At 37.4% G+C, this 56,381-nt stretch overlaps 1 protein-coding gene across 1 annotated transcript; it reads left to right on the top strand.

The window, feature by feature from the left end:
* The first annotated feature begins 7,260 nt into the window (after positions 1–7,260).
* On the top strand, positions 7,261–44,461 carry PDGFC (platelet derived growth factor C). Its single transcript, XM_009706416.1, has 5 exons — positions 7,261–7,265; positions 10,161–10,341; positions 37,148–37,355; positions 42,922–43,139; positions 43,827–44,461. The coding sequence occupies exons 1-5, from the start codon at positions 7,261–7,263 to the stop codon at positions 43,941–43,943; spliced, it is 729 nt and encodes a 242-aa protein (XP_009704718.1). The 3' UTR covers positions 43,944–44,461.
* The last annotated feature ends 11,920 nt before the right edge of the window (positions 44,462–56,381 follow it).

Raw genomic sequence — 56,381 nt, 5'->3', positions numbered from 1 at the left:
GATCCCAGAGGTCTCTTCCAACCTCATTGGTTCTGTGATTCTGTGATTAGGATAAAGTAGAAGTGAAATGTAATGCAAATTACATTAATCTGTTCTCTTCTGATCATCAGGACATCTGAGAAGATGCATGTGCATGAGAAACTGCAAAAAAGAAGGTTACTTATTATAAAAAAGGATAGATGGTCATGTGGGAGTGTCCTAGGGGTTTTATAAGGTAAAATGAATAGATCTTTTCTGACAGTAACGTGAGAAGAGGGAGACCAGTAAACTAGCAGCAATTATTAAGAAGTACAGCTTCAGACTAGCCTTTGATTCATATGCTGTGGCTGGATTAAAAATAGGTTTGCATAATTTTATGACCATTAACTTATAACTAGGTAAACTGAAGTGAGAGGAAACTTCTTACACTCTTTAGGTGAAAACTGATCTCTCACTAGGGTTGGGAACACATTTTTTCTGCCTCATGCAGTGTTACGTGACTGCTCGGTTACGTTATAGGGATTTTTCATTTTCTGTGCAAGCGGCATTTACTACCCTGTCCTGAAGCAGGATATTGGAGTTTTCATGACAAATGGTCTGTCCTGGGTTGGTAAATCTGGTATGCTAGGGTAGCACACAAGAGACTGTATGTTATTGTATCGCTGAACTAAAGAAATAAAGGTGTTTTCATTTAAGTAAACACAGATAGAGCCTCAACCTCCATTGAGGTAGGCAGGAGGGAGGGAAAAGGAAGAGGGGAAACTTGACCAGGCATGTAATGATGCTGTAGCTTCAGAGGGTGCTTGAGGGGAAGGGGTGTTACCTGCACTGCCCTGGGTGAATCTTCACATGCCGAAAATGCCCCATAGGAATTTGTTTGTTTGTTTGTTTTCCAAATCATGCTTTTGAATATTGTTAGGAAATTGCTTAGCCAGTAGTTTTCACATTGTTGACTGGAGCCATCACTATATTCCAGGATATAAGGTATGTGCATAAAGAAAAAAAATGCCATTTGGGATACTAGAATGAATATTTAAAATGCTGCTTGAAAAACAATGGTAAAAACATGATTATGGATTCACAGAAGCTGGAATAGACACAGTGACCACTGTGAACAATGTGAGTAGAGGCAGAAATTTTATAGTGGATTAGAAAGAATGCTTTACAACCTTGACTGTTGATGTGAACTCTGAGCTCCACTAATGTTTTTGGCTTTGTATAAAGTATCTATACTGTCCTATCTGTATGGTAGGAACAAGTGATTTGTTATGATCACTGTAATTCCCAAGATAAATATACCAGACTTTACAGAGCAACACTGGGAAAAAGTTGGTAAGGCATTTCATTCTCCAAAATATGGAGACTGTAGTACTGTATGGTGTAGGATACTTACTGAGTTGGTACGCTGTGTGGGAGCACTGGGTATTTCATCTTTATGAAAGGAAACGTGCTTTGGGAAGTATAGTGTCCAGCGCAGCAGGACTCTGAATTCTGATGGCCATTTCCATGTGCTGTTGTACTGTAAGTACGTAATAAAAATAATCAGAAGTTGTATGGGTGTTCCTTTGGAGGGGATGACGACGATGAAGAATTAGGAGTACTAGTGTGCAGCACAGTAAGAATACTCTGTCTTATTCCCATTTTTGTTACAATGTATATTGTTATTTCAATTCATAACTTGTGCAGGATACTAAAGAAATCTGTGGTCCATACACGCAGTCAGTAGCAGAAAGCAGACAGATTGAAGGTGAAACAGTAGAAGAAAATGTTTCATGTAGATGTTATCCATTTTCTAGTCCTTGAAAAATAACCTTTGCAAGTGACTTCTTAGTTTTGAGGAAGACCTTTTTTATTCACTGTATTTTATATGGCTGCAGGAGAATCTGTAGTCAAATAGGATAAAGGTAAGCATAGCATAGTAACCCTGAGTGATGGAAACTCATGGAGACTTACTCCCACTGGAACTTTTTCCTTTGCATTTTAAGATGAAGGGCAAGGTAATTAAATAGAGTGGGACATCAGTTGCAAGCTGATTCACGTGTGTTAGTATGTTTTTCCAAGCTCTCCAATTTTCCCCAATTCATCTGTGTCTTTGATACACAGTAATAGTAATGTTGATATGAAATTTCATGCACTTCTTGTTTTGTATCTCTGTTCTACTTGTAACATGCCATTTTTAGACCAAACTTAATCCTTATTTAAAAAGAACTAAACACATTTCTTATCCTGACTGGCATTGGGAATACCTGCCGTTGTTTGATACAAAGAAGGTAAGTATAGGTAGCTTCTAAGAAATTTGGCAATCGGCCTTTTAAAAGGAGTAGTTTGGGAAACCATCTTCTTTCCTTCCTACTTACCTCCACTTTTGATCTGCAGGATTACAGTATCTCTTTCTGTAAGAGTCTTATTCAAGTGCTTGAAATAATGTATCACTAGAAGTTATACCAGTATAAATTAGTTCATAGCACAGGCTGTCTAGGACTGAATTCTGTGGTTGCTGTATTCTTGAAAATAGATATTTACATGCTTTATCCATATCAGTAGTTTAACATATGCTTAAATAATTACAGCGTTGCTCTCTGAATATAGAATTGTTTTGTTTCAGAGCCTGAAGTACATTTACCAATGTATCTAGTTTACAATTTCTCATTCTTGTGGAGAAGTTAATGCCCCGTCCTCCCCACAAGGCAGAAGTTACTTTCAGAGACTACAGGATATACATGTGCTTAAGATGGAGATACTTAAGTGCTTACCGGTGCGTCTAGATACCAGTCACGATGATTTATTTCCTAGAGGTGTTTGTGTGCCAATTTACTAGTCATCAGGGAAAGGATATGTTTTCAGCAATACTCAGTTCATCAGTTGACACTGAAGTAAACTTTTGATACAAAGGAAAGTTTTGGGGAGGAGGGTCAAGAGATGCATTTCTTTGGGTTTCTTATTTTTGCATGCAGTGCTTGGATTCTAGTTCACCAAGTGACAAAAGCTGCTGTGCAAAATGTTTATGTCTGAGCTTCACATGATGTCTAAACTTTTCAGCAGATCCACAGAAAATGGAAACATGTTTTCTGGTAGACTGGGACCTGGTAATGCAATAGTTGATTTTTCAAAATCAAACCACCAGTGCATCCTTTTCTTTTCATGAAAAGTACTCAAATGTTTGAAGGGTAGAATTTGGGGGTTTGAGCTCTGTCTTGTTTTTCCTTTTCACTTGCAGTGTTGTAAATGTATATTTATGGCCAAAGCAGCTTACAGCGAATGAAGGGGGAGAAAATTGAAATTTAAGGATTAGACTTTTCTTTTATGTATCCTAAATAACAAGGTAGAAATACAGAGAGAGTTGTGCGGTTGTGTTAGAAGCCTCAGGCTGTTACTAATCAGTATGAGGAAAGATTAAATAGAGAGAACCATGGCAACCATCTAACATTTGTGAATGAATCTGTGTTTCCATAAGGCAGTTCCTAATGTAGAGTACTGCATATTCTGAAATAGATGTATTCAAAGTAGGTTGGCGCAGAAACTGAAATCCATATTTGGTGAATGGCAGTTAGAAATGTTCTCTGTTTATACCTTGAGTATCTTTATTTCATGGAAAATGTAGACATGGCAGGATACTTGGGGTTTTTATGCTCATTTGCTATATTGGCTGGAAGTGATGTCTATTGCTGGAAGTGATTTTTGTGTATAATTAAACATCATTTTCTGAGTACAAAAACCTGACCTCATCAGTTACTTATTTGGATTACATGTGAGTAGCCATTTCTTTCCCGTGACTGTTAAAACACAGTGTGTGTAGGGTCAGCAGATGCAGGTACTACTATGGAAATTTATTTCATGTCAAATCATTGCTGTTCCATCATCTTTTCTCTGTTTTTGCATTAAAACATCAAGCATGACAGAAATTGTAGAATGTAACTCTTTTCTCAATTGTTGGATAATCTGTAATGATATCCAAAGCAGTTTCCTCTTATAGTGGAAGGTACTGCCAAATCCTCCTAAGGAGAATGAATGCAAGGAGTGAACTGCCCATGCTGTGGGCCTCAGGAACGGGACTCAAATGATGCTGGGCAACTTTTTTTCAGAAATTCCTATTGGAAAGACAAAACCCAGAGGGAATATTATAAATATTTTAAATTTTACATTGAATCATTTTCAAAAAAACAGTTTTCTTCCAAAGTCCTGACTTTACTGTCACTCAAAGTAGCTCCAGTCAAATATCTTTTTATAACGTTGAGCAGAATCATTTTTAGTGAGCTTTTACCCTGCATGGAGTATTTGCTGGTGCTGCCACAGGGTCACCACTTCAGCCAAGGTGCCCTCTCCCTTCTGTTCCTCCAGAAATTTTGCTTTCTGTGTCATTTGAGGTTTTTTCTTTGCCACCTGGCTGGCAAGGTGGAGTTATTAATAGCTAAATTTTACTGATTTGCACTGCTAGTGGTTTGTGATTTCAGGAACCTTTTATCTATGGGGCTGAATGGAGGACTGGACTGAATGGGCCAGTCTTTCCCAGTCTGAGGTTCATATAGATATCGTTGTCTGGCAAGAAATACAAAACAGTGTGATGTAAATTAATGCATTTGAAAGGCAAAGGAATTAATTACATAGTTGTTCTGAAGCTTGCATGGTAGGTGGTTGTACTACCTGGCCTGGCCATATTGGAGGGAAAAAAAAAAATACCAAAAGTAAGATTTCCTCTTACATAAACTGAAAAACAGTGCACAAGTACCTGCAGTTTCATTATTACCAAATTATTTAATTTTTGTATTATTTTGATGTTCACCTCACATGATGTGCCTTTTGTCTCTGTGCCTTGGTCTTTGAGGAAAACTTTAGTCTCAGTGAGAGGGACAGTATTGGTAATAAAAATAAGAAAGTTCTCCACCTGTTAAATGAATGATGCAGTACATTCCTCTTTTTACAAATTTTTTACTATATCTGTAGGCTTGTAGTTTGCCTGAAATCCGCTTATTTCTCTAACCCAGTGTGCCACTCTCTCTTCTTCTGCCGTCTTCCTTCTTGGCATCTTCCCATTCTCCCTGTCCCCCTTGTCATAAGCTTTGCATTCCCTTTGTCCCATCGTGCATTTTTGCTGAAGACTGTACAGTGTGTTGACCTGTGGGGAGTAATAAGGCTGGTTAAACAGATTGGGTCTGCCATTAGCTACCATGGGTTTGAGTGCCTTTGTCATGCTGCAGTGTTCCCTTTTCCACTCAGGTAAATGTGAATCTGCTCATCAGACCATTACTGGAGAGCTGGGTTGATTGGAAGAGGCCTCAAGAATCTATGGCAAGTGAGGCTGACAAGCTTTGAAAAAAATATCTTCAAGCTAAACATTTGGCCTTACTTTCCTCTATATGTAAATATAGTGTTTATTTCGCAAAGAGCAATATGATTACTTACAGATGTGCTCTAAAAGTGATCTAAGAGGTAAAGACTATGTAAGGAATTGCCAATACCCTTACAGTTTTGTCTATACAAATACACAGTTAAGTCAAATGATGGAAACCAAAAATTTTGTTCCATAGGAAATTTAAATATTTCAGTAGCAAAAGTTATTTCAAATGGAGGTGGAAGAGTGAGAGGAAGTTTTCCTTTAGAAGGATGGTGTTAAATTTTTCTTCGAGAACAATCAAAATATTTTCATGATGACGGTTTTTAGTAATTTCCAAGGTTTCCAAAATTGAAGCTGTCCACATATAAACCATCTAAGTTCTACTCAATAACAGTTTGTCTGGTGAACTGCCAGAATGCTTTTGGTCTGCAGGTGAGCTAGGTATTTTGGTGTGCTGTGATGGCACCAGGAAAACCTTGGAATTCCACATGCTTTAAAACAAGTTGGAACAGAAATATTACAGCGTCCAGTAGGACGCTGCCAAAAAAAAATCACAGGAATTATCAACTTCCTATTTCTTCATTTAAAAAAAAAAAAAATTGAAACAAGTTCTTATCAAAGGGGGAAGGACAAATATATTTTGCCTTTCGCAAACTGTTTTAATGGGTGTGCTAGATTTTTGTCTAGCAGGCATCTATATACAGATGGAAAGGTCCAACGTCACTGATATGACAAACTGTTTTACCCCTTGGGTTTCTGCTTCTTACATTCATTGATATATTTGTGGAATTCCAAAGGCAGAGGGAAGCCACAAAAAGGTCACAAAACTGCAAGCCAAGGTAAACAGCCTGTCAGAGTATGTTTAGCAAATGGCAGTGTAAACCACAGAAAAAATATAGAAAGAAGAGGAAAACCTATTCCCTTGGAAAACACATTTCCTGGTTGGAAAGGCATTGAAGTTGAGAGTCACTTACGTTACTTCCTTGCTCTTTTCCAAGGTCTTTGTTCAAGTTGTTAATTCAATCCTCGGTCCCAGGCTGGCTAGGCCATAGGGAAGAGGAATACATGTTCTGCAACGGGTATAATGGAAGGCTTTGTGGGCATCGTGACTAAAGGCAAAAGCATCTTTCATCTCAGGAAAGGAGATTGGACTACCTCTTTGTCATAAATTTTACTTAGTAATATTTGAATAGTGTATTGAGCATAGATACTGCACCAGAGCATTTCTTTAGTCATTGTCAAAGAGGGTTGTGTTTTCTCCTTTGTACACTGCACAGAAAAGAAGGATTCTTTGTTTGGTTTAACATGCATTGTAACATTTTTTACTCCATTGCAGATGGAAAATAGCTTCTCAGTTCTTGGTTGTTTATCCTAGTTTTCTTGCATTGCAAGTACAAGCTTCTCTTGATGGAGAAGTAATTTTGGATGGCTTTGCTATTGTCCCAGCTGCTCTTTAGCCCTGTGACGTGAAGCTGCAGAATTATGTAGAACAATCTTGTAAATGCTAAAGCGTCTGAACCACTTTGTTTCGCTGCTTTTCACAGCAAGTTCAGACTTCAATCCAGATGTGCAATGCAAGGAATTTTAGTTGCACAGAAGAATCTTTCGGCAGGCTCTTGCAGCACATTCAGCCTAAATAACTGACAGGAATAAAGTTACTGGCTAAAAATGTCATTATGGCCTGGAACCATGTGAGGGACTTTATTCTGTTGATGTAGACAGAATTTCTAAAGATTTCCCTTGCTGATGGTGAAATATCTATATTATGCATGGAGCTCCATCTACATTTGTGTTCAGCACTAAGAAACCAATACTCACGTCTCATATATTTTCTTATGAAAACAGATTTTTGTCTACAGCACCAAACATGTTTGTTGAACGTAAAAGAACAGACATCTTCTACAGGTCCTGAGGGAGACATTGCAGAAAGGGAGTAATCATTATAAACCATGCCGTATGTACTATATCATGTTGCCGTGAGAAAGTTACATTTGATTGGTTTATAAAATAGGTTTTAGTAAATCCCTTAAATAGTGGGTTTGGTAATTGTGCATGCTGCAGTGCAGTATTAGTGAGTACTATATAATGATTAGAGTGTTTCCAGATTGATCTCTTGGAAACAAGTGGATTTCTGACGAGAAGAATGGTATTAGAGTGGGGAAGCGTGATTGAGAAACCTCTCAATCAAGGTAACACTGATAATGCACAGAAAAATTGGAAATTATTTTGATTTGATTACAAATGACAGCTTGTTTACAAATACCACATAAAAAAGTCAAGGAGAAAATAATTAAATATAGAAGAAACACCCTGACAAACAGAATTATCTGGATCTGTCATGTATATCAGAAAGCTGAATTTTATTTGGGTTTTTCAGAATACTTATTTTCCTCTGTTTTACCTCTCAACTAATGGAATTAATTAGCATTTATTTTAAGAGTGTAGGATTTAAACTGTGGAATTTGAGTTTCTCTTTTACTTCAGGGGTACCAGGAGACCAAAGGACACAATAGAAAGTACCCCACAAGTTATGTAGAAGCACTAACACCTATACTATGCCTGACCCCCCAGACCTCTTAAGCCTAAGTCAGTAAATGTAATGATTAACTTATTCATTCTTCAGAAATGAGAAAAGTAGATAATGATTTCATATTCTTAACTAAAAAAAAACTTTAAAGGTTTTCTTTAGAAACTTCATAAGCTGATCTTAAAAAACAATAAAAAATTCAGTGCTCAAAATCAATTTGATAAATGTGTTGAGCCCTGAAGTCTTAGTACAATTAATGTACACATTACCTTTGTAATAAGTGGTATACCTGATCATAAAATAGAAACACTGGTGGAACAGTTAAAGGAATTAGTGTTTGGGGGGAAAAAAGATGGTGATAAAGTAATTAGTATCATAAGTTCAACAAAGATTTAAAACTGTGGTACATGGCAGTAATGGATTTTGAACGCAGTTAATGAGCATATTCATTGCATTCATTTTTAATTAAGTGGAAAAAAATACTGGTCCTTTAAATGGAGATAATAAATGTGCAAGTCAGTCTTGCACAAACATACAACACAAGAATTTATTGCCTGCTGTCTAACTAGGGAACTGGGGATCATTATAAAGATTAGCTTTACTGAAAAAAAAAAATAAATCCAGAAAAAGCTTTAGTAGAAAATGTTTATGGGGTAGTAAAGTTCACATTAAATATTGCTTGGCATATTTGGTAGTGTGTGTGTGCATGTGGATTAATTATTGCTTAATTTAAAATTTAAAATTTTAAATATTTAAGTATTTGCTATCACCAGAGGTAGGACTTTGTACCCTTGAAAAGGATTCAACGCTATTTACCAATTTAGATATACATGGGATGTATTTAGTGTATGACTACACATGTAAGAAAACATAAAAATATCAGTAACCATGCAACTTTCTCAGATGCGTGTTATGCTTCTGCTTAGAATACAAGTTGTGGCTTAGAAGTAAAATGATGACTTGGAAAGCTGCAGCCAGGAACTTCCAAGTGCTTGCCGTGCTTTAACCGATGCATTCTTGCCTTCCCCAGCCACCGGATTGTGCTGCCGCTGGGGCTCGGAGGGTTTCAAGCTGCAGCAGGGGAAATCCAGCTGAAATTCTTAGTGTTTATTCTGTCAGTGGGCAGTTGAGAAACTGATATGAAACAGGTTAAAGCGCTGAAACCAGATGTACCTTCTTTCAATGTTTTTATGACTTGGGAGCTCCCTAAACATTTCCAGTGGAAGCAAGGACCTTTGTGTGGCGTATTGAAGGTTATTGATGACAATTGACTGGTATTTCTTAGTTAACTTTCATGAATCTATTTGAAGTTGTTCACACATCCCCACACAAACCACACATTAAAAACTAATGAAACTAAATCAAACTTAAATCTGTTTCATCCTCTGAAAGCTCCCAACCTGTATCTCCTTTGTCAATATTACCAAAATACCAGGTTCTTTCTGACACGTAGTACATGTAGGTCTTTGCTCAACAAATATCTCATTGGGATATGCATAAACTCAAAATGTGCTTTCAAGTTTCCCTAAGCCAACTTAACCTTCAGGAGCTTGTTCACCACTGATATTACAAGACAGCAAGTTTTCTATACCAAAAAGGGCATGTAGTGATAGGACAAGGGGCAATGGCTTTAAACTGGAAGAGGGAAGATTTAGATGAGATACTAGGAAGAAATTCTTCCTGGTGAGGCGGTGGCACAGGTTGCCCAGAGAAGTTGTGGATGCCCCATCCCTGGAAGTGTTCAAGGCCAGGTTGGATGGGGCTTTGAGCAACCTGGTCTGGTGGAAGGTGTCCCTGCCCATGGCAGGGTGCGTTGGAACTGGATGATCTTTAAGGTCCTTTCCAACCCAAACCATTCTATGATTCTATGAATCTATGAAAAAACCCCGTAACTTTCACTGGTGACATGCACTATACTGCTAGTGATATTGCAGTACGAATTACTGTGCCGCGCTTAAGCAATTTCAATCTTTTTTTTCTGACTTTATTCTGCCCTATCCCACATGTTGTAATTGCTTTCCATAAAAGGAGCAAACAAAACCGTACTCCTGGGTCTTTTTAAAATGCTAACTCTGCTTTTATTTTTTTAACCTCACTGCATGATTTTATTATGTATTTAAGCCAGTAGCAACTTGGAAGCTAAGTTTAAAGTAGCTGCCTTAGGTAGCATATTTTTAGCGTTAAAAAAAGAAAAAGGAATTGCAAACTGCAGAGTCAGTTCCCAGGAAGTTCCCAGCTGCAGCTTTCTGATTTATTGATTAAAGCAGGAAGTTTGTAGAAATTTCATCAGTCAATAAACATTTGATTTTCTTTTGTGTTCAGGTATGACTTTGTAGAAGTTGAAGAGCCTAGTGATGGCACTGTTTTAGGGCGCTGGTGTGGTTCCAGTAGTGTGCCGAGCAGACAAATCTCCAAAGGAAACCAGATCAGAATAAGATTTGTGTCTGATGAATATTTTCCTTCTGAACCTGGATTCTGCATCCATTATACACTTCTTATGCCAGTAAGTATCATGTTTCAGATTGGAACATTTCAGGAAAACAAAATCTTCGAAGTGCTAGCTCAACAGAATCTTTTAATAGCTTAGGATTAATTACTGTTTATTTCTTAATAATAATAATGAGCAATCTGTCTTCCAGAATTGTACATTTTGTTTCTGTTTCTTAACTAACTGAGTGTTCTTGTGGTTCTTCTTGAATGGCTTTGGACTGGGAAGTTGTGGGCTCGGTTGTTTGTGTGGAAACTTCAATAAAATGTTTGCATTCCTAATACAGTACTGTGAAAAAAAGTTTTTTCTAGCTTTGAGAAGAAGAAAAATCAGCGTAAGAATAGGCTGTGTGACATTGAAAGAGCATTGCGAAGTTACAAAAAAGATAAAAGAAATTGATGTTTTTATTAGTCAGCTGCTATTAGACATACACAGCCAAATGATTATACCTAGTTCAAAACCGGAAAAGTTCTTATGCTTCTGGATTGTTTTATTATAGCGACAAAGCAGACAGTGCATGATACTCATTTTCCACTGCATTTTGCCTGGAAACTGTACTTTAGACTTCTCTTGAATGTTGCTTAATGCTTGCAAATCGCAGGTATTAAACAATAGTCGTTGTCTAAAATATGACTATTTTCACTGTCAACAGTTTTCTGTTACCTTTTTTCACCAAATGAAAGATCTGTGATAGCAAATCAATGTTTACAGATTTTTAAGGATGAGATAATACTGTGAAACATTAGAGAGGAGCAGAACAGGGATTGACTTGTTTTAGAATAGGTATCCCATATTTAAAGAGAGTAAGGAGGGGTTTTTTGTTAAATTCCTCATAATTCACTTAGTGAATCTCCTAAGTAGTCTTGTGGTCTGTGGTATTTGGTTGGTGGAAGATATCTGCAAACTCAATAAAAAATTGATCAAAAGAATCCATGTTGTAACCCCACTGACACACGCTTCACTCAAAATGCATTTGGCTTGCTTATTGCTTTTCCCATTTTTGCTGCTTCTCCTCATTTGCAAGACTTTGGTTACTGAGAAGAAGAAAAGAACAATTCTGCGTATCTTTTCAACAATACCTATTCTTCTACGTAATATATTTAGCATACTGATGATGATGTCAGTGAAGTGTAGTTGTTGTGTGTGTACATATATACATGTATGTTATTTTCTGTTGTTTTCCCATAAGTATTTTTAAATATTTAGGCCTAAGAACTATTCCTAAAGTGTTTAAAGGTTTGATCTGCATATTTGACTCTTTTGTGAGTTAGACAATTTTGTTAGTAGAATAGTATGACCTGATAATGATGAATTTTGAAATTAAATAAAATGTCAATCAGTCTCCAAACCAACCTGAAATATGGCCAGGTTCAAACTTTTGTACACCTGAGGGCAGAATGTAATAAGTATGTTTACTTCTAGAAAAGGGTAAAAGAAAATCCCTAAATAGATGTATTTGTGGGCTGATGCCAAATTTCATTGTTGCAGCTCTCTAGTATTATGTCCTACCTGTTACATATTTATCTGACTTAAGTATGATCTAATTTCTGTGGAATGGATTAAACAAAGGCACCTAAAAATACCAGAGTGTATGTATAATTATCTTTATGCCATGCTGTACAAATGAACTGAGTTTATTCCTTGACATTTAATGGAGAAAACTGGTTACACCATTTAAATCATTAAAGTGCAAAACAATTCTTTAATCTTCAAAATATTTACATCACTGATTCAATAGACAAAACCAGAGCTGACATCATAGGATGCATTTTCAGTTCCCCGTTTCTCCATTAACAAAGCTTATGTAGGATAAGAAGTATACATCCAAACTGTTTTAGAAACCAAGCATGTTCTCTCTCACATATATAACAGGCAAGAGCAGACCCCTTCATGTAATAGGAATTCAGAACTAGCTCCAAAATGTGCAGTGTAAAAATTGCTTATCGGTTTGTGAGGGTTAATTTCTAAATCGCTCTTTAAAAGGGCTGTGATCTTTTTCATCAAAAATTATGTCTTAAGCCATGCAAAATACAATTTCACATTTCAGACTGCAGGTTGTAAATGAAATCTACTGAGTTTCAGGATTAGAGCTGCTTCTTGTACCTGAAGCATTTGAAAACTGATGCCAAAAAAAGGTGCTTTTCTTTAGAACTATAAAGATACCTCATCCAACATTTCAAGAGAAACTAAAATTTACAGCCCCCTCTCCCCTCCCACCTCCCTGCAAAAAAGATGTCAGCTATAGGAATGAGTGTAAATTTTAAATAATTCATGCAAAAACATAACTGATTCACTTAGTGATTCACTTCAATGAATTGGTCCTAAACAGTTAAATTTATTTTTTTTTCCCCCCTCATTTTTTGGCAAGAGTGGGAGGGGGAGAAGCCTGGTAGACTAGCAATGAGAGATTGTTTGGGGAGAAATGAAGCAAAACTGAAATAAAACAGTGCAAGCTTGTTTCTGTATTTGGAGGCCACACACAGAGAGGGGCACTGGACACATTTTGAGGTCTTTTAAAGAGCGAGAGAAATTACTTTGTTTAAATCTGCTGTAAGTTATCGTATATATATATTTTTACTTTGTATATTACATTTCAAACCAACTTTTCACATGATGAATAAGTAGGGGGAGAATGGCTATTGATCCGATTACTTTACTGCTAAGATTTAGTCACTCAAAAGAACCCGCAGCAGTTCCAATATCAATAAATGAAACATTTTCTCGAAGGGTTTACCATGAGATTGTAAGGCATGGCATAAAGCTAGTGCATGTACTGTATACAAGCAGAATGATTCCTGAGAAAAACATGAAGCTTTTCTTCAGACTCTTGCTAATTACAGTTTAATAATTTTAATTTTTTCTATTTCAAATTGTGTACCCTGAATACATCTAGAACTTTCTGTAATTCTGGTCTAACTCTACTTTCCTCTGATCTATAGTTGGGAGCTATTTTTGTCTGGAATACCATAAAGTGGAATGAAGTGTTGAAAAAGGTTACTCTTACTGAGAAAATGTAGTTTGTATTATTTCAAAATTATTATGCTACTTTCAGCACAGCTGTTGTTCTTAGTCACTCCTTTCATGCACTGCCCTGTCACTTAGTCTGTGCTTACTGGTGAGCTGCTTTATTCACCAAGGGCTGCTTAGCGGTTGTTCTGCATTTTGACTGTTCAGCTATGCATTTATTAAAAGTCATGTTTTTGGCAGCACTGTATCACCTAAACCCTCCTAGAACTTCATTGCAAAACCAATCCATATTTAATTTCTTTTCCTCTTCTTGCCCCCAGTTACAGCTCTAATCCATGTAGTAGCCACATGCAATGCAGGGAAACATTATAAAATCTTACATGTTTGGGCTTCAGTCTTCCTAGTGACTTGTTTAGTTTAAATTATGTCAGTTACAAGTTTGGCAGAGAAAACTTGATGTAATAAAGCCCATTGTTACTTGGGGAATGGGTGAATGGGATACTTGATGCCTGAGGTGCCATTAAGGAATGCGTGACTGATTGCCAAAGTAGTTATTAATTATTCAGGGCGCTCAGAACAAAGCAGCTCCAGTTAAAGTTGAAGCTGGGGGTGACTGTATTCCCCTTCTTTTTTGGCATATGGTAGCATGTCATTTGTCATCAAAGATCATGCTGAAGATCTTTGCAAAGAACAGACTTAACCCTCTTCTATGCAAGTGAAGATGAAGAGGAAAATCCAAGAAGCTGCTTAAAGACTGACCTAGTTTAAAAGTGACTTGGCAGGTGTTTTGTCATTTTGGTGCAGTACCTGTATGGCTACCTGGATTTCAATCCAAGAGAGATTTCTAGATGTTTTTTCTTTTGATGCAGAGATGTTGTTAGTAGTGCTCTTGCTATTAACCATAATGAAGACTAAATTTAATACTGTGCAGATAATCTATTTAGGGCTATCTAATAATTGTTCCTTTATTTCATCCAAATTGGCTAAACTTTGCTCTGTTAGGGATGAGCATGTTAATTTGTTTGCGGAACCTTTTTAATTGAGCTTGTTTAATGAAAAGGCAAATAAAATTTAAATACTAATAGAAAAAGTGTATACTAATAGAACAGAGAAAGGAAAGCTCTTACTTAGCATTCCCTTCCTTTCAAAAGTCCACAGATTTCACAGATATCAGGTATCTGTCTTGCATGTCAGCACCAAAGTCCGAGAGAGGCTTAACTTTGGCTGCAATAACTGAAAATCCATCCAGAAACATCATAAAGGACATTATTGATCTCCTAAAAAAAGGTTTTTGTACACTCTTCTAAGAAGTTGTCAAAAGGTTTTGGAAATAACACAATTTCAGAGTTGTTTCAGCCAAGGTGGTATGAAGCAGCAGGAGAGTGTACAAGTGTTATTTAGCACTTTGCAATACTACGCGAAGTGAAAAAGAACTGAAAATCCTTCATATGATGTGAAGGACTCTTAAACAAAACCTCTATGTTCAGAGTTTCCACTGATTAGGTATAGTGAAACCTAAGCCTGGATAAATGAACAAACTCCTAAAGATGCTCCAGCATGCAAACTCAATGGTTCATTTTTTTGTGTGTGGCAAAAATTCATTGTAAATCAAAGAGGTTTTTGGACTAATTCTTTCCTTGAAGATTTCATTTTGTGTTAAATTTGTGCTTGAGGTCTAAAAAGAAATTCCTTTTAAATTTCTTAAATGAGACATTAAAGATCATCCAAAATACATAGATAGGAGTGACAGGCTTCAGGTTAATCAAAAAAGTACAAAACCAAGGATGGCTATTATCCATGGGACTACAATGAGAGGGGAAAAAAAAACAACTTTTGAAGCAAAAAGAACCTCTGAAGGATACTTCCTAATAAAATCATAACATCTTGTTTTCCTGTGACCATATCTCATTCTGTCACATGGATATCATAAAAAATTTTAAAATCTGTGTATGTGAAGCAGACTCACAGAGAGACAGGGTTAGAAATGAATCTAGCAAAATTGTGGACCTGCACAGAAGTCCACGGAAGTGTGTCCTTGACCTGCACAACCTGAGATGTCAGTGTGGATTTCCTAGGGCTCTAAAAGGAAGAGAGATATTTTGAACCAAATTGGTTGCCATTTAGTTCTTAAAAGGAATGAATATGCTTATATGATAGTGCATTTTGTACTCTGAAGGACGAAGTTCCTTTCCCTCTGGCCAAAATTTGAATGTAGTTTCTCATGTAGTATATGTAGTATATACCATTTCTTTTGTATTTTTCTATGATGTTAGTTTTACAGTGGCTCAAGTTCAAAAGAATCAGAAATGGTTTCATTGACTATTTGTAGGACAAAGTAGTTTTGTTTTCTTGGAGAGACCTTTTTTGTTCGTTTCTTTTTTACAAAGTCGTCATATATTTGATTAAAATTTAAATTATTTTGGAAGTTTATTGGATATCCCACCAGATTTCACTGAGGCAAAAGATAATTAAAAAAATCAACTGATTTTCTTATTTCTAAATAAGTAACAATAATTTCAAAATTAAAAGCAATTATGTTACCACACCTCAAATGTCATACTTTTTTTTTTTCTTTCTATTCAACAACTTCAGTAAAATTTCTTCCTGAAAATTTCAGTAGTGTTCAACAGGTAACAGAACTGATTCTGATTATGGAGCATTCATGTAAGTCTTAAAATTGTATTTTTGAAAGACAGTATTGAGGGGAAATCAACCCAAGTGAGGCGGAGAAGTGCTTGTGAGAACTGCTCTCCTTTTAGCCATCACTAGCATTATGTACTAGTTGGATCATTCTGGCAACCTGTTTCAAGCAGCAATTATTGCCATAAACAAGAGACAGAGTACTACAACTGTCAAGAAAAAGCAGGCAGCCCTTTTTGCTTCTTTCCTCTAATTATGTCTTTGATCACATACTAACCCTCTCCTCCCACATGAAAGCAGATAGTGGGATGATTCAGTGCAAACAATGTTTAACCTCTTTAAATGCCCTAAAAAGTAAAAAAGTTTAGAAAACATACTGGAAAAGCATTTCAAATACATGAGACAATCCCTCTTCTTTAATTTTTGCAAGTTACTAAAGGCTTTTATTAGGTTTCCATTTAGTAATAAATATTTATATTGTCAGGGACTCTTTTTGTATTATTTAGAAACTTTATTAGTGCGTCTTGTAGCGTTTTCGTCAGAAGTAGATATATGCATATTTATGTGGTATATCATTTATTTTATTGTAGTGTTCTGCAACAAGTCTTGCATATATAAGTTTTAATGTTTTGCGCACTGTTGTTTTCAAAAAGTCTGCAAGAGAAGTTAAAGATAGAAAGAAGAGTGTTTTTTGTCTTGTCCTGAACAATTTCAAAAGTCTCCTGGAATATCATGACTCTGGGAGTGGTCTGGCTAGTGGCAAGGGGGTCTTAAGTAACATTATTTCTGTTTGGGAACAATCTGAAAGAACTGTATTTTGCCAACTGATGAGAAAAAAAAAAGATAAATGTGTACAAATCTAGGAGAGAGAGTAATGTGGAAAATCCAGTCTGCATTAATGGTGCAAGGAAGAGACTACATGGTACATGTGGAAGGTGGACTGGGGTGTAAGAATTACCAGCCTTGTGGATTACCATAGCAGTTACCTTTGGTGTTTTGTCATTCAACTTGTCTTAATAGACATTGAAGTTTACACTTACTATTAAGCAGGGAACGCATCATGAATGAAAATAACTTTCAACCATTACATTTTAATATTGTAGTCCTGAGTATCTTCTGGGAGTCCTCATTATAAGAGTGTATCCTTATAGTAAAACACAGTTAAATACTAAAACTCAAGATTTAGAAATAAGTATGTGTCTTTTATTGCATTTTGACATCAGAATTTGAACGACATTTCAGATTGTGAGTTTTTTACTTAATGAAATGTCTACTATTATACTAACCCATAAACTTTTTTTCAAGTAGTATTTGAGTTGTATTTTAGTTGGGTTTTTTCCATTAAGTTCACTCAAGAAGGACTGAATTCGGTCTAATCAGAGCAATTACACAGAAGAAATTAACGAAAGAATAATACTGTCGCTCCGTAGCAACTATAAATATTAGCCTAAAATATGTTATTCTCTACTTGTAGCAACTTCCCTTAACTGATCTTCAAAGAGATTCTCTCTTCCTTCCTAAAATCTCAATTCTGAAATGGTTCTTTACAAATAAATGAGGATCAGAGCAAGCTGGTTAGTCTTTGTCAGTCAGTATTAATACATTAAAGCATTTAATATGTGTTATGTATGTCAGCATGTGAATTTGAAATTTGTTATTCAACAGAGTTAGCAGCAATGTCAAGTTTCAAAGTCTTCCCGACTGCCTTCCCAGTTTCCCAAATGTCAGGCTGCCTTGAACCAAACCAAAAATTGTCTGTCCCAGGAGCCTGCAACCGGTGGTGGTCCCAAATGGATGTCAGGGAGCACTAGGAGGAGGTCAAGCAGCCATGATTCTTCCCCCCTCCTGTACTGCCCCACTTATCAGCTATTTTCTGCAGAAGAAGGAGATTCCCCGAGCCTGTGTGCTTTGTCTATTTAGTAACCTGTACAACAGACACTCCTTGCAAAGAATTGTCCATGTACCCTTTGAACCCCAGGTAAACTTCATGCATTGACAACGTCCTTTGCTAAAATCGAATTGTATAGGCACCTCATAGAACAGAAACTTCAAACTCCTTTACTTAAGAGGGATATGTATGCATATAAAAATGTGTCAGTTTTAAACTGTAAGCTCACTGATCCCATTTAATTGGAGCTGTTGGATGCTACCTCAACATAAATATTCCACAATGATGTCCAAATGTTCCTTTAGTCTTTTAAAATTATTTTGTAGTCATGGTTCAGATTTACTTGTTCAATCTTATTGATCGTATCTATTCTAAAGAGTGCAGTGTCTCATTTATGTGTGTTTTTTTTTTTTTAATTTAATCCTTACTCAATGTTATATAAGCTACTTTTCACTTAATATGTTTGGTTAAAAAAAACCCAAAACCATACCCCCAACCCCAAAAAAACCAACCAACCAAAACCCCAAAAACCCCAATATCTCCTTCCTGTTCTCCCAGGTCCCTTTATCTTTACTCGGGTTTGGGGTTTTTTTTTTTTGGCTGCCTTTATCTTTTTTTTTTTATGTTTTAAGTATTACATAATTGTCTAGTTGACTATCACTTTTCCAATTTCCAGGATCAACATGTTATTCACAGCTTTTTGAGAAAGCACGCTGATGGCTTCTGTACAAATTCCAAAGCAAAGTGACTCTGTCCCATTGTCAAAGTAATCCCCTGTGTAACTGGCACAGTCCTAGATTTTTTGTGCTTTCAAATACTGAGGCGTTGTGTCTGACATGCTTGCTAGTGGAAAAAAAGGTAAGCAAATGTATATTTGATACTAGGTTTAAGGCAGCACTGTAATTTTCAGTTATGCTATTTTAGCTGCATTCATGTCATGTCCCTATCCATTATTAGAGTCTTAGTCATGCCGCAATCCTATCCATTGCCTCACCCCAACAAAACAGGCAGTAACTAATTAAAGTGGTGTGTACTGTGCTAATTTTTCTTAGGAAACGATGAAAACAGGAATGAAAGGAAAGAATTTGGGACAGAACAGAGTTACTCAATGCAACTTCTTTTTTTTTTTTTTTTTTTTAATCTGTGGTCCATATCTGAAGGGCTCTTAGGAACAGCAGAATTGCATGGCAAAAATGGAAAGATGGCTGCAGCTCTAGATGTTTGAGATCAAATCAGCTGTGGAGCAGCTTCTGTGGATGACTGACTGCACAGTCTGACTCCACAGACTGGTGGAAGCACCTCTTTAAATTCAGGAGGAAAATTCTTGACAGAGTAATAACACTGTGTAGTAGCTTCAGGGTAAGAGTTTACTTGTGGAAAGATTAATGTGGGGTATTGGTAGTGGTGTTAAGAGAAATCCTTTTGTTTCTGAAAAGGGCTTGATAATAAGCACTATGGGAATAGCAAGATTTGCACCTGCCTTGTCTTTGCAGTACCTGGCCTCTGGTGTTACAGATGGGGATTATGAGCTGTCATTTGTTAGCTTCTGATAAGTACTCAAAACTTCTTTTAATGATGATGATGAAAGGTCTGGCTGAAGAAGCCAGGATTTTTGTTGAAAAGGTTTCAGTTTTGTTTACATAGGAAAGTCTAGATAGCCACAAAGCTGTTGCATCTGTTCGTTCAATTATCTCTGGCTAGGGTGGTGGAGAAGGAATTCAGGAGGGTTGCTGCCATGTTCGCTCCTGATAACTGGTGTATATTGTTGAAGAACTGTAATCATTTAAAAAACAAAATGAAATAAAAAAAGCTTGCATGTGAAAATGTAGGGCAATTTGTTTGACAAAAGATATGTCCAGAGGCAGAATGCTCAGGCTGCTTGATTATTCATTTCACTCTGCTTTTGAGCTAGGCAATAAATCGTAAGAAGAAAAATAATAAGAATCATTTATGAGGAGAAATAAAATGCTGGGCTTCAAATTGAAGGGAGTGATTTAGTGCACGAAAGACCAGGTTCAAAGGGACTTGAGAAGTGGAGGTGTGAAAGCAGATGGTGGAGCTTTTGGAAGAAATTTTCCATGTAATCCTACAGATATTGTGAAGTTGGTAGTTCCTAACAGCCCTTCCCTTTCAGCTGCCAAAGGATTCCTTGGGGGAACTCCATAATAACTCTACCCTGACACCACATACAACAGTTCTCAGGCCTCATCTGAGTAGGTCTGTTAGGTGGTTAGGGGAATTTCAGTGTAGTGGTGTAGATAATTAAATCAATCTGACACTTTATTGTCCAGTGTGTGTAGCTGTGGTGTCTTTTGGTAGCACTTTATTAACTTAAGAGTTTCTTGGTAGACATCTTGTGTTCTAAATGTTCTTCTAATAGTGTGACAAATACCCTTTAAACAGCAGGACCTCTTTAACTAGACAGATGTTGTGCTAAGGTAATTTTGTTAGAAATCAGTATCCTTGTGGTTTTCTGAATAGTTGACATAGTAAATACAATTTCTTAAATTTGAATTTGCAAATGTTTATTTTTCAGTATTTTTCTTTTACTTATTCTCCCTGCATATGAATGTAAAAAGGTCACTATTTTTGAAACTTCAAAACGTCTAAAATCTGAAATTGTTTTGTAGCCAAATTTTTGCTGTGTGCAACTGACCCTGAACTTCCCTACCGATTGACATGACCAAAATGATTAGGTAGCCAGGGATAGTAAAATAACTGAGTTGAGCCAAAGTCACTCGGTCATCATTTGTATTTCCTGGGGAAAAGGCCAAATGCCAAATCATTTTTAACTTGCGAACTGGCAGGACAGTTAGTCACATATATGTAGGCTTTTAATATGTAAACTGTTAATAGGGTTGCCCTTGCTTATCTTCTGAAAATCACTCTGATCTTCTGAACTCTTCTGACTTGTGTTTGCCTATTTGTCTTCGGGATTTTCAATGTGAGGTGTTCTGGGTAATCAAAAGTTAATAATAAAATACTTCCCGTTCCTGAGTCATCTGTGTAATGCTTTTTTTGGCTTTGAATTCTTGTCTTTTAGTCAAAGTAAATTCTGTCATTGATCTCTTCTTGTTTGTGCTCTGTCAATATATGTAACTTTAAATACTGTATTAACTTTTTTAAATTGCCTTTCTGCTTAAGAAAGTCATAGGCACCTTTCATGTAGAAAAAACCTTGCAATTAGGTGCCTAAAATAGCAGTACATCTTTTGATGCATAATAGGTGTAGAATTAAGAGTCATAAGTGTTTTGAAACTGTTTGCTGGTATAAAACACTTCAGAAAACGGCCCAGCTTTTCAACAAAAACCAGATAGATGGTCAAATCAACAGTACAAAGACAAATGAAATATTGTCAAAGGGTTTTTCCATTATGTTTCAAATCATCATTAAGAATAAAAAATTGAGTTACTTTCACAGCTAGGTATTTATGTGGATGAAAGACAATATAAAATTTGGAAGTAATTTACTACTTTGCTAACTGTCCTGGCTTTCCTAACAAAACATATCTCAAAATATTAGAACTTAAGGAACAAACCTGCACATCTTTGAGATGATTAGATTGAAAGCCTGATATTTTGCAAATGTGAGAGAGAGGTGAACCTAAACCTTGTGCAAAGCCCACTGTACGGAGGTGAACCACAAGTGTGGGTCTTTGGGCAACTATCAACCCCACAGCAGCCTGCTGCTCTGCCGTAGTAAACCAAACTGTTCTGGTTATGTACTGTAGAGAAGCGCTATATTCCTAGTTGATTTAAAGCCTAAGAACACCTTTGAGGTAATGTCATGACCGAAGAAAGGCAAAGTAAAATCAGCTGTTACTTTTGCGAGCTACTCACACTTACATCTATGTAGTTAAGGATTTGTTTATACATTTTCTTAGAATTAAGACCAGACAGGAGAAATTAACACCTAGTATTTGTATGTAACAGTGGTAGTAAATAGTGAGGGGGTTTTGCAGATTTTAATTTAGATAATAGGTACACTTACAGGGACTTTTTTGATTATTTTCTGAGACCATGGTTGCTGTCCATTATTTTAAGTAGGCACCCTTCCTATTTTGTTATTTATTGCCTCCTTTTCTATAAAGTATGTTTCTCTTACTAGTGTATCTAATATTTTTAAAAACTACATTGGGAACATGCTTCTTTAAATTGGAAAAGAGACTTGCCATGCTGTTAAAGAAGGAAAAAAAAAATTCATAAAATTTCCATGATAAGGTTTGATATTTCATTACCTGAAATCGCTTAAAAATTATAGGGGAATTTGGAAAATGAATAAATTAAAAGCTGCCCAAATGTGAACAGAACCAACTTTTTTTTACAGGCTGTTTAAAAAAAGCTGATGATTTTAAAAACAATTATGCTAAGCAAGCCATACAAAGCTATAATTTACCAAGCAAGTGCTATACAAAAATGCCAGTAGATAATTTATAGATAGGGGCTGGGCTAAATTTTGTGGTTAGTACTTGGAAGAGCAGTAAAATACTAAGGTGATGTCATCATAAAAATCTGAAACCAGAGGAAAATCATTTTAACAACACAGTTTCAAGAAAAAAACATTAGTTTCCATTCTTAATTTTTCTTTAAATCTAATTCCCTGATAAAGTATAAAAATATGCTTCCTTATGAAAGACTCCACACTGTCCTCTCTTGAATTAAATACTTATAAAAAATAATCTCCTAATAAAGCAATTAGAGAATTCCCCAAAGAGAACCGGGAAGAAACACATCTTGTACAGGACACAGCATGGGAACTTTTCAGTTTGGGTATTTTATACCCTGCTCTGATGCTGTCACGTACAATGTTCTGTCTCCAATAACCGTCTGTCATCGGCCATGGCTTCCTTGCAGTAACGCAGTCATGCCTTCCACTGGTATTTTCTGCTGCAGGAAAAGGATGGCAGCTCTTTTCTCTTTTCTGCTGTGTATTGTGGTTTAGAGGAGAAAGACAAAATAATACTCAGGTTACCTGAGGCGGGAGGAACTGGCAAGAGTTATAGTGCCAAATTGTCATGGTTGGATCATTCTGTTTACAAATGGTATTCCTATGGTTTTTGTCAGGAGAATAGTAGTATTTTAAAGTTGTTCTAACAATGCGTCAACTTGGATTTATTATTGCATGTAATTTTACTGTTCATTATTTCTATTCATATAGTGATAAGCACACTATTGAAATTGTAATAATAGATAATGTTATATTTTCCAATTTATGAGCTTTTGAAATCTTTGGCTGTTTTGATTCTAGTTCTTCTTTGTCATGCAAACAGTGTGAGTGGTGACAGATTTTTAAACAAGCAGTTCCCATTGCCTTCAAAAGGAAAATTAGATATTGGCTCTGAAAGGCAATGACCATGTCATCAAAATAATGGCCACATTATCCAAGTTTAAATAGGTTATTGTTTTTTAAAAAAAATCTTGATAAATTAATTGGCAAATAATTATTTCTCTATATGCATTTATTACAGTGAGAATAATGTTCTGCCCAGTGAGATCTTATTTCACAATTGCAACCTATTCCTTTAATCTCCTAATTGAATGAATTATACACTATGGACCAGCTTCAGCAGTGAAGTAAAGATTGCCTGGAAGAATTTAACTTTGATGGTAATGGGGTTAAAACCAGTATTGATGTTATCATTCTGAGATCACAATCAGTGTTTATCTCCAAAAATTGGTTTAATTTTCTGTGAGAGAAGTGGAATAGTGGAAGAAAAAAAGAAAAGGGGTGTCAGCATTTTAGTTGCTTACTAAAACATCCTCATTTCTCAGAACTCTCTTTTACAACATATAATAGTTGCTAAGGTAACCCGTATCTAATACTAGTATATTGTTTGAGGAGAGAATATAAGCTTAATTGTTAAATAGCAAAATGTCCTCTTCTAACTTTTTGACTGGAATGTAAACTTACAAAGGGAATTTTTACTCATCTAAATTCAGTCAAATTGTATTAAGATTATGGTGATGTACTTGAAATGACAATTTGTCTCCCCTCCCATTCCACAAGTGGTTTATGCTCACACATCCTAATTTGTTCATTCAAATCCTTATGTTTGTCCAGTGGGACTGCACAGTTAATCTGAAAGATGCAAACCAACTTCAAATTAAATAGTAAATAGTGGAAGAAGGCTAAGAAGATGATGATACTATCTTCTTGATAATTAGGTATCTTAAATGTGTAATCGTTTACAAAAACAGAAATATGTATCTCCAAATACTAGATTGACTCTTTCTTCAGCAAAACTTGGCACTCATCACAGTCGATTTACCCAATTTGTTTGATATTGCTTTGTTAAGTGTAATTTATGCAATACAGCTCAATTACGTTTCATTTTTGGTATTGAGAACCTTCAGAATGGGTTTCTATTCTTATTTAAACAAACAAACAGGTGGAAGCAATACCTCACACTTTGGCTCTTTATTTAAACTGATAATAAACCCCACATCTAACCACTTCCTAGGTTGCAATGAATAGCAACCTGTGAAACCACAATTAATTAAAGTTTAGAAAAACTACAGTTCTTGATGTCTGTGTCCTGTAATTAGTTCCATATATTCTATGTGAAATCATCAGAAACACCCAGTATTCCTGAATCAGTGAATGGGAAAATAAGAAACTGAGGGAGCAAATAGTTTAAGTATAAATACAAGCAGAAAGCTATGTTTCGGTATGTAAATGTTCATTTTCAAATGGGTGTTAAAGAGCCTTTTATAAAAAAGGTACATGTGAGAAATAGAATGAGCGATGCCTCTGTAGAAGGCTTTACAGCTCTCTTAAAATTATGCTTTTGAAATTAAAGAAAAAAAAAGACAATCTCGCCTTCTTTAAATGTAATAATAAGGTGGAACAGTCTTTTGTAAATGGATTAAGATTAGTGCAGCGTTAGTGCGTGGCATTCCTTCTTTGTGTAGATAAATGTTTTGAGTTTGTTGCTTTACAGCACGGTGAACGTGCAGGAGAGAAGTAATGCGAAAGGCGGCGCAGCTCTGTGCAGGCAGAGGGAGATCCCTTTAAGTCAGCGTGATCATGCTTGCAGTTCTGGTTGCAGAATTGGGGCCGTAATCAATGCCTAAATAGACTTGTTTAAAGCATTACAAGGAAGATTAATGGCCTAGTTGAGAACATAAGTCAGCATGATTTTTCCATCATTTCTGCCACTCTTACTCATATCATGTTAGCAAGCCCAAATTAATGTAATTAAATATATATATGTCAAAAGACTTGATCTAGTTGACCAGATTAGTTAAAGATAATTTGGCCACATCTGTGGATGGTGACAGTGCTATAACTGAAGCTCTTTCAGGCTTAATGGAAATTGATTGATTTACTTGCAGTCTTTGGGAGAATGAGATTTGCTCTACGACGTTCTAGATTTATTAATACTATGGGGTTATTACTTGGCAGATTTCATCTTTGCTTCTTTTCTTTTTCTTTTTACCTGTGTCAAGGAAAGGCTGAGAAGGACTTGTGTGTACAAAGGAAAAAAATATTTATTTGTTATAATAAAAGTAATCAGACTGTTACAAAGATTGTGGGTTTTTTAAAATAACACCAAGAATCAGGCTGAGGCAGTTACTTGTAGTGGCACCTTAAAATTATCCTATTCTATTTTAATAGACTTGTTCATGCTGTAAGCAGCCCAAAATTTCATAGGAGCCTACTAGAAATAGAATAAAGTAGTCTGCTTTCAAGCCATCTTTGAATGATCCATTTTGAATAGCGGCCTTAGAGATTGAAAAAGTAGAGCATGGCAGAAATGCGTCTACTTTTATTTTATAACTGATACTAAAACCATCTTCTTAAATGAGTTATATTACATACTATTTTGAGGCTTCAAAGAAATTGTAAATGATACTGCCAAAGGAACTTCTACTGCTCCCAAGGAACCAACTTTTATTAAAAACCCATGACTCCCTACTTTTTTTCAAGAGAAGGTACCTAAATTAAAGTCCAAAACTGTGGAGTAGTTTCATTAATTTTCATATTCTTATGTGAGTTAAGGGCTTTTGGGTTGATACACAACAAAAAAAAGGGGACATATTTTTCTACCAAATATTCTGTATTTAGGTATACAGGCATGCAGTTATTGATTTTTATTACAACATTAACAGAATAAATCTAAAGGGTTAAAATGTACAAATAGAGAAATAATCACTGAGGAAAAAGGTGTATAAGAGTTTGATTATGTATATGGAAGAGTTTGGGGCATAGCTAATCAATAGCACAGATTTTAAAATTATTTAGAATTAATTTCTTTCTAGAATTCAGCATTTCCCTCAGCAGAATTTTACATGTTTTCTAGAAACAGTGAGGTTACCGGATAGATGCTGTGTAACGCAATCACAGAAATGGAGGTTGGAAGGGAACTCTGGGGGGTGTTTTCTGAGCCATTGTCATACTCTAAGTAGGGAGTAGATAGACCATGCTCGTTCTTGGTAGGTATTTGTACTGTTTCTGAAGTTCAGGGATGGAGATTTCAGAGACTTCTCTGATCATCTGCTGTACTGCTTTATACAGTATGAGTTTTTTTTCTAATATGTAACATAAATCTTTACTGACATTGATGGACTAGGGAACAGCTGATCGTCTGATGCTCTTTTACATGTTTCTCACATCTCCTGTCAGCCTAGGCTTGTTGAGATCAAAGAAACTTGTATCATTCAATCTTTTATCATAGTTCATGTTTTCTTTTTCTTCTTGCTCTTTCTCCAAATACTCTCTTTCTCTTTACCTGTATCTTACAAGTGCTGGAGATAAATCTGAACACTATTTCAGCTGAGACCTCCCTGGCAGCTCGGTAGTCTGGCTTTATGGTGCTATTCTGAATATATCTGAAGGAGATTTGCCTCTTTCAAAACAGGTTCACATTGTGCACGTCCTCTGCAACACTGTTTATTCTACTTCAGGACTTCTGTACTTAGGATTTTGCATTTATGCTTTTAATGTTTTACTCCTAAATGCAAGGGATTTTTAAATGTTGGCCAGCGATGGGGATGGGGCCAGACTCTCTTCAGTGGTGGCCAGCGACAGATTAAGGGGCAGCGGGCACAAACTGAAACTCGGGAAGTTTCATCTTAATACGAGGAAGAACTTCTGTACTTTGAGGGTGGCCTAGCGCTGGAGGAGGCTGCCCAGAGAGTCTGTGGAGTCTCCTTCTCTGGAGATGTTCAAAACCTGTCTGGACGCGATCCTGTGCAACTTGCTGTAGGTGACGCTGCTTTGGCAGGGGAGTTGGACTAGGTGATCTCCAGAGGTCCCTGCCAACCCTGACCACCTGTGATTCTGAGTGATAGAGCTGAATGTTAGGAGTATGTCAGGACAACAGTATAATTAGCAGTATAGGGCTATAAAAGCTAGCTTACAAATTATAAATCTGGCGTGTTCAAACGGTGTGAGAATTTTTATGTGGGCCACAGTGTCTACCATGCTTTTTGGGTTGTGACATGTATGCTACATATAAAGCAAATTTAAATATGACAAGTAAACAATACAAACTATTTCTCGTCACAAATCTTAAAATCTGGTAAATCTCCAACATGTTTGATGACACTAAGAACGGATACATGAGGACAGAGCTGAGGTTCCTTCCCTGTAAAGTAATGTTTTGTTCAAGGACTTTCTACCTTCAAGGCAAGACAAGCTCTGATTTGCAATGTCTGCTGTACAGGAATGTTGGGTGTGTTCCTTTTATTGTGATATGAAATGAACAGAAACCTGTTATGGAATGCAATTTAACATGTATACTGAAGGATTAAATTAAAATTGCATGCACTGTCAAAGCGTCCTTTTCACTGTCCTTGCAAATACACTTTCCAGTTGTAATGAACAGTCATTCCTGGTGTTTAATGTTTGATGAAACTCCTATGAACCTACTGGGATAAGTAAACATTTTCTTAACAACAGCCACCCATTTCTAATATCTAGAGGCAACTTAAAGCGCAGTTCATTCCCTGACTCCAAACACTTGTTGTTCCATTTGGTTAAGCTTTTTATAAGTATTCAAGTATTTTGAGTAAAATGAGTAATTTAAAAAAAGGTCTGCAAACATGATGTCCTTTAATTATAGTTGACCACATCCCCTGTTACAGAAGAATGTAGAAAAATTTTTTTCTATTCAGAACAGCTGCACATATGTTGACTGTTTATTCCTTATAAGCTACTGTCAGTCAAGTAAGAACTAGAGCTTTGTGTACAGACCAAAACAAAAAAAAAATCCTTCTATAAATCATAAATGTAACTGACGCAAGTGTGTTTCCTATATGAATTTTGGGTGTATCTATAAATGCAGTGATTAATAATCACGGTAACCCTATTTGCAATAAGATCTGAGCGAACATTCATTGGACATTCATTCATCTACGTGCTCTTTGCAGTCTGATTGTAGGAATCTCTTTTTGAGTTGATTCGTTTGTGCACTGAGGCACTTACATTACTACTTGTTCAATTACAATTATATTCTTCCTTTTAGATGATAATTTCACATTTTAAGGATAATTCAGGTGGTTCTGTTGCAAATCCTTCTCCTAACTGAAGTAAAAGCTATTCCACATTTCAGCCTACAACAGGTGTGTATACAAGACTTGCATAATAACAGAGTTTCAAGGAAAGAAGTTACTCTGTGGTGGGATTCTTTTGTTTCTCCCTTTCTGCTAAAGTTCAGCTAAGTCTTGGAGCCAGGGGGTCTCTGTACACTAAATACGACTTTCGATCTGAACTGTAAAAAAAAATTAGTAGTATCTGGTTATAAATACTGAGAAGAGAGATTCTCTTTCTTGCTCTCAGTATTTGATATGTAGTTCTTTATAAACTTTCTCTTCTAGAAAGGAATTGCAGGTGTAACACAATATTCATCAAAATAGGACGTTCTAGAAAATATCATGTAATGGACAAAAAAAGATCAGTTGCAATGCTACTTTACTATATATAAAGAAGAAATAATCAGATTTGTCCAATAGGATTAAGTGTTGGGTAGGGTATATAATATTTATACATCTCTATTATTGACCCTGTACATTTTTGCATTTAAGTTTATATTCACAAAATGAAGGTAAAGGGTTTATTTATGCCAGCATTTATACCACTTCTTATTCAGCTGTCTACTAATACATGCATTCAAGTATCTTTGGACATCCATGAAGGAATATTTTAGTGCAAAGTGTTGATATTACTGTTAAAAACAGTCATGAAGTACCCTACTGCCTTAATCACAAGCACAATTCAAGCACAAAACAAAAAAAACAAACAAAGATTTTGAGATTGCAGTGAGAGAAACTGTACTTCAGTAAATTATTTTGGGACTTCATTTTGCCTTTACACAGTCTTTTTTCAGTCATTTTCAGCAGGTACTTTGTCTGTATAAACACACACTTCGTACTCTTTAAAATGTATATATAGATATTATTATTGCCCATGGTCTGAGTTAGACTAAATATTTTTATTAAGTGTTCAAATAATACAAAAAATAAAATTATCTACTGGGTTTTAACTTTTTTAAGTTGCAGTTATAGTCCTTCTGTGTGCACATGCATGAGGTAAATAAACATCTATTTAGTTTTAAATGTATTGCATATGTTTGGTTTGAGAATGTTATAATACAAGTTTCTCTGAAGTTCAGAAGTCAAAACATTTTGCAGTTATTGCTAGGATACAAAAGGTAGACTTACTTTTTCTTGTGGCAGATATATATACTTGTATGGAGTGGGGAGAGGTCACTGTAAATTTTGTTTAAAGTCTTATTTAGAAGAGAGAGATGTATAAACAAGAAGACAGTGCTCACTAAAAATTAAGGTTTTGGAAGCAGTTTATGGTTTAGATATTACTCTGCCACAAGTATACTTTATAGGAACCAAAACTCAGGCATTAGATACCTAAAATTAGTTTGCATATCTACAGTAATCTGAAAATAACAAAAAAGACAAATTATTTGAGGAAGAGACTCGAGATGAAAACTGACCTACTGCTTTCACTTTGAAACTTTTTGTCATGGAGATAGTCTATGCCATAACTTGTTCTATACTATTGGACATGATGCATAACAGACTAAGCGTTTGCTTTTGAATGCTCCCTGTTCAACTCGGTACATCAGGACATGCTTTCAGAACAAGGATGAGTGTTTGGCTACTGGGCCGAAATGTGTCGGAGTCATGAGAGGTCTTACATTTCTTTGAATGATAAGATTCTAGAGAGAAGACTCAGTACTACAGCCGCAAATTCCTAATGTAAACAAATATAGTAAAAACCTGTGGCAAAGGTAGAAAGGCATCAAAACTTGATGTCTCTTGAAACTAGCAGGCTGAATCTGCAAGCTTTATGGATTCAGGGGGTTGCAGGGATTGTATACTTCATGTTTTGAGAGCTCTGCTGTTGCCAGAGATGCTGCCAACACAGCTTTCAAGCAGAATTGTTTATACCTCTTCTCTCCTTAATTAACTGAAAGAATAAATAAATGAATAAATAAATGCAAGTTCTTACCCAAAAGAATTACAAGAGTCACTGGATCATTTTGTAGAATAACAAATACTTTCAGTAGAGGAGAGATGGGAGAGAGAAATTTGGTAATTTTGTATTGTTTATGAAATGCTGATGAGGTAGCATGTGCTGCTTCGGTAAGACTTAACAAATGCCCTGAAAAAAATCAGTAATTCCATGCAACTGCATCCAAGAAAGGTAATTCTTTGTGTGTATATATTTCCTAGGAGTAGAAAACGCTGCAACTATCATGATGAAGTGTATTGACAATAAGGTCTTCCATACAATACAGTGCTGTGAGCATTAGTTTTCTTTTTTTTGCCTTTAAAATGAATTAGTGTGGATTATTACTGATACATGTGATCACAGAAAAAAGTAAAATGTATTTTTATACGTATATAAACACACATATATATCTGTACACATATGTGGTTACAGATATTTATGATGAGAACTAACCGAATCACTAAAGTTTTTTGAAAATGGCTTCTAGAGATTATTGCTATTGGTGACATCCTCCGAGAGTTTATGAAGTTGCTCTAGGTATGTGTCATCTTCGTCTTCACAAGAGTGGCTCTCACGCCTATGCTGTGTATTTCAAAGGGTGTCAGAGTGCACAGGCTTCGGGCAGAAAACTGCAATTTGCCTGAAGCAAGCTGGTGATTAGTGATGTCCTGTGCTATTCCCATGCTACTAATTTCCTTGAGAGCATCTCCCGGTTGTGTCCAACGCAATTAGAATTCCAGGCCTTCTCTATGAACTGCACAGAAACTCTGTTTGGGGGAATATTCATCTCAAAACTTTAACCTGAGGAAATGTTAGGCAGCTCCCAACGCTACTTTTACACATCTTTATTCTTTTATTCAAACCTGTGACAGACAAAGACAGAAAGGCATGAACACATTCACTTTCCATTGTGACCTTTCTTCTCTTGACAGTTATGGAAAGGAGAGTAGAAGTAATGCACAATTTGGGAAGCAATCCTCAAAGTGCCTAACAAAAATACGGATGTAGAGTTTGGAAAGCCTTCTCTGTCTGGCTTTAAGACGTAAATTGGCACAAGCCCATGGATACTGAGCAAATAATGTCCTCAGTGAGATAAAAGGAAAGCCCTGCGTGCATATGAAAAGAGGCTGGAGAAGCTTTTGGTAAGCTGTCATAGCACAATATAAGGACAGAAAATTTAGGGATCCTATGAAAGGCAGAAAGCTGGAGGCCCAGTAAGAAAAGAGGGGCCTGTCATCCAGCATTCTGGATCTCATATGCAGTAGCTGATTAAATTGAGAAGGGTTGATACCCGTTTGACTGGCAGAAGTTATGTCCCTGAAGTGCGGATAGCTGAACGAGATGCATGTTTACTTCGATGCCGCTGGAGCTTAATTTACCAGACCTGGAGCTGCTGTGTCTCTCATGCAACCACCCTCGCTGATACGACACTAACTTCAGCTAAAGAAGTAAGAAGTGCTGCAATGGATGGCAACTGCGCCAGCCTTCTTGGCTTCCATCTCTGTCACATGCAAGTAAACATCCTTGCCTTACTCCCCAGCTTTGGCAGTCTAAATTGATTACCTGCCTTTGCGCATTCTTTATTTTCATTCCTTTGCTGGAGTCACAAGAAGAGGATCTTGGAACTTGATTTCTCTGCTGAGGCGGTTGTGCACAGGCCCAGCTACAGATCATCTCCGCTTCCTTCTATACTGCTACTGCTAACAGGACTAACATTTTACATAGCAGTGGTGCAGGTTAATGTTACACAGAGAAGGTGTCCTCGCAAGTGACAGACTTTCACAAATGGATTAGCTTTTTTGTAGTACATAGATGCAAGCAAGTAGAAGTTTGTGCTTTTTCAGGTAGGTCAGGATTTCTAGAGGCTTTTCACAGTTATTACTGCATGTACTCATGGGAGAAAAGAAAAAGCTGTTGTTATGCTAAGAAGCTTCTATGTCCTCAGGGCAAACTCAGAAAGAGTTGGATATCTGCTCTCACTCATAGCTTCTAATAATGATAATAGGAGGGCTACCTGTAATTATAAAGGAAGAAAACAGACTTTCTTTATTGTGAATGTTACAAGAATGTGCATGTACTGTTAGTTTCAAGAGCATATCTCTAAATCTAAGAAGGACGTGGAGTGTTCCTATATAATAATAATAATTTTAAAAAGCTGTGAGGCTATTTCATTAGAAGAAATATGTTATTTTTTTTTCAAAGTACTGATCCTAGTTGGTTTTTGGAGGAGAGGAGGTTCCTCTCAGGTTTTCTTTGTTATAGAGTCCCATATAGTCCGATTAAACCATACTGATATTTAATAGTTTCTCTAAACTATGACAACTGATAAATGGGTTTTCACTCAGAAACTGCTTGATAAAAGTTTTCCTCAAGACAAGAAATTAAAAAAAAAAAAAAAAAGAGGATTTCTTTTGTGAGGAGGGAATTATTTTAGACGTATTATTCACTACTTGTAAGTGTCCCATCATGCCAAGTATTTGACTCACTTGTTTTTGTTGTTCCAGTCTTAACTCAGTGGTTGCGTTATTAAACATGAAATTCCACACTCCTGGCTGCAGCAAACTAACAAAATTACTTCTTGCCTCTCCTTTAGCTGGAAGAGGGTAGTGTCAGTACCTTGACAGGCTTATCCTATGAGACAGGAGCAAAAGGAAGGCTTTGCTTAGATCGCGGTGGTGCTTAAGAGCTGATCTTGTGTAGATTGTAGGTGAGTGCTGTTTTGTTCTGAATTGTTTATCCTTGGAGTAAGTTCAGTGCAAGGAGAGCACAGATGGATAGTGGCAGAACAGGAAAGGTTGTAACATACAGTCTCATATTAAAGTTTTACCCTTTATCTATCTAATGCTTCTGGATTCTTCAGAAACACCAATAATGAGCATCTAATGATTGATTATTGTATTCATTTTCTCACAGAACTTGAGAGATCAAGGAATTGCTTTTATGCTCATTTTACAGATTTGATAAGGCTGTGTTACAAACCCGAATGCTATGAAATTCCTGATGCCAGAGTGAATCTAAAAACGTTTGTGTTAGCGGCCGCTGTGCTTTTTGTTGCAATGGCTTTGCTGTTGGAGGTCTGCTCTGTGAATAAGATTGCGGTTAAAGAAAAAAGGAGATGAGAAATATTCTTTTTCAGAAAGAGTACTTTTTGTTTATGATGCAGCCACATATACAGTCATGCTGGTGTAGCAAGGAGATGCTACTGCCAGATGCTTTACACCATGGGGCTATGGCCTAAATACTATACTCAGGATCAGACAGGAAATATGTGTCAGAGCAAGAAACTAATCACAAGTCTTCAAATTATGCTACACAGAAAACCATCCTTTAGGTTTGATCTTCAGCTAGGTAATTTCAAATTAATTTGTTTCAGTTTTTGTTCAGATTTACTGCTTCAGTGATGGTTGCCTTCTTATTCTACTTGTAAGAGTGTCCTACCCTTTCTGCTTTGAGAAAGAGGCTAGATGGAGTAGCTTTGATTCCTTTAATAGGGCACAACTAACATTGTGAGCACTCTAAAATGCATTTTATTCCCTAAGTTTCTTCTGGGGTGCTGTTGTTATATATAATCTTCAGGGCTGAATAGTTTTGCGAAGTTAGTCTTCGTGTTATTTCCTTCTTTTTCCAAGCCCATATCTTAAACTGTTGCCTAAATTTGATCTATTTGCCTGTCTTTTACACTTGTAAACACCTTAGGGGTTTTTATAAAGGTATTTGTTTTGACAGAGTGAAGTACACATACAGAAATACAATATAAACAGACCTAATGAAAATTCTGTTTGATCCAACACTAATTGTCGTTCTTGGCTGTTCTACAGGGCAGCAGAAGCCCTATGTTTTCTGCTCTGGTTTTCATCCTGAATCACTTTAACAATAAAGATGCAACTATTTGGCTGTATCTTGTTTTTAAACATGTTTATTCATATTAAAGTAAGTTGAAATTGAAAAACTATAGACTGTTTTGTTTACTAGAGGAATCACGTTAAAATACAGAACTCGTTGATGCATTTTTCAAATCTGTCTTGACAGAAATTGTTCCTGCTCAGGCAGGAAAAGAAAAAAGGTGATCTCAAGCCTAAAACATTGGTATTAATTGAGGATGTGCTGCTATGACAGTGTTTGGTGTCGATTAGTCTTTGTGGAAAAGCTTGGAGAACATCACTTCCCAATAAGTGGTCTCCATCAGGAAAGCTGTTTTGGCTAGCTGCTGTACCTAAGCAAGTGTCTGCTGTCTAGAGTTATGTCTCCCCCGACAGATAAAGAGATATCTGTTATATCAAAAGTTGATTATGTGTAGCTGACCTGTTAGGGGAGATATTATATAGTTCTGTGGAGTAGGTTAGGTGATGCCAACTGTAGAATAGATGTGTAGTTGACAGATAGCTACTTCACTGTAAGATCATCTTCATTGTCTCCATCAACACTGTGCAAGAAAACAGCTAGAGCGTATTGGTGGTCCTCCTGTGAGGCTTTCACACCACCGTTCTGCAACAAAACTGCATCTCTGAGACCTACTGAGTACTGATGTGGGTAACATTGCACAGAGAGTGGCTTGACAGCATCAGTTTGTGTCAGGCATGCAAGTGGAGGCGAAGATCAGAGTAGGAATGTCAGGAGAGATGTAGATTAAATTCTAGGCATGTGGATTTTTATCTGAGATTATTTAATTGGAAGGAATTATTATAGAAGTGATGGAATTGCTGTAAAGTGAGGGAAAGCTCCATTTAAGGAGCATTTCAGCATTTTGAAATTACAACAATGGTACTACATTTCAGAGTTATGCTGAGGTTTTGTATTTGCTTGTTCTAAAAGGTATGTCCCAGCAATGAAGTTGAGTTTTAATCTCTTGAATTAAGTCATTTCTCCTGTTATTTTCTCTAAGAGTAAAACCTTACTGCAGATGTGAACATTGCCTATATAACACAAAAATACCTTTCAGAAAACCAGGTGAAATTATGAATGTGTAAAATTCCAAGGTATCATTTTAGTCAAAGGAAGGAGTACCATTTATGCTGCCCTGGATGTTCTGTCCAAAAGGTTTAAATTATTAGCAAGTAATTACCTGTTAGCAAGTAAAAACAATGTAGAGTATAATTTGAATTACCATTTATATTAAACAATTTATTGAAATGAGATTTCATAAAGGTTGTTATGTCATAAATTATGGCATTTATAGCTTTATGATATCAGTTATCTTTAATCTTTGGTACATTTTAACTGTCATTTAAATTGACTAAATTAAGAGATTATTGGGAAAAACATTCCTAATATTGAGATTTTAACTACTTCATTCTAAAACGTTCATCTCTGAAGTTGTGCAATTTTGCTGTTTCAATTACTTTCTCTGTTATGTTTTGGTTTGCTGTGAGAATGATTAGAAAGTGATGACAACTTTAATTGTATTACCATGAAGCGCAATGATTCACCATACCCTCATAACGTTTTAACTGAGGCAAATGCCTACTGAATCCAGAATAACGTAAATCGGTGGATTAGTTCCTGTATTGCTAAGTGTGCATGTTCTAAGTTGTAAATGTGGAAATGGATTCTAGACCAATGAGTCTTCATCTGGAATCCATCTATTTCATTGGCAACAAAAAAACTCAGTAGAAGTAAGACACCAAAGTAAATTCTTCAGCTGGAAATAAAAGAGAAGATTTCTTTTTTTTTTTTTTTTCCTTCAGGTTCTAATTCTACCATTTGATCATTACTTTGTTTTTCACCTTAGCAAAACCTTACACCTTCAAACCAGGAAATACGACTGTTACAAATACATCATTGTAGAGAAAAACAGGAAGAAAAATTTTGGAATATTTATTTTTTTGACCGTCTGAATTATAGGGTCACAGCACTATTTTGAAACTTGCTGAGTAGCATGTTTTGCTAAGAGCAAATATTTAAATTACAGACCAGAATCTGTTGCTTTATTATCATAACCTAATAGATGGATCAACATGTTATTATTTTTAATGTGGGCAGTGGAGCAAAGAGGAAAAGAAATATTTTAACTTTTTGAAATCCACACTCATCCAGAATGGGAAGCAACTACTTCACTCACTCTATTGGAAATTATGCTAGATTAGCAGGATGAAAATATGGTGAAGTTAATAGTAGCAGCAGACTAGATCTATGTTTGAATCTATGTATGAATAGATCTATGTAGTATTTTTGCAAGACTCCCAGTTAAAAGCAGCACACATCATTCTAGTGAGTGCATTTCTTGAAAATAGAGAGAGAAAAACCCTTGAAGCAAAAAAAAAGGAAGGGCATGGTATTTACTTCCATTTGCTGTACTTTCAACCACAGATTTAGCTGAAACCAAAAATGCATATTTAATAGAATTGAGAGCACAGAAAGGAAAATATAATTATTGGTATGAAATACAGCTGTCACAGGCATATGTATTGTAGAAAACTGCTGTTTAGTATGTAGTGTAGCAAGGATTATTTTATTGAATAATTTTTTCCTGCATAACTGTTACATTTCTAGGGAGTTACAGTAATTGCCTGCAAGGGGGCCATATTTTCAAATCACTCTTTGTTCTGGTTCTAAAATCTTGTCCATCACTCAGTGAACTTCTTCAAAGAACAGGTATAGTAGCATGCTGTCTTCAAGGCTAGGAATGTAAGAAGTGGGAAAACTGTCTACTGGAAGTTTGTTTACAATTATCGCTGAAGAATAATTAGGTACTTTTTGACTCTTGTCATTTGTCTTATTAGGTAAACTGTACAGTGGAAACAAGCTAGCCACTTATAAACTTTCCCAGCTATGTAACTTCATAAAGTACAGCACTTCATCAAAGCAGATCCATTAACCCTCTGACTGGTATTCTTCTTTTGGCTTTGATTGCAGCACCACACAGAAGCACCTAGCCCATCATTGCTACCCGCATCGGCTTTACCATTAGATGTATTAAACAATGCCGTTGCTGGATTTAGTACTGTGGAAGAACTTATCCGGTACCTTGAACCAGATCGGTGGCAGCTGGATTTGGAAGATTTGTACAGGCCAACGTGGCAACTTCTTGGAAAGGCATATATCCATGGGAGGAAATCAAGAGGTAAGTTACTCTTCTGTCTGGCCTTGCAGCTTTCTACAGGTGTGTTTTCTTCACAAAGAAACAGTAATTAAGATCATTCTTCACCTTGAATTTTGGTTCCAAGGAAGGAATATGTTAGAAATACAGCAGAGTTCATTGTTGTTAGCTATTCTTACCATTATATTATCTGAAAAAGGACAATAACTAAACTGAAAACTGATAGGAGTTTAGCAGGATAAAGTAACAAAGAGGAAAAAAAATAGAAGCAGACAGGGTAGTTTGCTGTAGGGAACCTGGGAGGTCTTTATTTCCACAAAGTAGTGGAGCATCTTGGCTGGGTGACATGATCTGACTTCGTGGGTTTCTTTTTTTATGGAAGGCAAAATCTATATTTTTTGTGTGAGGTAGGTAATTTCTTACACTTACTGTATCATGTGAACGATTGGTTTGTTTCCTTAGAATTGTTCCAGTCTCTACACCATATGACTTGAGAATAATTAGCTCAATGTTAAATGTTTGTTTTCCATGATATCTCATGAAATCCCTGTGTCCATGTCCAGTTTGATCGTACAGTTGTCAGCTTAATCAGATGTAAAGTAGATTATGTATTTCAAGACTTGTGAAGGTCTTTCTTGTTTAGCAAGTCATTTTCTTCCACCTACATTTGACATTCATGAATTTTCTACCACATATCATCCAGATGCTGCCCACTATTTCATGTTTATGGATTCCGTGTGAATGGATAGCATGCAGGCAATACCTCCTTCCTTGCCCACCATACAGCATGAAAATGAAAACACATGAGCATAACTGAATAGACTCCTCTGTTGACAAACGTAAACTAGATTGTCATCTGATCAACAAGAAAAGGGAGGAAGTAAAACCTTTCATAACTCAAATTTAAGTTTTTGGCAGCTAATTTTTGAATCAGAGCCCAAAATTCAACACTTCTACCCTACCTTCTACCTTACAGCTATGCACACCGCAACTAAATCAAGAGTCAAAGAGGAGGAAATCTCTTTAAAAGCTTTCAGCAATGGACCATGACTTTCCGATAGTCATTTAACACTTTCCTAATTAAAGAGATTCAGTATTTGCCAAATGTATCCCATAAGCATACAGTAAGTGGGAGAAAAACAAAATGTAATTTGTGCAACCTTACATAAACTAAAATGCATGTGTTGGATAACATCTGTACAGACAAAAGCAACTCCCTGCAAGACATATCTTAGGAAGAAACTATCAGAGTAAATCTTTTAAAGACTTCTAATTAGATGCTTAAATAGATTCCCGCCTTCCCCCCCCTCCCCCCCCCGAATAAACATATCACGGTATTGCCACATTTATCTTTAAGAGACCACCCTCAGACTGCATTACTGAGTGTGTAATGTAATAGCCTGAGGTGGAAAATATGTCCACTTGAGATGACATAGTTTTAACTGTTAGGTCTATTCAATAGATAGGGAAAGCAAACCTTTATTTTTTCTTCTTCTTCTTTTAGTGTTATTTCTTCTAGTAGCGTGTTTGCTGTATTTAAAAACCTTTTAAAGAAATGTTTGGGAGAAGTGCATGCCCTAAAATGTTTGGTTTTTTTCAAACTCTTTGATTCTATGATTAATCGGTTTTATTTTTGCAATATTTCAGTGTAAAAGCTAAATTACTGTCCTGCATTCATAGACAAACATCGGTTCACATCTAGATTAAATAAAAATGTAATTAAAAGTGTATGTTACTTTATGTAGAGAAGAGTATTGTCCTCCACTCCTACTTAATAATTCATATGAAAAAGACTATATTTGGACAATCTAAATTCCACAGAACTTCTGTGTCTCGTGTCTTCTCTGGGTAAAATGCTTCCAAAAACTTCTAGCCAGGAAAGAAGAAACACCAAGTTCAGAGATTTTGTCTAAATATACTCTTAAATTCTTTTACAATATTAAACATCCTTAAAAATAAATATATTTTGCTGTGCAAAGAAATAATCCCATCGCTTCCCACAGAAATCTATGCATAATCATTAGACCATATTCTGAAGTCTGCTAAGAAGGAGAGTCACAATCCAACCATAGTCCTTAGTAGATGCTTTTCTTGTATAGTTACGTGACTTTTTTTTTGTTTTTTTTTAGTCCTTGCTTGGGGTTTTCTAACAGCCCTGTCGCATTATAGGAGCCAGGAAGAAACTTAGACTCCCAGGAACATCTCCAAGGTGCTTAGGAATTAAAACCATCCTGCTGCTATCTGTGCCAGCACACAAGTGCCCCAACCAGAATTTAATTTGTTTCATTGACTTTGAGAGCAGCATCCAGCTGGAAAAGTGTTTTGGGAAAGACAGTTCCCTGGGGTACTTGATACTTGTTCCAGAAGATGCCAGACGGTTGCATTGCCAGTTGGAGAACACAGTTACTTTGAGGGTGGTGTGAACATGGATTACTTTAGTTGTACGTGCCAGTGAAGGCACCCTTTTGAAACAGACTTTACTGTAGACCTACCTGCATCTACATTTTCTTCTCCCTTTTTTTTTCTTCTCCTCATATTTTTAATTTAGTGTTTCCCATTCATGTGCTACTGCAGAGCCTTCCATTCCTCCTGAGCTAGTGCTAGACAAAAGAACTTTGACTGTTGTGTCAAACATGATACATGAGTGGAAGCCAATTTGAAGGAGTGTTTAAATATTCACATTATAACAGGTACCGTAACTCAGTGCACTTGGGAAATCCACATAACCTTTTCTTGTGGTTAAGTAAACACTTTTAAGGGAATATATACATTCTCTCATCTAGCTTCGTGCCCACAGTGTGTTAAAATAAATTTTGAACAGACAGATACTCTTTGAAAAAATAACAGCTTCATTCACACACTTCAAAGAAGTGATTATATTAGCACTAGATAAATTTGCCACAGACCTTTTAATGAAATTGAATTACATAAGGTAGGGCAAGGGTTCATTGTGAGGTATAATAGCAGTATACCTTAGTACATTGTAAAGCATGGAAACCAAGCATGACATTTTTCAGCTCTCCTGAAGCCTATTGTAACAGTAAGGCACACTGAAAGATATCTGCTAAAAGCTGATGGCACATTCTTCCACAGAACCTTTTTAAAATTTGGGTCTGCAGATCTGAGGGGTTCAGTTCAAATTCGTTCAAATTTTGTGATAAAACATGTAATACACTGGCTGCTCATTTTAGTGCATTGCCCTTTTGTCTATGTTATAACTACAGCTAGTGCTAGTAAATGGGTGCATTCGTCTGCTGCTGCCAGTAGGCAGGAGGTAATGGAGAAGCACAATGCCACGCAGGCATCTCTTTCCCACTGGTTGGTGGGCTTGCTGGAAGAGGCATCAGTGCCCAGCTCCCAATTTCATTTTCTCATGGTGAAGAGCTGAGCAGCAGCGGTGTTAGGATGTATAGGTTTATCTTCTTGAAATTCACTGTACCAAGCATGTCAGACTCTGCAGAAATCCACCAGTAGAAAGTATTAGCAGAGCTAGCATTTTCTTATTGTGCTTTAGGCATTTTATCCTCATTTAGACAGTTCACTTATTATATGTTTGAAAACATAACAGGAGAAAGAAGTACTCCATTTCTATCCACGGTCCTTGATTAATGGAGGTAGACATGTCCACCCTCTAAATGACTCAGCCTAGAGCTATTAAGCTGATCAGAAGAGCTTAAATCATTTCTAATTTCTCACAGTGAATCTCTTCCCTGGAAGTTTTTTCTCTCTTTTCCTCTGCTCCCTGCTCAGCTTTCTCTAAGGAATGCTCTTGCAGTGTGGGAGGCGGGCTGGCGTCCTATCAGTAACTTTATTGGAGTTATTACACACTCCTTGCTTTTAAAAATCAGATTGTTTATTTAGGAGCCTATGTTAACCTGATAGTGATGGAATGAAGTGCCCCAGCTTGGTATTCACCGTAAGTACAAGCAGAGAAAAGGCTTCAGTGTGTTTAACTGACCTTTCACAACAATAAACCCTTACTTATGGATGCCAGTATATGGATACAGTCTGCAAAAGAAATGTTTGAAGAAACATGGAATTAAATTGATGCCCAAAGATCTGCTCCTGGGACAGCAAGCATTTCTACTATAGAAATGCAGCTTTTAAATTGTCTTTATTTTTTACATGTTTAAATAGAGTTGAGAGGTATTATCTTGCCTTACCAGGCTGAAGTTCTCCTTGGTGATCTCTGGAGGCTCTTTACATAGTAGAGGGTGATTCAGATCAGGAACATATTTTAGCTTTATTTTAAATCTTTTTATTTACAAACTGCTAGCAATAGCTATAAAGTATTTGTTAAGTAATACCAATGCACTGGGATTTTTTTCTCCCTAGTTTCTTCTTGATTTAACCAGCTGGTTTAAAGGTCTTTGGTGCTTTGTTCAAGACCTCTATTTCAGTCATCTCAGTAGCCATATTATCTTAGAATTTTCTTTATCTTTTTTCACCAGATAAAGTACTCCTGTGAATTAGATATTATCTCTGTTCCTTAATGCTGGTATGTTTGGAAAGAAACAGTTCAGTCAAAAGATCCCAGATCATGATCATTATAGTCTGGCTTTTTTCTGAAATAAATGAAATTATATTGCTCTTCACCAAAGTAAAAAATTTATTAATTTTTTCATGAAACCAATCCCCTTTTTTTTCAGACTTAACTACCTCTTTCAAGGCCTGTTACTTCTTGGCTATGCAGCTGAGGTGAACCCAAAGGAGATTTCCCTATTTCAGATCTTGTCATGAGCTTGCCGTTCAACCACTGGCATAGTGAAACTTTAGTGTGATACAGTGGAATCAGTTTAGAGGGAAACTGGTGCCAAATATTAATGTCTTTAACTTGCACTTCAACTTAGGTGCTTACAGAAAGGAGCTGTATTTTATTTAAGACACACCAAGTGAAAATGAGATGTAGAGAAGCAACAGAAATTCATATATATGCTGCTATGAAGGAGGAGGGGAAAAATGGAGCCTACTAACAGTTCTAAAGATACACATACTTGTGCACTTATTTGTTATCTGTGCGGTATTCACTGATCATGACATAACTTCTTGAAGTTCTTAGTCCATAGAAGTGAGTTCCTCTTAGATATAAATGGTTTGATTCTTTCTTACACTTACGTTACCCTTGCAAAGAAGCAATAATTGAAATTTTAGCAGGGAAGAAGTTTGAATGCTTTATGCAAATGAATCAAAAGTGTGTTTGGAGGTTTGCAGGATTCTTAATTGCTGTGTGTGTTTCTCCAATCCAAAATTAATCTAGAATAGCAACATTAGAGTTCAGAGTCTGAGTGAGAACCAAGGGAACTCCATTAGGGTTGTATGATAAAATATTTATTGGAACATAGTAGCCAAAACTTGCTTTGTTAAATTTGAACCAACTCTGCCAGAGTTATAAAATAATTGGTGAATATTCCTCTACAATGATCATTCCATTTAGGTTTCGTGGTATTCGTTATTAGACTTGTGTGCTGAACCTGTACCACCTGCACAAAAATGAACTTTCTTCAAGGGTTCTGCACTGCTGCAGTTGGTTTACCACCAGTGAAGTTGGATTACGAATCAGAAAAGCACCAGTTTGTTTGTCTTTTTGCAGTGGTCGATCTCAACCTCCTAAAGGAGGAGGTGCGGCTGTATAGTTGTACTCCACGCAACTTCTCAGTGTCACTGAGGGAGGAGCTGAAGCGAACTGACACCATCTTCTGGCCGTTGTGTCTTCTGGTTAAACGTTGTGGCGGAAACTGTGCCTGTTGTCATCAGAGTTGCAATGAGTGCCAATGTGTACCAACAAAAGTCACCAAAAAATACCACGAGGTATGCACTCTTTTTACATTTGCATGTTTGGAAATACTGAAAACCAATTAAGGAATTTATTTTTACTATGACAATGCACCAATATTCATATTTTAAACTTTTATGTATTGCACTTGTAGTAAATATTTTTTACCATTTTTTATGAGATGTTACATAAGAAAAGTAATACCTTCCTTGTTAAAATACTTTTCTTTGGAACTGTTTAGTCATTCCTGAGGTATTTGTTTACTGGTGCAGTTCAGACACATCACAACCACACCTCCTTATTCAACTTTCTGTAGTGGTAGATGTGAACTTTCTGAAGAAACAGATATCTGTCCATTTCCATTGTTATAAATCTATAGCTAAATTTTTTTATTATAGAATTATCTAATGGTTCCGTTGTGTTAACTATACTATTAGCCCTTAAGTAAAATTAAGTAGAAATATGAACTGCAAGAGTCTCTTCTTTGACAAAAGCAACTATCTGTTCAACGTGTTTCAATCGATTTTGTAAAGGGCTTGAGGTAAAAGCAAAAATAATAATTAGTGGGTGGAATAAATAAAGAAATTCAGCTGAGGAAAGCCTGTTTATTTTAATATGCTTCCTGTTATCCAGAGTGTTGCCAGCATGATCTAGCTCAAGGTCTAGGTGCGTGATGGAGCACTTGCTGTTTTCTTGATGCTTGGCTTCTTCTTCTTCTTCAGGTTCTTCAGCTGAAGCCGAGGATTGGCGTTCGGGGATTGCATAAATCATTGACAGATGTGCCCTTGGAACACCACGAGGAGTGTGACTGTGTGTGCAAAGGCAATACTGAAGGATAAATATGATTTAATTGTGCTGTTTTCTTTCAAAGCACATTCAATCAATGGCTGATTCTATTATGGGGCTTGTGCATTATCTCCTTCTGTAATCTCAGTTGTTTGCTTTGGGGATCTTCCATCTTCAAGATTTACAGTGAGCTCTAAAAAGAGGAGAAGCAAACTGGGATTATATGTTCTGTGACAGCTCTGTTTGGAGGCCCAGTGAAAGGATGGGAGAAAGGCATCAATAAGGGATTTAAAATATATGTATTGTTTTTGTCCCCCACAATTTTCTTGACAATACATGGATTTATAATTTAGGAGTAAAAATAAAGTTAGAAGGCTCACATCATGGAGACGTGATCCTGCTTGCTGTCTCATTTCTACAGCTCCAGTACATCTGGCCTCTGGTTGAAAACACCTGAAATCTATCTTTCTGCGTTCAACTACTCGTATGTACTCTAAATCGAAGTGTTCTCTGTTGTATAAACTTGGGTTAAAACAGACTGTCTTGTTCCAAATTAAACTTAATTTGTCTATTGCTGGTAGGAAGGACTGGATTTTTCCATACGCTCTAGTAAAGCTCCTGCCTTTTAGAAAGAAGACTGGACAATAACGTGAGCTAAGGAAGCAAACATTGAAAACAACAGCGCCTTTATTCTTACTACTATGGCTGATGATTTTTTGTTTGTTTGTTATTTTTTATCGTGTACATTTTTATACTCTCCTTTTGACAGTATAACTATTTGCTTTTCTAAACTTGTTAAATATATCTATTTTTACCAAAGGTATTTAATATTCTTTTTTTATTACAACCTAGATCAACTATTTTTTAGTTTTGTGAGACTTTAAAGCCAGATTTATACAGTTGGAGGATCAGAGATGTGGTTACGATGGGAAAGGAGCATGATCTCTTTACAGTTTATTGCTACACAGTGAAAAAATATGTGGTTTTTTTTTTTTTTACCTGGATGAACAGTAATAATAGAGATGTGTGGAAGAAGCTCTAAGCTTGCTAGCTCCATGACACTGAAAATACGAGAGACAGACATTACTGTAAGTGGTTTCAGAAGCTGACTTTAAAAATTCCCTCTCTCCGTACTGACCTTTGTTCAGGTAGAAAAGAAATGAGCATAGGTAGATGCATTCTGGGTTGTTTAACTCTTTAATTTCTTTAAATTAGGATGATCTACAATGTAAGAAAAGAAGCCCAGTGGCTTGCAGCCTTCATGATGTGTCATGGTCATGGGAAGGCAGCCTTGTTAATGTTGAAGTGTATGGTTTTCCATTGACAGTTGTAGCTGTTTAAGTACTGTTCACTCACAGGATCGTAACACTGTTCAGTACAATTTGATGAGCTATGGTTTTGTTGTTCTGTATGTTATATTCTTTAACCAATACACTTATCCCACCCTATGCAAATTGAAAAGGAAACAGTAAAGTATTTTGCTTGTAAAATGCTTTAACATTATGCCTAGTTTATTTTTTTGACCATTGGATTTGCAGATTGTAATGAATCACCAAATAAAGTAATAATGCTAATTTTGGGAGAATAAATGTTTCTGTGTGGTTGCATATTTGTATCTGTTCAATATACAATAACAGGAAAAGTTAGAGAGTGACTTTCTACTTAACATTTTGAAAGTCAGTTATGAAAACAAAAGTCTTCTGTTACCAAGACTTCCACTTGCTTTATTAATTCTGCTTTACTGTAAATCCGCAAGAAGAAAAAGGGAAAAGAAAGAATGTGGTGCTGTTTGTATAAACATTCAAAATGTTCAAAATTGTGGGGATGTGAAGCCATCAAATTGAAATGACATCTTCTGTTACTGTTTCCATCGTGAAAATGAGTTCTAATGAAATGTGGAGGTTTTTGCAAGTTGATACGACTTTCTGTACCAGTTGTGGAAAATTCTCAGGTGGCTTCTGATTCTGTCTTAGCTGGTCTGTTTTGCCACACCCTCAACCTCCTACTGAATAAGAAAAGTATCTGGTGTAACTGTAGCATACAGTTATCCAGTCTGAATATTAACCCTGTCTCAGAATGCAGAGTTATGGTCACACAAGAAACCTGGTTTACTTGAATTTTGAGTCTTTGACCAAAACAAAGAGTGTTTTGCAGGGATGTTGAGGATTTTTTTGCATTAATATTGTCCTTTTTTTTGTGATTTAAAGAGATTTTGAAAAGCAAGTTGAGATAAAAGCAGAAATTATAGCCTCTGGCATCATAATTCAGCAGAAGAATTGAAAAATGTAATTCTGTTACAGAAATTTCTGCTGTAGGAAATGCAGGAGGTCTCATCCCCTCTATAGACTTGCTAGTAGAAGAAGGCATGACATGCCTTTTGGAGTAGGTGTTTGGTGGCAGCAGAGGAATGTGGAGTTTCTGGAACCATACAGGGTATGGAGGGTAATGTTTTCCAAAAGTCATGTGTGTTTCTTCTATTGCCCGCCTCTGGCTTCGGCTCACTTTCTTCCTTGCTGATTTCTTGCACCAGTTTCCTTCCCAATTGCTTGCTATAGGTCTGTATCTGAACTCCACATCCCTTTGCTCTTTACATCCCCTTTCAGTTGCTGTCTCTCTCATCTGATCCAAACTATCCATCCCTCCTGTTTGCCATCCTCTTGCCAAGCATCTTTAAGCTCTTCCCCTCCTCCTTGGCTCTGTGTCTTCTCACTACCACTGCCTGGACTTTTTTTTTTCCACCTCCCCTCAGATATTCAGGGGATTTAGCCCTCCACCTCTTCCCTAGCTTTAAAGAGTACAGCTCAGTTGTTTTAAAGGATGGGGTTTGGGAAAGATACCAAGTGAGCAAAGCAAGGAAGGGTGCAGTTCTCCTGCTCTGTGCTATGTCCTCTGTCCTGCTGGGTAGAGCAGCTGCCGCCCGGCAGTGGGTAAGTCCTGCTGGTGATCTGATGGGATGCACCCATACTGCGTCCTGCCTGGATACCTGGGTGTGCTAGGCTTCGTCTAGAGATCCTGCCAAGTTTTCTGTGGTTTTTGCACCCGGAAGAGTCTTAAAATGTTTTGAAGATGTCCTTCTGACAGCGCAGGGGAGCTGCTGTCACAACAATAAATCGTGTCGGTGACCTCCCGTTGGCGGGAAAGGGTGAGGTGAGGTGAAATACGTGGGACGAGGCAAAGAAGGGTGAGGTGAGGGAGCGTGGGTGGGCTTGACCAGGCCAGGGCCACTGCAGGCCAAAAATATATAGCCGAAAATATAGCAGAAAAGGAAAAGAGAGAAAGAGTGCTAATGACCATAGTCTCCTAATTTGCTGACAGCTCCTAATTTGCTGATGGACGTCTCCCCCGCGGTGAGGCCTGTAGTTCCCTTGACACCTTCCTCCCTTGGCAGGTTTTGTCAGCCCCAGGTAGCAAGCTTTGATCTTATATCTTTGTGGAGATTTTTTTAAATTGTTCCTGTCTATTTTAAGCTGTGAGTTGCTGAACTGCATTGATGTTGTAAGCATCAGTTTTGGGGAATAAAGAGGGAATAAAATGTATCCCCCCTGCAGCTCAGCAGGCAGCATGGGGACGGTGCCGGCCGGCGGAAGGGATGAAACAGGGAGACGCACAGCTCTGGGTTTAATTGGGATGCCTTAAACATTGCCTATATTTGATCTTAAACTTTCAAAAATATACTTGATTTGCACGTAATAAACGTAGTAATTACAGTAGGTACAGTTTTAGCATAAAGGGATTATTTCACACTGTACTAACAGAAACAATTGCCTAACTTTACCTCTCCTAATTTGCTGAAAATTCCTTCACTGAGATTTTAATTTCTCCCTATGAAGATTTTCTTACCCAGAGATGAAATTTTTCAGTCAGGTGTTTCTGAGGAGTGTTAACTTCTTGCAGCCTCGAAGTGAGCCGAGGCTTGTTACACCTACAGTTACAGCGTTCAGCAAATGCTCCTCTGAGGGTTTTGTTTCATTATTGTTATTTATGTTCTGTTGTTTCTAAGCAAAAACTGTGGTAAAAACTAACTCAAGGTATTAATCATGAATTACTAACAAGCAAACGACAGTGCCTTTCACAGTTACAGGTCATCACAGCTGAATGCCAAGGATTGACAAAAGTGTGTAGAAAACCTGTGATTTTTCAATGTGAAATAGAAGTTGCAAGCTTTGATCTTACATCTTTGTGGAGGTTTTTTTTAAATTGTTACTGTCTATTTTACAGCATGAGTTGCTGAACTTTATTAATGTTGTAAGCATCAGTGAATAAAGAGGGAATAAAATGACTGTTTCCAATCGGCCTAAGCAGTGGAAACAGCTGAGTGGAATAAAGTAGCTCCTGTAAACAGACAAAATCCAAATAGCGTGGGCTGCATTTTGTAGGTTTTATCTTATTCCCAATAAATGGCTTTGGCTAAAAGGAATTATTCCCCCCCCCCCGGGGGAATAGGGGGGGAGCTGCAACCGATGGTGAGCCTTGTTTTTATGGATTCTGTAGATATTTGCATTCCTGGAACCTTCCTGTCAGCCATGGCTGGCATGGGAGTGATGTGGAGCAGCACCAAAACTTTAGTCACCAAGGGCGTTAACTGCAGATCTGTTGGCTTTTAAACTCTTTTAAGTTTCCTCGCTCTTTGTCTGCCCCATTGCACAAGCTCACAGCTCCTTTTCAGCAGAAAAGGAGAAAAAAAAAAATATTGTGGATGCTACAACAGAGTGTGTGGAGGGGAAAGACAGTCAGAAGCACAAAGCTACCTTATTTAGTAGCTACTGCATCAGCTAATGTAAGCTGTTTACTCAATTTTTCTTTCTAACAGAGGACTGTGTTGAAACTCTTATAAATTTGCAATTCAGATACTAGCTGCTTAAATAGGTTCATTTTGATTGCACCAGACTCTGGAAATTAAAATTGGAAACATTTGCTTTCTATTTGACTTCTGAAGATACCGTAGTAGTGCTGTTGTTAAAAGCTCTCTCATAAAACCTCATGCAGAGATGCTAAAAGAATCATGTTTGCAAGATTCTTGTTCAAACCAAGCTCTGAAGCTAAGAAGACCAACTTATTTTTCTGATGCTGCTTGTGATACAATATGATATTTAAATTAGTTTGAGTAAGTTTGCTCTTCATATCATTTTTTGTATGGGATGCTTTATCAGACAACTTGCCTTTCAAAGTCCTTTCATGCACCTTTTAAACCCAGGGACCATGTTTTTGTTTGTTCATCTGCCAAAATCACGGGGTAAAAATATGGCTACTTTTTTCAGCATAAATTGGACAAAGCTTTTCAGAGAAGACAGTTTGCCTGTTGCCTCACGGGAACTCCCCTAGATTGTTGAAAGAAAAATAAGTTTACAGCTCAGTCATTGGAGAAAGATGACAGCTTTTTTGAAAGTGTGATTCAGAGCACGTAAGCTGGATTCCTGCTCTGAATCATGCTCTGTGTCAGTCTTCATTGAGCTCATCTGTCTTCATTGAGTATAGAGTCAAGGTCTGGCCCTCCCAGTTGAGGCAGCTCTGTTAGATGCATGAAGTTAATCAATAGGAATACTCCATTTAGAGACCTGTTTTCTGAACAAAAAGTCTCTTTCTCAAAGAATAGTCTCAAGAAGTTCTGCAGCCTGGAATGGTTTTCCATATAGCCGACTTGGCAAGATTTTATTTTGCCTAGTGAAGTAAAGGCTGAAGTGCCAGTTCGATTCAAGCCCATGCTGCCTTCCTCAGATTCTGCAGCGCTGAAGACGGATCCAAGTCAGCTTGGTTCTGATGTCTCTCCTGTTCAAGAGTAAGTGAGAAACCGCATCACTCTTAGTAAACTTGCTTTTCTTTCACTGTGCAGAATCCTGATAAGTTAACAAGGTTGGCAAGAAAGCTTGGTTATGTGTCTCAGTTTGTTCTGCTTCAGTCGTATTCTGTGGGGTGTGCCTTGGTATCTCAGCGCCTGCATGAAACTCATTTAAGGGAGAAAGCCAGTGAAGGCTGTAATGTTTAGGGTTCTTTTTTGAAGAACAGCATAACACAGTGATCCATACAATTAGCAAATTTGTGAATCAAAAGATAGTAAAATTAACTGCACCACTTTGCTTCAAAGACTTCATTTAGAAACTGATGAGACGGAAATAATGTTTAAGCTTTGATTTCACTCTTTTCAAGGTTTTCTTCAATTTCAGAAGAATGGCTGCTTTTCACCCTCACTAACTGCTTTTTATTCTGTGTCCTTTTGTCATAAATTGAGTAATTTCCCTCAAAAACAGTAAAATAAACACATAACTCTCTATCTCCTCAGGTGTTAAAAGGGTGGACACGCCTCCCTTCCCCCCAATTCTTTCTGCCCTCAGGGTGACATCTCTTTTATTGTGACTAATACACTCTTCAGTGAGGAAAAGTAGGTGACCTGTCTGCCCTGTAACATCTTTACGGTTGCATGGATAAGCAGACTTTTTGTATACTTACAGAGAGGAGGTGCTAGCCAGAAATTGGCTTTTGGGGGGGGCTTTACATAATTATGAATTCACAGCAGGCTTGATATTGCTGAAGGGTGTATGGAATTCAAATGAACAAAATTTGACCGCCGTTCTCCAGAAAGGATATGCCCCACATGCAAAGCCTCAAAAATAAGTCTGTTTACCTGTGACCCACTTAGTTACTTTTTATGTCTCATGTTAAAGGTAAGTGTTGAAAGACAATGTGTATCTGAGCTGTAAGAAAGATTTTTCATCCAGAGGCTTAAGCAACTAGAGCTCTGATTCATTTGGTAAACCATAACAACAGTCTCATTCCATTTTATGTTGCGTACTTACATCTACATCCTACATAGACCTTAAGCACAAATTTCTGATACAGGCAGAAACAATCGCCTCTTGGTTGTGGGGGTAGGGTGAAAGGGCGTCCTTTCTTGACTGTTTTATGGCATCTGGCTCTTCAGGAGACAGTCTGTACGTGGTGCTGAGACTGATGATCTGCACGTGGGCCTTGGCCACAGCCTGGCTTCCACTTAGAAAACTCGTTATTGATTATGAAGAATTTGGAGTGTGTGAATAAGAAAGCAAGTGAAAGGTCCGTGTTGCTTTAGACCAGATGCTCATCTAGTTCAGCGTCCTTGTCTCTCTTCATGGAAATGTTTGATGAAAGCATACAAGTATACTACGCTTTCCAAATTCCACAAATCGGTGGACTCCTTTAGACAGAGTTTGAATTACAGGCCTTAACATCCTCAGCAGCAGCTGTAAAACACAGCCCATTTAAATAAATGAATGTGTCTTCTGTATGATGTGATCAGAGAGAGGTGAAATTCAGCACAGGCCCTGCCTAACAGGGAGGTGGATATCGTAAGTGTGATAACCTTGGTTTCCTTCGCCACACCTGGGCTTAATGTGTTCAAAAGGGACAGGTTAGCTGTTTCACTCCCAAAAAGCCAGGGGGATAATGAAGTACAGATGATTTACACAGGAAGAGCAGCACATTTCTTGCATGCACTATGAAACATTCAATAAAAGCAGTAGTGTCATATACACCATTTACTTACTGGAAGGATAGAAAGTGAATTACTAATTGCTCTTTTACAAAGGGCTGTTAATGTGTTATATATGCTTGCTCTGTATAAGTTTCATTATCCCTAAGGCATTGGTCAGGTTGGACAATCTTTTCTCATACATTTGGCATACTCTCCTTTTCTTTCATCAGTTTCAGATAAATTAAAATTCTAGCAGTTTTTGAAGCTGAAGTTTTTACGATTGGTAACAATAATTCAAGGAGTATTAAAAGTAAACTTTAAAGCGTAGCCATCTCTAAACAGAATTAAGTTGTTAACACCTCAAATAAGAGACAAAATTACGGCCTAAATCACAATGGAAATCTATGGCTGTGAGGAATTCCTTTCAGTCACCTTGGCACATTTACATATCCAGTAGTTTAGCAGTGTGGCACATGAATACCAAAGTAATATAGCTCTTTTTCTGCTTGTAAAAATAAGGGTTTATTCCATGCAGGTTTTGAAACTAAGCTAGACAGCGACATTACAGAAGCTGATGAAGTGTGGGCTGGCTGAACAGGCAGTGAGGTGGATTAAAAACTGGATGAACAGTGAGGCCCAGAGAGTGGTGGTCAGTGGAATAAACTCTAGTTGGAGACCAGTAGTTAGTGGTGTTACCTCCAGGGTTGATAGTGGGTCCGATCCTGTTCAATATCTTCATTAATGATGTGGATGTTGGGGCAGAGTGATTGCACCCTCAGCAGGTTTGCAAGTGACGCACAACTGGGATACTGATACACCAGAAGGTTGTGCTGCCATCCAGAGGGACCTTGACGGCCTGGAGAAATGGGCAGACAAGAACCTCATGAAGTTCCACAAGGTGAAGTGCAAAGTCCTGAGGAGGAACAACCCAAGGCACCGGTACATGCTGGGGGCTACCCAGCTGGAAAGCAGCTTTGAAGAAAAGAACCTGGGGGTGGTCCTGGTGGACACCAAGTTGAACATGAGCCAACAATGTGCATCTGTGGCAAAGAAGGCTAATGGTGCCCTGGGCTGCAGTAGGAGGAGTGTTGCCAGCAGGTCGAGGGAGGTGAGCCTTTCTCTCTACTCAGCACTGGTGAGGCTACACCTGGAGTACTGTGTACAGTTCTGGGCTCCCCAGTACAACTGAGACACAGACATACACAGACATACTGGAGTGAGTGCAGCAAATGTCCACTAAGTTTATTAAGGGACCGAACAATCTCTTGTATGAGAAAGGCTGAGAGAGATGGGACTGCTCAGCCTGGAGAAGAGAAGGCTCAGGGGGGATCTCATCAATGTCTGCAAATACCTGAAGGGAAAGTGTAAAGAGGACAGAGCCAGGCTCTTTTCAGTGGTGCCCAGTGACAGGAGCAGAGGCAATGGGCACAAGCTGAAAAGCAGGAGGTTCCCTCTGAACATCAGGAAACACTTCCTTACCGTGAGGGTGACTGAGCACTGGCAGAGTTTGCCCAGAGAGACTGTGGAGTCTCCCTCCTTGTAGATATTCAAAAGCTGTCTGGACATGGCCCTGGGCAACTGATTCTAGGTGGTCCAGCTTGAGCAGGAGGGTTGGACGAAATGATTCCCAGAGGTCCCTTCCAACCTCAGCCATTCTGTGATTAGCACACATACAGTTTCCACCAACATTAAATCTACATCTTAGCACTGAGATATTCAAATCGTCATAGAACTAAGAATTAATAAGCACAGAGTCAAGTATTTCCTTGGGCCATAAAGGATATACCTAGGCGTCAAATTGCCTCGTAATGTTTACAATCTGATAGATGACAAATTCTTTTACTTCAGTTTCTCCCAGAATAGGCTTCTAAAGGTTCATATCTGCTTTGTTAATCATTACTTTCAAGTTAAAAACTGAAGATAAGGATGTGAAATAATCATATGTTATGTGATGGGAAAAGGCTTATATCTAGGCTAATATCCTGTGTGAAATCACACCTTTATTTTTCAAGTAAGATCAAGTTTCTTGTATAAGTGATAGCTTTTGAACTCTTACCAAATAGCTTACCTAATAGTCCTTCTGCATTTTAGTTTTGCTTTACATAGTGCATAAGAACGTAGCCATTTTCCTCTCAAACTTGTTAAGGGTACTTTGCCCTGACAAAAGGTACCTCATAAGTGCAAACAGAGATCAGGAGTTGCTAGTCATTTAGGAAATGACATTAGAGCAATTTTATGGCATGTTGTCCAGAGGCAGCAATGCCAGGAACGATACCACACAGGACGATGATAACCACCAGCTCACAGATAGGCCAGTATGCAAATAACCACAGGATGGAGGGTTGGGGACAAGTACCCCTGGGAATCAACTGTGGGAAGGATCCACTTCTTCAAAGACTGACTTGTCCTTGTTATTCTGTTTGAGAGAACATGTAAAGGCAAATGACATCACCCTAGTCTCTTCTCGGAAAAAAAAGGAATGAAGAGCTAGTTAAACTATCCCGATACTTATAAATTCTTTTTGTCCCATGGGAATATGAAATAACATCTTTATTTTATTTATCCTGTTACCCATGCTCCAGGGTGGCATTTAAATCAGTAAGCGTAGCATTCTTTCCGGTGCAAAAGCAGTGAACAAGATCCTCTATAGAAATAATTTAGTCTATAAAGTACCTGCACTAACATATCACTGCTGTACTAACCACACTTGATCATGTCAAACCACTTTGTGTGGTGGGGTAAAATTGTTGCCTTAAATAAACTAGCTTAGTTTTCAACTATTTTAAGCAGTCTTAATGGATTTTAGAATTTTGTCTGCCCTTGTAGTCTCCTTGAAGTTCACTCTGAATGATGGCTGCAGTGAAACATTTCTTCTCAGTGACCTGCGGGACAGTTTTAAGCAGTGAGGTCATGAAAGCACTCTTATTTAAATGCAAGAGAAGGGGCCAGACACAGGTTTATTTTTAAGTTTCAGGAAAATGGCTAGAGAAACTGTTCCCAACTGGCAAAAAAGGGATTCCCATTCCTCGGCTAGGACTATTTTGTCTCTTAAACCTTAGATTTCCTTCCCTCTCTTAGGAAAACGTAAGAAGATTAAAATAAGGATCCTTTAATATTTGGCTGTATTCACCTTCATATATTCTTTTTGTACATGTCCTTCTGCAATAGAAGCAGTGAATCTAGACTGCCTGAGCCTATGCATTTTCTCCCTGCCTTCAAGCTGTCCTAATGGGCCCCAAAAAGTAGAAGCACTCAGTCTTTTCGGAAGTTTCAGATCAGTGCCAGTGTAGTTAAGCAATAGAATTAGTAAGCAGAGAAGGGCAGTTAGTCCATGCAAATAAAAAATCTCAGGATCTCTACAGATGAAAAATGAAAAAGCCAGAGGAACTCTTTTAACAGACAAATTTAAAGTAAGCACCTAGCATCTCTTGGGAGCCAGTGGGCTGTCGAGTCTGACTTTATCACTGCCTCTGAAAATCTCCCCTATGAGCAAAAAGGAAAATGAGGGCAGGAACGTATCTTTGAAAAGCGACCTGGGTGTGGGATGAATGAAGAAACTAAGCACAAGACTAAGAGTGGTGTTTAAAAAGGAAGATGGCCGTGTTTGGGAACTGGGGTGTTCATTGTTTGAGAAGCTCTGAAGGGCTAGGGTGTGCCTCTCAATTGCAGGCAGATGAGTTAAGTTTTACAGTGCTCTGAGTCTACCTGGCAGTGTAAGGTGCCAAAACCAAGCAAGGCAGAGACCTGCCTGTTAATGGGCACCTTGACTGTGGCACGCTAGAAGGGGGCTCAGCTCTGCCTATGTACAAGTGTTACCCTTTAAGGCTGGGCTGGCTCTTAAAATGGGTAACAGATGCTCTCTGTTAACCCGTCCCTCCCTCCCCGAGACGGGAGAGGACGGAGAAAAGGGAGAAAATCTTATGGATTGGAAATTAAAACTACTTTAATAAAACTGTAATAATGAAAAATAGTATAATGATATTAATACTACTAATAATGGAAATAAAAGGAAAAGTATACAAAACCCATACTGAGTTTCCCAATGGTGGTCAGGGAATTGCAGGCTTTAGTGGCTGTGGCAGGGTGGGTACCCAGATGTCCCAGACCGGGACATTCAGGAATGCATAGGTTGGGTTTGGAGACAGGAGAACGAGCAAGGTCCCACAGCAATGCCAGCCATGAAAGAAGAGAGACCAACCCTTGTGATCCCTTAGCTTTATGGATGGGATGGAATACCTCCTTGGTCAGTTTTTGGTCACCTGTCTCGACTGCACTCTTCCGCAGTTGCGACCTTTTTACGACTTTTCACTTGCTTAACAAAAGGTAGTCAGCAGTGACCTTGGTTCTTATAGGGATAAAAAGAAATGTGGGCCTTTCTGCATACCAGTCCCACCGTTACTTCAGTAGCAACTACAAACATCGAGTGTTATCAAGTCTGAAAGCAGGCACTGTCTGAAAAACATGTAGCTGCACTTTCAGAAAATGCAGTTACTTTGAAGAAACTTAGCTGCACAAAGGCCACTAAGGCAGGAGCACTCCTGACTGGCTTTGCAAGGGTATGCCCTCAGGGACAGAATGGATCTTGGCAGAGGGTGTGCTGTACTGTGGGAGGTCTGCCATGCCTTCACACCTGGGTACCAAACGTGCTGCCTTGTGTGATGGTTTTTTGGATGTATTGTGACACGTGGCTTCTCTCAGGCTGTAGAAGGAAACTCAGCTCCCACAGTTCTGTGTGGTCATCATTACTTTGTCAAGTCATAAAATAAGTAGGTTTTGTCAGAATATTTTCCTGTCCTTCTCTTCATTCTGTTTTACTGTTTGCCATCCTGCCATCAGAAAGAATACGTCATTGCTCTGTTGCAGTTAGTAGTAGTATGCCTCAGCGGTAATGGTGGCTCGAGCTAGCGCATTTCATTTTGCATCAGTGCTAGCTACAAGTGCATCCAGGCTCCATTGTAACTCAGCTGATGGATATTAATTTGTCTGTTAGTCATTTGCTCAGTTGCCAAAACCTGATTGTTTCCAAAGGCAGTGTAACGGGAGGGCA

This window comes from Cariama cristata, unplaced genomic scaffold, assembly GCF_000690535.1.
Source record: "Cariama cristata isolate BGI_N322 unplaced genomic scaffold, ASM69053v1 scaffold2498, whole genome shotgun sequence".
Classification (NCBI taxonomy): Eukaryota; Metazoa; Chordata; class Aves; order Cariamiformes; family Cariamidae; genus Cariama; species Cariama cristata.
Note: the sequence above shows the minus strand (reverse complement) of the source record. Positions and strands in the feature narration are given on the sequence as shown.

Excerpts from the sequence above, each read along its gene's own strand:
- PDGFC (XM_009706416.1), top strand. Across the intron at positions 10,342-37,147 it reads ATTATACACTTCTTATGCCA|CACCACACAGAAGCACCTAG; the intron begins GTAAGTATCATG and ends CTTTGATTGCAG. Across the intron at positions 43,140-43,826 it reads TCACCAAAAAATACCACGAG|GTTCTTCAGCTGAAGCCGAG; the intron begins GTATGCACTCTT and ends CTTCTTCTTCAG.